Source organism: Chelon labrosus, assembly GCF_963514085.1.
Source record: "Chelon labrosus genome assembly, chromosome: 8".
In the NCBI taxonomy this organism is placed as follows: Eukaryota; Metazoa; Chordata; class Actinopteri; order Mugiliformes; family Mugilidae; genus Chelon; species Chelon labrosus.
The window spans coordinates 23,635,607-23,707,695 of record NC_140358.1 but is presented as its reverse complement, the minus strand read 5'-3'; the positions used below and the strand labels follow the sequence as shown (position 1 = coordinate 23,707,695).

Here is a 72,089-nt window from a genome sequence, read left to right as displayed (position 1 = left end):
TACATTTATGTGATTTCAGGAAACTCAGAAGATGAACATTTCAGAGGAAGGGCAGCTACGTCAAAACAGTCTGAAGAAAGGACTGCTACCTCATGAAAGGCACTTGGGGACATAAGTCATTTCCATCAAGTCAAAAGGGTAAGTTATTCCATTGACTCTAAAAAGTACTGTATCCATGGAATACTTTGACACTTGTTGACAAGAATTAATGGTGGACATTTTAATTTGCTTACTTATAGGGAAATTCAGAAATCCCTGGTCCCAACCCGAGAAACTCATCATTTAACACCATTTCAAGAACTCTCTTCAAAAAAATGAAAGTCCCTGGAAAGCTGGAGTGTCAACAATGCTTAGAAGAAAATCAGATTCTCCAGGATAAAGGAGAGACTGGAAGGCAGTGAAATACTTTGTGCACAATAAGTTAATTGTGACCAATGTATTAGCTTGCAGTATGGACCATCAACATATTGTGACTGAATACTGGGAGCATCAGTGTTAAGTGTCAAAGCACTTCTAGTTCATGTAAATGGAACATCAATGTAAAGTTCACAATTCTGAGATGGTTTTTCCACCACTAATTCAAGCACATCGCTAGTACTTCTGCTCTTGCTGTATTTTTTTGTTCTGTGTCTAATTGTTCTTACACTATATTACCAAAAGTATTCGCTCACCTGCCTTTACTCATTCTATGAACTGAAGTGCCATCCCATTCCTAACTCATAGAATTCAATATGATGTCGGTCCACCTTTTGCAGCTATTACAGCTTCAACTCTTCTGGGAAGACTGTCCACAAGGTTGAGGAGAGTGTTTATAGGAATTTTTGACCATTCTTCCAAAAGCGCATTGGTGAGGTCACACACTGATGTTGGTCGAGAAGGCCTGGCTCTCAGTCTCCGCTCTAATTCATCCCAAAGGTGTTCTATCGGGTTCAGGTCAGGACTCTGTGCAGGCCAGTCAAGTTCATCCACACCAGACTCTGTCATCCACGTCTTTATGGACCTTGCTTTGTGCACTGGTGCACAGTCATGTTGGAAGAGGAAGGGGCCCGCTCCAAACTGTTCCCACAAGGTTGGGAGCATGGAATTGTCCAAAATGTTTTGGTATCCTGAAGCATTCAATGTTCCTTTCACTGGAACTAAGGGGCCAAGCCCAGCTCCTGAAAAACAACCCCATACCATAATTCCTCCTCCACCAAATTTCACAGTTGGCACAATGCAATCTGAAATGTACCGTTCTCCTGGCAACCTCCAAACCCAGACTCGTCCATCAGATTGCCAGATGGAAAAGCGTGATTCATCACTCCAGAGAACGCGTCTCCACTGCTCTAGAGGCCAGTGGCGGCGTGCTTTACACCATTGCATCCGACGCCTTGCATTGCACTTGGTGATGTGTGGCTTGGCTGCAGCTGCTCGGCCATGGAAACCCATTCCATGAAGCTCTCTGCGTACTGTACTTGGGCTAATCTGAAGGTCACATGAAGTTTGTAGCTCTGTAGCAATTGACTGTGCAGAAAGTCAGCGACCTCTTTGCACTATGCGCTTCAGCATCCGCTGACCCCTCTCCGTCACTTTACGTGGCCTACCACTTCGTGGCTGAGTTGCTGTTTTTCCCAAACGCTTCCATTTTGTTATAATAGAGCTGACAGTTGACTGTGGAATATTTAGGAGCGAGGAAATTTCACGACTGGATTTGTTGCACAAGTGGCATCCTATGACAGTTCCACGCTGGAATTCACTGAGCTCCTGAGAGCGGCCCATTCTTTCACAAATGTCTTGTTTCACAGTCTGCATGCCTGAGTGCTTGAATTTATACACCTGGGGCCAGGCCAAGTGATTAGAACACCTGATTCTGATCATTTGAATGGGTGAGCGAATACTTTTGGTAATATAGTGTATATAGTTATACTTATTCCAGTATATTCTATTCTTATTTAACTTGTATTTATTCTATACTTGTGCTGCTGTAATCAAATTCCCCATTGGGATCAAGTTAATATAAAACATAGCATAATTGTGTTATAATGAAACTTGTACTGTTTGTATGACTTAATTTCTGTAATTATATCTCTGCATCGATATGTTTACTATACCTAATAGCACTCATCACTGAGGTTGGAAAGTCTTTATAGTACATCATGCAGAAAGCCATTTCCGTCGTTCGGGGCGCAGCAAAAAAAAAAAAAAAAAAAAAAAAAAAATTGCCCATTTTATTTTTATTGTTCATGGTCGTCTTTACTGTAACTTTTTTCTTCTAAGAAAGAAAAATTCTCTGCTGCCTCATCGGTTGCCCTTCATTTAAAACCATTTCAAACTTGAAACTGGTCAGGAAGTCTTTGTTTTGTTACAAAAAACATTAAATCATGTCTCAGGAGACTATTAAGATGGGGAAAAATAAATAATATTCATTTTGCTTTTTTTCTGTTATTCATCCATTTTGGAGCGCAAATATCGCTCCATGCTATCCAAGAGGGAACTTGTGTCATTATTTGCCAGCCAACAGTGGACTTGTGTCATTCCACACTAAGTGTGGACCTTTTTGGTAATGTGTATGAGCAAATATTGCAGCCCTGGATGTGCAAATTACTATATTATAAATTGGAATCCAGGGCTTGTAAAATCTCAGCAGTTTGAAATTAGGATTAGACAGCTTTGAAGGTCTAATAAAAGTGGTCAGAGTGATTAAAAATTCTTACGCCCACCCATTTTATTTGCAACTTCATCCTGGTTGTTTTTCCTTTTCCCTCTTTTAAAAAAAAATAAATTATTCTGCTGCCTTATGGGTAACATTTTGTTTAAAACTGCCATAAGCGTGAAACTTGTTAGGAAATGCACTTTAAGTTTTATTTTTCTCTTTTTTTTTTTTTTTTTTTTAAATGATTATTATTTATCCATGCTGGAGTGTGCCTGTAGCTCTATGCTATCCAAGAGGCAACTTGTGTTATTATTCACCAGCTAACAGTGGACTTGTGTCGTTCCATGGTATACAAGTGTGGACGTTTTTCTGTAATGTACAACAAACAAGTTGTATTCCTTTAAGTAAAGACTAAGCACACAAGTTGAAAACTGACATCCAGGCCTTGTGAAAACTGGTTTGGTGAGTATTTTGAAAATTTTGAACGGTCTAGTCAAAATCTGATATTAAGTCAGACTCTAAATAAGGTATTAGTGCTTATTTAAAACTGAAAAGAGGTTCATTTGTTTGACCATTTTATTTCCAGTTTACTTACTCTCCTGCTTTCTGGGCAGTCCTTTTTTAATAGTGTCAAGCTCGAAACTTATCTACTAAAGCTGAACCTTTATATTTTGTTTCAAATACATAATGAATTGTGTTTCAATGGAGTGGTTTCTTCACTAAGTAGTTTGATGAATAGCCCTACTACTATCTGAAAGACTGGCTGGGGCTGCAAGCCATTCAGACAATGGAGGAGTGTTAAGAAATGACGTGTGTGAATGACGTGTGAAAATCCCTGCTCCAGTCAGCAGGCGGACTGCTGAGTATGGGCTTTAACTCTCACACACCTGCAAGTCCCCATTTTGCTTAATAGTCAAAAAAAAAAAAAAAATTCACCAGAGCGTCTTAGACATGATTTTGGCTTGATATAAAGCATAACTAACAGAGGACTTGAAAAATGTCTCCTGTTCAACATGGAGGCCCCCGTTCTGCTGCTCTCCAAGTGCACACACTCCACGAGCATCAGATACACTGATGAGAACCAAGAAAACAGGTGAACTTCTCCTGCCTGCTCATCCTTGTGTCCCTGTGTACGATCAAACGATTTTATTCTGAATATTTGCATTGCCCAGGTAACAAAATCTTTGTATGGTCACACTCCAATATTCTCTTGTTACTTTCTCTTGTCTTGAAGCCTCCAAATAGACTTGGAGGACTTTAGATCAAGCTCAACATTCAGATGATATTGTACTTTATTTGAAGTGTACAGAAAATGAGGAAATCAATGGACTAATCGGATACACTGAATAAGTTATGTTGGGGCTGGACTGCTAACTCACTTGATTCTTAACATCCAATTACAACTAAAGCTGTATTTAAGGACATTCAAGTCTTCCCACGCATCACCAGTTCTTCAGTTTACCTCTGCCGTATCTAGATTTAAACCAGCCTTGAATCTTTTCCCTTTGTGAGCTCAATTTCTTTTTTTGCTTTGGATTTTTATTTTTTTTTTTAACTTCGGTTGGTGCCGTGAGTGCAGTGCTCTGGTTGAACTTTTACCAGCAGGCATATTGCACTAAAAAGGAATGCATTATCGCCACAACAAACAAAACATGAATAAACTGGGGTTACACTAACACTTTACAAGAAAACATAAAATAAGAACCATATATAAACCAAGTGGCAATATCTCTGAATGGTATTATAAAATAATTCAGGGGTTAGAACTGATAGGGCTTCATATAGAAATTGAAAGGAAGCATGACAAGCATGTGGAAACAACAAAATAACCTGAATCCCTGCAGCTGCTTGGACCCCTTCATGTTTGCTTGCAAATCTAATTTCAATTGTATCTTGTTACACTTGACAATGAAAGGTTATAGGGAAGCAAGGCTAGAGCAGCATGCAAGTGTTGCACTTGCAGAAAGGAAGCATTTACTTAAAAGTCACAAAAAGGAAACAAAGCCATCAGAGAAACTGTCTTAAACACAAGAATGAGAACAAAACAGAACTGACTAACCTCTTTGCTAGCTCCCAGTACATTTTATACCCTTTCACCTGGTTTCTGTAGCCAATCAGGGAGGTTCTCCGGAATTAGTGCCACTCGGAAGCAGGTGACACCAATCAACCCTCATTTGGAACTGAATGTGAGTAAGTTCTTTCAATTATCCAAAAATAAACTTGCCAAAGGTATAATCACAATACACGTACATAAAGTAGAAAATGAAGCTATCGAGCCTTCCCCTAGACAGAAATGACTTACTGCAATTTCTGGTATTCTTCAGGCACAAGAAGGGGAAACTCATTTTCACTAATCTGTGGCTCCTCCTACCTCATTCACCTGGGAGTCTATAAAGGCTGGTGTCCTCTCACCACATTTCTGACTGGTATCTTTCAGGCACATCAGTTCGGTCTCACTGTGTTGTGTTTAGTCTATGTTTAAGCTACATGTTGTTTAGAGTTAGCGCTTACTTGGTTTCTACTCTTATTTTAAATTCTCTAAAGTTTCTGTATGAAGTAAATTATCGCTGTGTGAAATTAATACGAGTTGCAAGAACCATCCACACTCTAAGAACTGATCTCTATCGTCTCTGATTATCCTAATTTTATCACTTCTGACAAGCGATGGCTGATCAAGGCTTTGTTGAAGCTTCGACACTTTAATTCAAAAATTGGTTCATTAGTGGAGGCCTCAACGCCACAGTGCTCAAGTAGGATATCAAGTGGTCAATAAAATGGTGCAATCAAGACATGTCATTTGTTTGTTTTGGGTTTGATTTGCCATGCATGTTACACTACATGGTTGTAAGTTGACACGATAAAACATAAAAAAAAAAATGACATCCTCCACGGCAAAACTCTTTATTTTTGGTTTTATATTTTTCTCTACCTGTTGTCTCCTCCCACGCCGTCCCAGTCTCTGTCCTTGAGTCTTTGATTGTCTGAGTGGTAGCAGGTGTGCTTTAGATGGAGAAGAGCCACGCCAGCTGCACTTCATCTCAGTAATCAAGTCTCCTACAAAACCCAGCTCTGCCACTACCATCCTTCACTATTGTAGTTCCTGCTTCACACAGTTTGCACTTCCAGACTTTTTTTTCTATATTTTTTTTTCTTATTGCAATTCTGCTTCAGTTCTTTTGCCTGTAATTCCATCTTCTCCCCAACTCCCGAATCTAGCCTCGAGCTGTCTCTTCTCAAAACTGAACGTTGGAAACAGTACAGTCTTTATTACATTTCAACTAAAAACTAATGCATTGTTTGGAAAATTGTAGCAATCCTTCTCGCAGTTTGGGAGGTTCTTTAATGCGTTATTCTTAAAGCAGAACATGAACAAACATTGACAAGATATTTCTGCAATGCTGGGCCTACACAAGGAAAAACAAATGTCTGTGCAGTTTTTATTAAACTGATTTTATTATTTGACCAGTAGGGAAGAAACTTTCGGAGAAGCAAACGTAAGATCGCGTAAACCCGGAGTTTCACTTATAGCAATTCCAAGGAATTACAATTACGTTGGTAGTTTTATGTATTCCCCTTTAGGGTTCTGTCTGAGCCATTACATATTACATTATAAGATTTTCTGCATGTGTCACGGTAATACGTTGCAACACCTTGAGATCATCTTTCCTTGGGGAACAATGTCAAGATGTCACTGACCCATTCACCCATTTAGACAGATAAAATCATTAAGTCAAACATTAATGTGTTCGTCGACAAAGCTGGGGCTGATTTAAATACTGCCAGGTTGTAATTATTTTTTTTCCCCAGGATCAATAATCATGTTTCTAAAAATATTTTTTATAAGCAATTAGAACTTGCAAAGTAACTAAAGCTGTCAAAGTATAAAATGTCCTCTGGCATCCCGTAGAATTAAGCCGAATGTAGCAGACACAAATATGCCTAGTAAATTAGAGTAAAACAGCTTGCTTGTCCCGTGCGAATGCGCTACACGAAACAGACGTAGGGAGTCGCTTCTGAATCACATGACATCCCCAGGTAAAACCAGTGCCGTGCAAATAGGGCTTATGAATCCTTCTGCTACAGGGTTTAGGTTTGCTGAAATAAAATTAAACAGTTGTACTAATTAGACAACTCCCTACACTAATATTATGTAATCTGAGCAGGGTCATAAACTTAATTATGCCAGCCTTTGCTGGAGAACAGCGCCTCCAGTACGTCGGGCATAAATCCCATTAAACATGAAATACCTTTTTAAACCTTAAGCCTCTTTCCATCTGGAAATAAAGAATACTGTTGCAATCCATAGTAGTTGTTGACCAAACTGCAAGTTGAAAATAAAACTAATAAAGCATCTGAATTTAAAGGTTTAAAGGAATGAACTGGAAAAAAAAATAATTTTACATTCCAATTAATAACTAGAATGTTAAACTCCTAACAGCACAGGCTACAGAGAGCAGACTTAATTTGTCTCTCACAGGCTCTAATATGGGAATTATTTTTTGACAAAATGAATTTGATGCTGGTTTGATAGATGTGGAGAACAGGGCAGAAGGCAGACTTAATCACTGGGACCCTAAATGGATTCATTAAGACAACCAGCATGACATGCTGCTGCTGCAATGCAGAGACTGACAGGGGGAAGGGCTTGAATCGAAGCTTAATATTATGCACAATGACGGAAATAAAATCTGCTTTTGCTTAATGAAAGGACATGACATTTGGTTGAGTGGTGTACAATGAAGGAAAGGAACATGTATTCTATACCGTTCCTTGGGTATTTCATGCTGATGGCAAATATTGACTATATACTGATTGATTTCTGCTGGTTCTTTGTACATGTAGCCCAGTACGGAAACGTCTACATTAGTCTGTATCGGCTTTAACCACAACATTCCTAGAAATTACACAACAGCTTCTCTCATGTGTCTGCCACTGCAGCACATATCGATGAGGATTTGTGCCCCCCACCCCCATGTCTTTCAGGAAATCCTGAAAAAGCAGGACATAGATGGAGGCAGAACCAGGAGATTAAATTACTTTAATAAAATCTCTCAATCCAGAAATGGGGGAAGACTCAGAACACGCAAAACATGAGGAACTGAACCCAAGATTAACATTGGTACCATCAGACAACCTGACAAAGGGAAAGACAGGGTTGTATACACACACATTGATGGAATGGTAAGACAGGGGAGACCAATGAGGGGAGGAGCACGAAGACAAAAGATACAAGTGAGCGGAATCGCAGAGGTGGGAACAGACAATGCCAAAGACACCAAAAACAAGCGGCACCACCAGACCAGGACACAGGGAACCCAAGGGAATCAGGAACAGGGACAGCTCACTGGGAGTTGGCTGGCCAGTGGCCAGCAGGCAGAGGAACCACCACCATGTGGCCGATATATCGGGGCGCTAGAGGCTGCCGGCAGTCCATAAATACACAGGGTGACTTTCCCAGTGTACAAATATTGGTAAAGATGTCTGTCAGTTACCTTCCCGCTTTCTAGTCGTTGTAGGTAGTTAATTATTTTAGTCTTGCAGGTGTTGGTTGAATCTCGCTTTAGTGTTTAGGTTAAATATGGACCAATTTAGTTGGGATGGGATATAGAAGACACATTGATTTAGATGCTGTAATTATTGAAATTGGCTCAGAAATATCTATTGGAGAGAAGGATTCCAAATATTGATCAGGCCTTACAAGACTTTCTAATGCTATTGTACTTGCGTGTTTGATAGCTGTCCAAAGGATGCCGTGATTTTTTTATTTTTTTTTTTCAAAAAACAACTTACAATTTTTGTTGTAGTAAAAAAAAGCTCAATAAGTCATTACTACTGACGGCTACAGGAATAGATGGCTCAACAGAGATATAAGGAGAAAAAAAAGAAAAAAAAAAAAAGAACCCCAGATAGAACCCCAGATTTCCTTTAAGGATGGATACTAGGCAGTTGTTAAACTATCTTTATCAAACTATGTGTTCTTCAGAAATGGCGATGGAAAAGGTGGAGGACCGGGTCCACGCAGGAATGCAGGAGGCCTGGTCAAGGGGGGATTGACCGGGAGATCTGAATAGAGACGAGGCAAATGGCGCCTGCCGATGCAATTTGTGTATCACTGTTCATCCACAGAGGTCAGGATATGAGGGCCTTGGAAAAGAATCCACTCCTGATGTAGCGGTAATTCATCAAAGCAACATTACAACTGGAAGCAAGGTCTTTAGAGGCAGTGGCGGTCTTCTAGTCTCCTGATGACGTGTCCTGGTTGAACTTAGGATTTGCCTCCCACATTGGATGAGTGCAAGTGGAATCCCCAGGGAATGTCTAACATTTTGCAAAAATGTGATGCAGCATTGCTTCCCAGGCATAGTCTTGTCATGAGTCTTGTTGAGGCGTATGTAAAGCATGTTTTCTAATGAAGTGGAGGCCTACACCAATGACAAATCCAGTGGATTTGATGGACGTGTGTTGATTTACAGTGAGAATGGAACAGTGTGTGTGTTTATAAAACAGTAATTTGTGCAATGAGCCGTGGAACGGAAACAAAGAAAATAAACACATTTTAGCTCCATATCATGGAGCATATGTTCCAATTAAGGATAACTCTGAGGTGTGTATGTGTGAAGCAAGGAATGCTGTCGCGACTGACAGGCCTCCTCATCTCATTCTGTTCTGTCTGGATAAATCGGCTATGCAAGCCATGTGACTTAATGCAACTGGATAAAACAAATAATCCATCTTGTAATATAAAGAGTGAAATATGTTGTAGAAGTGCATTTTTCACATAGAATGCTGACTTCAGTGTGGTGCAGCACTCTGGATAGCTGTGTGTGTGCTCCACCAGAGGCTCTATGTTAACAACATTACTGTTGTAAATTCTTCCTCTCTTGTGTGGGTTTTTTTTTTTCCCATGCATGAATGAGGGTGTGTGCATCTGTCAAGGTGTGTGTGTGTGTGTGTGTGTGTACTCCCCATGTTCAGAGCCGCTCCATTATAAATCTCTGTTCTCCTGGGTTTTTGTGCAACAGGGCAAAGCTTTGTCGCCTGACAGACATTTTGGAAGAGTGTTTTTAGGTCCATATGTTGCCTGTCATGTCCTCCCAGCCAACACTCTCTCCTGAGACACCCAGTAACCATCCTGCTTCCATTTCTTCATCTTTCACCCCCTATTTTATCTACTCGTCTTGATTCTTCCTCCTTGTGGTGCAAATGTGTTCTTCACAAAGAGAAGAAAAACATACATTTTACATAAGAAGAATGTGTATAGAGATGGAAATAGTCCTCCAGAGATACTCTGGCTATGTTTAGCCTACATTAGCGAAAAGGATTGGCAAGACCATGTCCAAATTGACAAACATTAAAACAGCTTCCCAGATAGCAGTGGTTGTTTGGTCCAGATGTGGCTCACATTTGCAGTTCTACTAAGGCCCATATTTGGGCTTGACTGACTGTGCCAACACTGATAAACAGCTGCAGTCTACAAATTTTAACTGTACAGTGAATGCACACAGACACGGATATACACATATGTACTCCAGGAGAGGTTCTCTGTGATGTGCACCCCCAGGAACTTGGTGGTGCGGAGCTGTAAATGATCAGTGGGACGGGCGATGGTTCTGGCAAGCTCTCATGAAGTCTTGTGTTTTTCCTACATTTAACGAGAGGTGGTTGGACCTGCACCATCTCTCTGTATGGTGACTCATTGTTGTTACTGATGAGGCCAACTACAGTTGTCATCAGCAGACTTTGTGATGTGGTTGGAGCCCCACAATCGTGGGCCAGCAGCGTGAACAGCAGTGGGCTGAGCACACAGCCCTGGGGGCCTCCAGAGCTCAAGGTGGTGGTGGTGGCTCATTTTTGGAGTCGAAATACAAAAAGTTCGTAGACTATTTATTTATTTATTTATTTATTTTATTTTGTTTTGAATTTACTTTCTCATTGACATGTATCTTACTGTATTAAGGCTATGTGTGTATTTATATATTTCTACATTTTTTTTTTTTTTTGTTTATTTCTGTGTTTTAGTATCTGCAGCTCTACATGGTTAGCAGTGCTGAGGTTATGTTGGGTATATTTGATAGGAATCATTTGATTTTTGATTGGCTGGCACAGTTGACCAGTCCTACTCTAGCTTGAGGCTAGCAGCCTTCTTTCATTATGAAATCCTCAATACAGTAATAACTTGATGCTGAAAATGAATTCAGTCTCATGGTTTTATCTTGACGGTTAGGGTCAAATTGCCTAAAAAGTGGGTTTCTTATGCATACTTCTGCTGCTACACAGCCACATAAAAAAGAGACCCTGCTACAGGGTGCACTCATACACACCACGTTCCCTGAGAATCCACTCGCGTGTTTGTGAAAGTCGCCTTTGAACATATTTTCTCTCTGCAATTTCATGCTTTTTGACCTCTTTCCCTCTGCCATTGCATGATCCTACAAGCTTTGTGATTTTTCTGAGGCAATGATAATTAGCTATGCCGAGGAATATGGTGTCTTGTGTAAGCAAGCCAAGTCATTTGTGTTTTTTTTTTTTTTTGTTTTTTTTTAAAAGGTTGAAAATCCATACCCATCGGGCGGACAGTCATGTGATAGAGGGTGCTCTACTGATTCTGTTTCCTCAATGACTTCAGGAATGCAAGCTTTTTTTTTTTTTTTTTTTTGACACTCTTTCCTGAATGTTTGCTAGTTAATTAACTAAACTTCACTTTCAAAATGAAATGAGATTAACTTGTCTTTATACTAAGACACATATTGTATAAAAACCTGTTTAAATTGAGCAGTGTTCAAAAAAATCAAGGTTAGAGCATAATTTTTGCTTAATACTCACTCGTTTTATCAGTTTTGTAACTGCAGTGTCTGACGATATGGCATTTCGGATAAAAAGAAATGAAGACGATCCAAAGAAATGACAGATAACGATATAAAAAAGAAAAAACTGTTCAGAGACAGACTCAGATCAAAGGTGTTGGCTGGTCTTTTCATGCGCACGCCATGAAGACAAATGTCGATAGATGAGTGACGACACATCCTCGCGGAGTGGGTCAGATGCATTATTCAGATGAATACTGAAGTTTTTAATAATTAAAATGTCTGTAAAAATGAAATTTTATGAAATCCCTCTCAGAAGTCTGCTCTGGTGTTTACATGTCTTTTATTTTGCAGTACTTGTTGAATTAAACACATTCATTGGCTTCTGAATGTTTGATCACAGTGGTTGCTGGTAGGCTTGTCTTATACAGTTTTAATATATTTCTGCATTTGTGGAAGCTGTGCTCGAACAAGTAGATCTTGGAGATTGGGTTACTTTGCAAAAGCTGAGAACTTTATGTTGAGGCAGAAGACCTGCACAATGGGGAAAAAAACTCTCCACCAACTCAGTCGCTTTGCTGATTGCATGGCTCTCAGCTTGGCGGCGGTATGGTATTTTAAAGAGCCATGGACCCAGGACAGTCCCCTGGTGAACACCACGAAATACACATTTAAGACCCGTTTGTACTACGGGTACACTTTCTGAGTTAAAAGGAGGTTAAGGAAAAGAAAAGCATAAAAAAATGCAGAAACATACAACCCAAAATGATGTAGAGGAAAGGATATACATTTTCAATTTGACGGTCTAACATGTAACAAAGTTACATGATTAGCTTCTCCGAGTGTCGTGTTTTGATGGTGATGAATGGTGAATGCAACACACACAAAGGGAGGCAGGGGCAGGAAACAAACTACTTTAATAAAAACAAAAACTGAGACGAGACGCTGCAGGGTATCCAAAAGCAATACAGATACTCGAGAATTGCAAGGGGTAGAACAGAAACGCGATGATACAGTAAGCAGGTAACGAAACGGAACAGGTGAAACTTATGAGGGCAGAGCACAGGAGAAGAAACCAATCAAAGGAGAGGAAATGCATTAAGTAAAGCCAGACAATAAATTCCAAGGAAGAAGTTTACAAAATAAAAATGGGAAACGCAAGAAAAACCAAATGGGTCAAAGAAAATAGTCCAAAGTCCATACATGACACTGGTTGAAGGAGGCTTTTACAACTCAAAAATGTGGGCATTTTACTAACTTGAGTCTTGATTTATCCAATCCAAAAAACAAGGTGGGAGTTTTTTGGAGGGGGGCTTTATCCTCAACATGTCAATACTGATTGTTGATTAGATCGTTCATCATCAAAGCTGTATTACAGAATAAGGGACCTGATCACTTGTTCCATTGCTCTGTCTCTTTGTATTTTCCATCTTTCTATCTGTGTAGCTTTGACCCATCGTGACCCCAGAGCCATTCTCAGAGGTTGGTTGTCAAGTTAGATGGATGAAGCCATCAACAGATAGCCTGTGGTGAAGAAGGGGTATTGGATATGATGGAGGTACATCATGTTGAGCTTCTAACCAAACTGAAAATCCTCATCTTTGTCTGATATAGAATCTTTAGATTTCTCTACCATCCGGTTGATCTTTACCGTTGTAGTAATGCTACTTCTTTATCTATTCATTTGAGTCATCTGCATCTGTGATTCCTTGTTTGGTCTTCACACCTCTCCTTTTTCAGGCTACAGTCACATGGGTCAGCTGCCATGTTAGATAGATGGAGCCATCAGACGGCATGCTGCAACTTCTTGCACGAGATGAGATGTACTGGGGCGCATCATCGACTTAATGAAATGTAAACAGAAGATGAAAACGACGAAAGACGATGTCGGACAGATACATCTGTCCCGGTGAAATGGTCGAAATTCAAGTTGACCGTGAATGTAGCAGAATAAAACTTGCTGCAATCGTATTGTTCCGCATCTGAGCAGCTCCTCGTCCATTGTGGAGCTGTTGCGTCTCTCTCTCATCTAATCCACGCTGACCTCAGACCTACTCTCACAGGTCAGCTGCCATTTTAGATGGATGAAACCATCAGTTGTTCTGACCTTTTTAGTCCAAATTACTGACTGCTGGCCGGCAGGCTCTCAGTCCGTCTCGGTTTCCTTTCATACCCCTGTAGAAAACCGTGTCTGCCGACACCAACTTTCTGCCTTTGTCTACCTTCATTGTTCTTTGACTAATGGGAGATGAAGCAGACTATGCTGATGAGACACTAGATTTCTTTACAAATTTCTATCATATCAATGGACTATCTAATGGAACTGTACAGTTGGATTTACTTTATGATACCTAAGCAGAAACATACGCTTGGCAGAGTGAATGCCAAGGCACGGTGATACGACCTGAATCCATAATATGCCATGTCAAAACTGATCTCAATGATGAATGGTACCACAACTGTTTCCTGTCATTTAGGGAAGCAGTCATTTTTTTTTATATATTATATTATATTATATTTTTTATATATATATATATATATATATATATATATATATATATATATATATATATATTTTTTTTTTTTTTTAAGTGATTAGAAGTTCCATGCAACACTACAACAAATATCAATGCATTTAAAATAATTTGTCGCATGCAATTATACATAGTTAGCCTGGCTGACGCGACTGCACATCTCAATGAGATGCTGGTCTGGAAACTACATGTTCATTTTCTCGTATTTGAGGCGTGGTTTTACAAATGCCTAGAGCCGTTTATTGGGCGCTACGAATGTCTATCAATTGCATGGTAATTCCCATGCTGCCTTGCGCGCGATTCATAGCCAATCGTATCAGTTATACCAGATGACGTATGTAGAGCGACAGAAATTCGACGAGGAAGAAGAAGCTTTACTGTCCATGAGAAGACGATGGCGTTTAATGATTATTGCCGTTTGTGCAAAGTCAATATGAGGGTAGAAGGCATATACGGTCACTCTGCAGACCTATTTGTATCAAAAAAAACACAGTCTATCTCGCTAAGCCCCATAGCCTTAGCCACCAACGGGGCTAGCTGGTAAATAAGGCTTTTGCCGAAGCCTGTTGGTAGCAGAGCAAACACATCCTTCTTGGCAATGAAGTCTTTCAACGCCAAACGTTGCTCTTTTTTTAAAATAAACTTGCGTTCTAAGCTACTTAAAACACTGTCTAAGGCTCCATCGAACGGTAACGTTAGGTCCGCTGCCATGTTGGATTAACACACTACAAGCTTCGGTGTCGCGCATAGAGGTCGTCATCGTCTTGCTGCCCCCCCCCCGTTCTGTGATTGGTTCCCTATCTCAGGCGAAAATATGGGCGATGGTTTCCAGACTACTTTTGCAGCGAGAATGAAATCGCGCGCAAAGCAGTATGGGAACACCCAGGCTAATACATAGTACAATGCACAGTGAAATGTATTTCACAGTAAATAAGCAGTAAATTAATACATAAATAAAAATGTTGGATTAATCCAAATTTATTTCCATAGTTTTCACTGCAGTAACTGGATTTGTGTGGCATCTCAGCAGCTTGCTGTGCAGAATCGTGCTCATTAATAAATGTACGTAAGATCATAATGGCATGTGAGAGGATGTGAATAATTAAGTGACTCCTGCTGTGCCACATGCGTACACTGCACCCGTAGTGAGTTGCATGTATCCACGGGCACTTAATTGGCACTTAATGACATATTCATTTAAAGCCAGTAGGATCTCTACCAATGAAAAGGCTATGCGTCTACGGTGATTCAAAGCAGATGGTTGTTTCAACAGCATGCACATCTTCACGTTCTTTGAGGGCAACACACAGAACGCTGAAATGTTATCGGGTAATTGCTGCTATTGCAGATAACATTTCCTACTGCTGCACCTTCACATTAAAAGCATTAAGCTTGATTTAGGGTTCTGCGCCGATTTGTCTGCGAAGCTTCGGCGAACATGATCGCCGTCACTTGGCATTTATGCTTGTGCGTCGGTTTCTTTGCAGTGCGTGGTAATTTACAGCCACAACGCTAGGGGGCGCTGAGTCGCGAAATCTCCTGAATTCGTGCGTGGAGTGTTTCATTTCCGGTTCCGGCTTTTTTCTATGGTTGCGGCAGAGTGAACAGCACAGTGAACAATGGCGACTGAGCGAGAGAGGACACTTTTGGAGCTGGAGCTGATCGATATTGAAGAACAAATGCTTCTCGTGGAAATGCTTAAAACTAAACGAAAGAGAAGACGTGTGAGGAGGTGGTCTGTACGCCCTTTGAACGAGTCAAGGCAAAGGACAGGAGAATTTGCCACACTTGTTCGACCACTGAAGGACCTGGACGATGAGATGCACTTCAGGTATTTCAGGATGTCTACAAGTCGATTTGATGATCTTGTTCGTCGTCTGCAACCTCTCATCCACCATCAGACGACACACAGTATGCCTGTTGATGTAGCACAAAGACTTTCAGTGACGCTTCGAGTTTTAGCTTCAGGTTCAAGCCAACAGGCTGTAGCCGCAAGCTACAAGCTAGCTTCCAGCACTGTGTCGTCCATTGTGTCGGAGGTGTGCAAAGCGTTGTGGACAGTTCTGCAGCCAGAATTTCTGCCCTGCCCTTCAACAAACCAGTGGGAAAACATAGCAGGTGATTTCTGGAGACTCTGGAACTTCCCGAACTGTGTTGGGTGTGTAGATGGAAAACATGTAAACATCAAGGCACCGCCACGGGCAGGCAGCGACTACTTCAATTACAAGGGTGCTCACTCCATTGTTTTGATGGCACTGTGCGATGCCAGGTACCGCTTCACAATGGTGGACGTGGGAGCCTATGGACGTGAAAGCGATGGTGGCGTTTTTAAGGAAAGCAGATTTGGGTCGATGCTGCTTGACCACAAGCTGAATCTGCCCCCACCAGCTGGCCTTCCTGGGACCACGGTCACGATTCCACACGTCGTTGTTGGCGACGCTGCCTTCCCTCTACACTGCAACCTGATGCGCCCCTTCCCAGGTATTGTGCAGATACAGTTGTAGTATTTAATTAAAAATTAAATAGTCGTATTTAATTTGTACTAGATATTTAGTTAAACCGTGATTGAAGAGTAACAATTTTTAATATTGTTTTCTATGTAGGAGTGAATCTGACAAGAGACAAGCAGATCTACAATTACCGCCACTCCAGGGCCAGGCGGGTCATTGAGAACTCCTTTGGCATCCTAGCAGCACGCTGGCGGATTCTTGGAAGACCAATTGAGTTTCGGCCTGACAAAGTTGTGGATGTGGTGAAGGCTTGTGTGGTGCTGCACAACTACCTTGCCTACACAGATGAGGTGGCCAGCCCACAGTGCCGCTACATACCACCCAGTTTTGCAGACACGGAAAGTGCTGGGTCTTTCAGGCCTGGTGAGTGGCGAAGAGAAGTGACCGGGGACAACCTTTTGGACCCTATCCCTCCATCTCAGATGAGCAGAGCCCGATCCACCAGAGCTGCCATGGCTGTTAGAAATGACCTCAAGTCTTTCTTTCAGTCAGCACATGGTTCTGTGCCATGGCAGAATGACATTGTTTCTCGTGGCACACTTGAACAGTGATGCGATGTAAACTTGTAATGCACAAGTGACTTATTTTGCCAATAAACTTCTCATTCATTACATATCTTGTTTCTGATTACTGCATGTACATCTTTCATGTCATGCCATGCCATTTCTTTATGAAGCTCATAATTCAAACCAAGTTAATTGAGGGATTTATGGAGTCCTGAATGGATATATCAATTAATTGCAAAGATATTGAAGATTTAAAATCATGCAGGTCACTTGTGACGCATGTTGTGCATTAAAGGGGTAAGAGAAATGAAAATTCAACTGTTTCCAGACAAACTGAGTTTTTATTATTCAAAAAATAAGGTGCAGTAACTGGTTAACAATCTTAAGCGCAGCAACAATGTTAAATAAATATTAACTGTAATATACAATTTAAACTAGAATAGACAAGTAAAAAAATGGAACTATTTACAACAAGTACAACAGCAAACCAGCAAATCGGCAAAATGTTAATGTGCAATGGAAGGGAGTCAGTTTAGTGTTCACCGCTATTCCCTGTTTTCATACAGTTTTGTATAAATGTCATACATGAGATCAGCCCTCTTGCTCTCTGGCACCCTACGTAGCATGTCTGCCACCGTCTGCGCAAACCGAGAGCACTCATCACTGTCCTGCACCAGCCTCTGTTGAAGTTCCAGCCGACGTTCATCAAGACGTGCCAAGTGCTTGTTTATCGTGTCTCCCTGGTCCATGCACCTTCTTCTTTTCAGTCTGGCAGAAGGAGAAGGTGAGGTGGGAGACAGAAAGCTGTCCGACATGGATGAAGTCTGAGGCTGGGGGGAGGCAAATTCTTCTGGAGTGGGTGTCTCTGGCGAAGGTGACTCTGATGACTCTGACAGAGACTGCAATGTTGAATCGGTCTCTGAATTGAGGAATGTGGTATTTTCCTGTGGTTAAGAAAAGGCAGACATTGTTAAGAAACTACACTGGTATAGGTTATACAGAGATTCTTATCTAATCATGTACACTGTATTTCTAACTAAAACGCCAAAAAAAACAAGTATTGGTGTCATATATAGCAATAACGAACCTATTATTTTGTTTGCACAACCTGCAAGCACTGGGTGGCACGAGTGTTTACAGTCACTGCTAACGTTAGCTAGAACAAAGGCTGCAGATAAAGCTAACCAACCGTGTAGTAGCAGCCCTTCACCAAAGCTAGTACAGCTTCCATCCAGTCATTTTACATCGTATTTTATTTTATTTTAAACAAAGGAACATGCAAACTGCAAGCACTGTGCCACGAGTGTTTACAATCGGTTAGCTTGCTAGCGAGCTAGCTAGCTCACCTGCACAAGGCTCATGAAAAAGCACGAAGAGATATTTACCTCAGATCCAAAATTAGACTCTGTCTCACGATGTTTTACGTGCGGTTCCAGCCAGGACATGAAAATGTAGAAGGCTGGGACCTTCTTGCCACCTGGGTCCCCGCTCCTGGAAGCCATCTTCTTGCGGTGGCGGACGAACTTGTCCCGCAAGTTCTTCCACCTCTTCATGCAGTCCGCAGAGTCCGAACCGAGGTTCTGCGCAATCTCCCTCCAAGAATTACTTGACATCTGGCTGTCCTTGTAGTTCGAAGAAGATAAGTTGTACAGATGCTCATACTTCCTCACTTCTTCGATCAGTCTTTCTTCAGCTTGGTCCATCTTGAACTCGAAGTGCAGCTCCAAGAATTTTAAAATGGCGCCCTTGTATACAGAACGAACCGGAAAAGCTGAGAACCGGAAATGACGTAAAGCGGACCAATCACAGCCCTTGAGGTCTGCGTCGCATGTCCCTGCTGTCGGCGTCGTTTCGACGCGTAGTCAGGATTTTTTGGAGGTGCGCGTCAAGTGACGCAGACTCTCTGCGAAGGGGGTTCGCGGCGACGCAGACTCTCTGCGTACCGACGCAGACGATTTTTCGCACGAGCATAAATCAAGCTTAAGCCTGGGAAAACATTGACTGACTTTTATTATGAAGTAATCACAGAAATACTATGCACTGACCAGACTTTTCATTTCTTATTTCTCTTTAAAAATGTATCTACGAAAAAAGACAACAACAATATTTGGCATTTCCTTTCAGTCGACCTGTTTGAAATATTGCATGGAGTAAAGGAGCCGGACGGAGCAGCCACAGTGAGCTAATGGATGATGATCTGCAGGCGACAGACTGGACACCTCCAACTTCTCAGCAAGGCTCTTTTACTGTGCCCTGCTGTTCACTAATCAGATCACAGATGCTCACAGAATGATGAAAGAAAAAAAAAAAAAAAGCTAATTATTGCCTGTCTTCTTTGGTAACACAACATTTATTTATATACCTGCCCTCTAAATTCTGTGAGCTGGAGTCCTTATCCAAATATGTTGTTACCGCCAGTAACTACAGGTTTTCCACAGTCCAAGGCGGGACTCAAACAGCTTCATTTTTGTCAGGCGTAAAGATAGGCAGCAGCAAATACAAAACACAGTTAGAAAATGAGAGTTAAAACACAGACAAAAGACACATAAAGAAACCTTTTCCATGCAAATGGTGCAGAGTGGACAAAAGTTTTTTATTTATTTTTTTTTTCTTTCCCCCAAGCAGATGGAACAAAAAGCAACCATTTATCTTGTAAACGGAGAGCGTAAGAAGCAGCTATTCTCTGTGCAATTAAGATACAAATGTAGGAAGGCAGGAGTGAAAGTACTGCCCAATGAATGATTCTTCGGGTGGCCGTGGCAGGCCATCCCACCCTAGACTATAACTCAGTGATGTATCAACACTTTACAATTAGTAATGAACCTCAGAAGCGTGGTAAATAGAGCTGTGATGTTCGCGAACGAACTGGATCTATTGACTGGCTCTTTAAAATGAACGACGGGAACCGAGACTTGCATAAGGATTTGGATGACATCAGAGCCGTGGTCTACGTATGATTCACACACAGGAAAAAATTATTTACTCTGGATTGTGATTTCAAGACACCAACACCACAGCCGCAATAGTTTTTCACTTTATAATAAGAGCTTGTACACAGCAAAATCACCTTTAGGTAAGGACGTGAGACAGTGGACGGGAGGAAGTGCTGGAGGTAGCAGAGCGGAAGATGTTGAGGTTTTCTCTGGGCGTGACCTGGATGGCTAGGATCAGGAATGAGTACATTAGAGGGACGGCTCATGTGAGATGTGAGATGTGGTCGAAGGATGCCGAGGTTAGAGCTGCCAGGCAGGAGGTGTAGAGGAAGACCAAAGAGGAGGTTTACGGATGTAGTGAAGAGGACATGAAGGTAGTTAGTGTGAGAGAAGAAGACGCAGAGGACAGAGTGGCGATCCCTTAAGAAAACAGACGAAAAGAAGTATTGAAGTAAACGTAATTTAATATCTGATATTCACCAGGCCTGGTCTGAGCTGACTTCCTCCTTTTATCTTTTATACACTTTATCTTTATCTGGAACGGAACAAACATTGTCAGGTTCAGTCTATTTTAGTTAAAGGACTGTGTTCCAAAAAAAAACCTTTTCAGACTGCACTGAATAATTAAGCAATGCCACTCTGATAATATGCCACATTTCTGACTTTTAATTTATTTGAATGCAAAAGATATATTTAGAACTACATTTTATGACAGCATACATTTGGAACCTGATTTTAGACCTCATCTAATCGGTAGCGGAGGCTTTGTTTGATCCTAGGATCATTGTCAATTTGCTCTCTGTTGCGGACACCTTCTCGTTTTCAAACACGCAGACTCTAATGTGACTTTGATGCAACTGTCGTGGCATAAGATGCATTTTTCAAGTCGTTAAACTCTGATCAGGAGACACGATGACGCGGGCAACAGACTGCATCCGTCTCGCCTCTCGATTGCTCGTTCTCACACTTTGAATTCATTTCCAGTCTTTTGTGTCTTGCCTCTCTGCTGTCCAAAAAAATGATATCCTTTAATACTGCGTCTGTTTGAGGTGCCACTCTTCCCTTCAACAAAGGCCAGCGGTAGGATGCTGCCTCTCGAAGACGAGGAGGGGTGCAGCCTTCATATTAAATCTGACAGCGAGCTGGGAATATTAGTCAAACCTCTGAGGCATGCACCTTTCAAATGGAACCAGAGGGAGAGTTGCTGAAAGGGAAGGGAAGGTAGGAGGCAAAGCAAGAGAGGGTTTATGATGCGTTAAAATGATCCAAGGAGCAGTATCCATTCATTCTCATGAAGTGACAAAACTCTGCGTGTTTCCTTTTCTTTTTTTTTTTTTTTTTTTTTTTTCTGTCAACCTCCACCTCCCACTATCCCCTCGGGAATCTATTTTCTGTCTGTTTCTCCTTTTGTTACACACATGTCTCGAAATGAGAACAGACCTCACAGGGTAATGCATGATCCACTGATGACTGCAAATATGTAAAAGGAGAAATGGATGAAACACAATACGACTGGTTGGAATGATGCCTGCTACTCGTGCTACTACACATGGGTTTATTTAACATTTTGAAATTTAGAAAATACACCAATCAGCCACAACATTAGGACCACTGACAGGAGAAGTAAATAACATTGACCATCTTGTGACAATACAATGTTCTGCTGGAGAAACTTCTGGACCTGGCATTCATGTGGATGTTACTTAGACATGTAGCACCCACCTAGACCAACTGATCAAAGATCTGTGGGATGCACTGGAACAAGCCTGACCCACAGAGGCCCCTCTCCTCAACCCATAGGACCCAAAGGCCCCAGCTAACGACATTCTGTAGCCAGACACCACAGGACACCCTCAGAAGGCCCATGTCCATTGTCTGATGAGTCAACTGTTTTGGAGGCAAAAGGGAGACCTGCACAATATCAGGAAGGTGGTCATAATGCTATGCCTGATCGGTGTAACAGGACACTACTTGAGCACGGCACCACATACTATACAGACTGGATAACTAATGAAAAATAAAGTACATTTAAAATATTTATACGCTTCATGAAAAACTGAGCTTGTGCTTATGCCTCTTATGAGACGGTTTACTTTTTTTGTTATGTCTTGGTATTTCAAAGAGGCTGAGAGGAAAACCAATTGTGCAAACTTGTTTACCATTATTGGTAAGATGGAGACAGATGAGGTTATTTGATATTAGCTTCATAAACAATAATTTATGGTTGTATTGACTGCAGTGTGGAAGAATATGAACTGTGCAAAAAATTACTCGGAATCTAGTGTTACACTGTTAGCCTCTTTGTGTATGGATTTTTATTTTTTATTTTTTGCTGTTCTAGCCAACAAGGGGAGAAGGTGAGGGTAGAACTTCCAAGTTCTCATGCTGTTGGTCATCCATCCTTGCCTGCTCAAGTTCAGTTCCTCTGATAAGTGGTATGCACCCATAGTCTATTGTATATTATCACATGAGGAAAAGAAGAGGAAGTCAAGCCAAGGATTAAATTCAGTTAACACTACGTTACTCCAAAGAATGGAAGAAGTTTGAAACAAGCAGGCGAACAAAACTTATGAACAGTTTTCACATCCTAAAGGTGATTTTACTTCTTCCTTGCTTCCTGAACCGTGTCATGTAGTAAAAGATCCACAGGAACTGCCTCAAGCATAAAAAACTAATTAAAAACCTTATCTTAGTTTCTTTGTGTTGAGAACACCAAAGTTAAGGAAAAAAGTGAAATTCAAGTTATGTAAAACAAGATGTTTAGTTCTCATTCTGTTATTTCTTGTTGGTGTCAGATGAATAATACTTTCTTGAATGCTGTTGATGTAGTACACAAATGTTTATACTGGAAATGTCATGTTAAGATTAGGAAACTTAATTAATTATTTAAGATAAATCATACAAGTTCTGTTTCATGTTACTGAGTTTTTTTTTTTTTTTATTCAGTTGGGTTTTATGCATTGTTTTACATACTTCCTGTGTTACTTTTAAAAGTCCCTTGTGCTGATGTTTTTTCTGTCTGTTTGCTTATGTGCATCGTGTCTCGTGATCCCGATCAGTTCTTCGTGTGTGCATATAGACCAATCGGGCATAACATTATGACCTACCCCCTATTTTTGAGGTCTCCACTGTGCCTCCAAAATAGTTGTGACTCATCAGAAAATGGACATGGGCCTTCTGAGGGTGTCCTGTGGTGTCTGGCAACAGGATGTTGTTAGCCGTGGCCTTTGGGTCCTATGGGTTGAGGGGAGGGGCCTCTGTGGATCATCCCACAGATACTTGATCGGTTTGGGATCTAGTGAATGTGGAGGCCAGGTCAACACCTTGTGCTGTTGTTCATGTTTTAAGGCTACATTCTGCTGGGGATGGCTGCTGCCATCAAGGAGTCACTGCTATGGGGTGGGGGTGCCTGGTCTGATCTAGGTGGGTGGTACAGGTCTAAGTAACATCCACACGAATGAATGCCAGGTCCAAAAGTTTCCCAGCAGAACACTGAATTGTCACAAGAGGGTCAATGTTACAGTATTTACTTCTCCTGTCAGTGGTCATAATGTTGTGGCTGATCAGTGTATATTTTGTCAGTTCATCTGTGATTGACAGTTGCTTCCGATATCTACTTGTGTGTTTGATCGTTTTGGTTTGTGGATTTTTGTATTACTTCTGTAGGATTTTATTTATTTTTTTTTTTTAAAGCGGCGGTGAAAGGCGGATTGTCAAGATGGTTGGTGTCTCAGTGAACAGACCGGTCTCCAGTGTCCATCAGAGGATTAATTCAGTTTCTAGCAGGAACTGATCTGCTTCACAAAGATTATACATAGCTAAATACGATTTCACTGATGTCCTCTGGTAATTCAACACTGCTCCAACACCCCATCTCGCTGCAAATGTGCCAAAAGCTTGCTCCAAATTTGCCAAGCTCTGGGATGCTGATTATCAGATCAGCTGTGAGGTGCAACTTTGTTCGGACAGTTTTTCTCTGAAGAGTAGCTGCTGCTCGTCCTGCATCTGAGACAAATCCTTCCAAAAGAAAGTTTTCATATAGGGCCTCTGCAATTGAGAATTTGCACCATAATAGCAAAAATAAAAGAATCCACGATACACTGTCCCAGTTAATAGACTCTAAAAGCCAATGTTCTGCGTTCATTTGCACTATACCGATTGTTTAAACCAATCTACCAAAACTCTTGAATGTGGACAGATCAGATTCACTTTCCGTGGAAATGCTACGTCACCTTCAGTCCCAGACGAGCTGGAGGATAGAAGCCGAAGCTCGCTTCCTGATGAGGTGGCATTCCGAGCAGCGTGCAGCTTGAATCTCGCTCGCAAAAACTGGCCTGCTGGTCCCTGAAGCGAGAAAGCGGATGATCACAGCTTGTCACTCAGACTCTCTCACAGGCGCACTGAGCACTCGGTCTCCATGCCTCAGACTATGCGGTGGTGGGGGGTTGCCACGCAGCAAGTTACTGAATGCTCCGGTGAACATCTAGACGAGCTGGAAGTAATGTTTGTCTAACTTTCTCTTGTTGTTTGCTGAACTGCTTTTTGCCTCGTGTTAACAGGGATTCTGGGTTATGCTGACCTCCTTCAGAGTTGTCCAGGTTTATAGTTGCCACAAACTCTAAGCTGTCCAGTCGGATCATTCACGGCAACATAAAGGATTCTTGGTATTCAAGTATGTGCACAGTGATGGTTTCATTATTCTAAATGGAGTAAATGAGCCACAATGGACATTGCCTCACACCTTCCCCAGCAATGGTTGAAAAATAGTTTTAAAAGAAATGGCTTTCTGATTTTGCAGGGGAACACTAACATATGTATGTATCAGAGTTTTTATTCCCCTTAGATGAGTGACCTACAAGTCAAGGTCAGTGTATTCTCACTTTTTGATTAGTGTTGGACTAATTCGTGTCTTAGTGCAGCAGTTGAAATTTCAAGTTCACCATTGAGATATTTCTAATGCCTTTTAATAAAGAATACCATTTTGTATTAGACTGCAACTTTGTAAACGTTGGATTTCTATAGCACTAATTTGTGTTTTATGAGAGAAAGCAATGTATGTTATTGTATAAAGTGAATCGGCCGGTCCAACCAGCCCAACATAGCATTATACACAGCGTGACTACCTCACTTCCTAGACTGGGGGCACGTTTACTTTATTCCTATATCACATGGTCTCCTGCCGTACTCATTTATTACATTTTGCAAAATTCGTTCCTCTTTGAATATTGTGGATTCGGCCTCGGGTTCTCTGTTTGGTTTCACTCTGAGACAAAGTCTTGACATTATTTAAACCCGAACTAAGAACCGTACGGGAGCCGTAAGAGCTGGTTCTCCTAAAGGAGCTGAGCCAAAAGATCCAGATCTCTGAAAAGTGCCGCACTTCCATCACTACTTCATACTGCTGAAATCAGGACAGAAGGTGACACATGCTCCTAGTGAGGGGGAGGAAAAAAAAAACAAAGAAAAAAAACTTGCGGTCTCAGCATCAAGTGAGCAAACCGTTTCTCCATCGTTTATACAACCTCTGTATAAAAGGTACCACGTTTTATAGAGGCTGAATGGACCTCCGTTGCTTACTGGCCTCATTCAGTTGTGGCATTTGTTTCCTTTCCTCTGCACGCTGCGCATTCTTTCACTACAAGGGTTCGTGTTCCCACTTCTATTATTATCTCCCGTCGCTTTCCCCTTGATTGTGTTCAGTTACAGCTCTATGTTTAGCTGATGACACTTTCAGAGCACCGTTTTATTTTCTTTTTCCTCTAAGTGACACTGAACCTCTTAAGAACAACTGAGTATGATTGAGTGCAGAGTGACGGTAAACTTTGAATGAGTATTGTCTGCTGCTTGTCATTTAGTGGTCGTTTAGAAGAAGGTATTGACAGACGTCACATTTGTACAGGTGTCGTGTTAGTAGAGATGCTTTGAGGCAGGAAATAAGACTTGTATTACTAAAGGTAATATTAGCTTAACAGTTTGAGATAAAAACTTTATTTTATTTTTTTTAAGAGATTTAATACATTTGAATATCTTTTTTGATCTGTTCCAGTTTGCTTTATAGATGGCAGTGCTCAAGTTTTCATGAGCTCCAAAATAATGCTTTCATAGAGCTTATTGTAAAAGCAGAAGTATTTTTGATATGTTTTGTCCATGACAGTTGGCACTGCTTGGTTTTCTCACTACTCCCCTGCAGTATGGATCCTTCTCCACAAAGATGCAAACTGGATTATTTAAACTGCATTATTTCTCCTTAGTCAGGAATTAGCCTTGTTTTTATTTCCCCCAACAAGTGATTTAGATACACTACCTATCCTCTGAGATGCTGCTAAACAGTCCTCTTTTGATCGTACTTTTGCAGACTTGTGTTATTTATTCAGCAGATTATAGAAGTTGCTTTTCTGTGAAGGTATTTGTTTTCTTTCTTATCTTTTATTGAAGACACTGGACAGGGACAGAACAATTGGTACAGAACATCTTCAAAACATAGGTTGCGCGTGTAAGTGTGCTGCATTGTGTGGGCAAATATTAAGTCTGGAAGGAAGTGTAAAGGAGAAATACAAAGATAAATAAAATAAATTTAAAAGAAAATGCAGGAAGCAGAGATGGGGAAAAGAAAACGGCAAGAAAACATAGCTAATTTTGTATTTTGGGGCAACTTAACAATATGAGGATAATAGTATAGTAATATTATAATGGTGTATATTACATACGTCATAATATGAAAACAGTCTTTTTATTATGTATTTATCTTACGATGGTGTGGTCACTGCCTTAGAGTACATGTTCACTCGGTTCTAAAGCCATGTTTTCCACTTGGTAAGCAATGAACTGCTGGAGACGTAACTGATTTGATCAATCCACTGAGTGTTGTCTTAAATCAAAGGTGTTACAGGGGCAATGCTAAAGATCAGGGTTGTTCTTGTTAGTATCAACTATGCAGTAAATGCAGGTGTGTGTGTTTTTTTTTTTTTTTTTTGTTTTTTTCTTTTTTTAATCAAGCGATCCGAACATTTGCTTGAGTGACATTGTCAGCCTTGAGTACAGTCTCTGCTATTGCTGTTTTTCTAAGGTGACCTTGAGAGCTTTGAAAGGTGCCCACATACACGATGTGCAGTATATATGTAGAGCGGATTGTGCGATATTTCTGTGGGAAAAAATCAAAGACGCCCACATCATAATACTGTAAATGTAAGGATTTCGGTGTAATTTCGTGAGTGTACCACAGGGTTAAACACCGTTGGGTTACGTCGTTCGGCGACAACAACAGATATTTATTTAAATGAAAATCTTTGAGACTGGGCATTTTAACGCAGATCTGCTACAGCTGGATTACTGTATCCATAGTGAATCGTTCATGTTTATTGTCATTGTCAGAGCTGTGCAAAAAAGTACATAAGCAGACTAAGAAATATTCAGAAATGCATGATTGTCATACAGTATGTCTTGTGTGATAGATTAAGACTTAAACTTTATTGACACAAGGGAAACTGCTTGGCCACAGTAGTTCAGTACATAAAGAAATATACACCATATTCAAAGGAAGGATTAAAAAAGAAGGCAATAATGTGGATGGAGGAGCAGTGACATGAATAAGATATGCGTTAGAGAAAAGTGGGTTGTCGTACAGCCGGATTGAAAATAGCTGATAACAACTGTGTTCATGATTTCCATTATTTATAGTGTGTTCTATTCATTGTGTGCAGGGTATCTGTGCATTTCCTGGGGTTTTGTCACCTCTGCGTGTGAACGTAATTGATGCACCTTGTGTGAGACATAGGTTCAAACTCTCACATGCATATACAGTACACGCAGGGTTCCAGAAGCTTGCCAGTGACTCAACGCTCTCCCGTATCCGTGCTTTTGCAGCAGAGCGTTTTCCGACGGTGCGTGTGTGCGTGTTTCACTCTGGACGTGGTTATGTATGTGTGTGTTATATCAGCGTGAGCCACCTGTTCTTTTTTTTTTTTTTTTTTTTTTAACAATATTTTTATTGAATTCCACAAAGCAGAGACAGACAGCAAAGACACAAAAACAGGATATGATCAATAAGATACAAAATACAAGATATGCAGACAGGAAAAGGAAAAATAATAATAGTAAAAAAAAAAAAAAAAAAAAAAAAAAAAAAAAAAGGGGGGGGAGAGAGAGAGAGGGAGAGAGAGAGAGAGAGAGAGAGAGAGAGAGAGAGAGCGCATCTGAGGGTATTCTGTCATCTGTTTACCACTAAGTTGATGATAACGGGCTAGTGTCTCGTACCCAGGCCAGGTCAGTGAGTCCAGATCTCATCCTTTGGCGGGCATTAAAGCCCAAGTAATCAAAATATGGATCCCAAGTACGGAAAAAAAGAAAGGGTCTGTCCTTTAATGCTGTAGAGAAAGCTTCATATGGAATAGTATTGGACACAATTTTTAACCACTGATTAAGGGATGGGGCTTTATCAGAGATCCAGAGGACCAGGATAGATTTCTTGGCACAGTGCAGCAGAATGTGAAGGAGGTCTCTATTATGTAGATCAGCAGGAAGTTCATCATTGAGTCCCAACAAACAAGTCCTTGGACCAAGAAGCAAATGGCGTTTAAAGATGAGGGAGAGCTGCTGTATGATCGTATTCCAGAACTGCAGGATGAGTGGACAGCCCCACAAGCAGTGAAAAAAAGAGCCTGCAGCAGTTTGACATTTAAGACACATATCAGACAAGGCTGGATACATTCTGTGCCGGGCTTCAGGGCTAATAAATAATCTATGCAAAATTTTAAATTGTCTCTCCCAGATAGAGTTAGATACTAAAACCCTAGTGGGCCGGCCAATCAGCTCATTCCATGCCTCAACATCAATAGCACCCAGATCAGCCTCCCATTTACTTCTGACTTTGTCTGAGTTGTCTACATTAAGGGAGGAGAGGATTTTATAAACCTTTTTGGTAAAGAATTTAAGGTCAGTGTTTTTTATCAATAAAGATTCTATAGGAGAGATGGCCAGCCCACCGGGGAATCTCCTCAGATTAGACAAAGAGCCACCTGTTCTTGAAGCAGTGTGGCGAGTGAGAGGTCTGGATCAGCCCGAAACCCGTAGAGTTGACACCTGTCAGCCTGTCAGCCCGTCTGCTTAACTGTCCTGTCCTGCACCGGATAGCAGCTTCCAGCACTGATAACCCACAGACCATGTCTAACGCTGACAGCTCCACCACCGTCTTGAGCTGAGACATCGGGGGGAGACACAGACCGTAGAAGAGAGAAAATAACCAGAGCCGGGCTCTAAAGATGCTTCGTGTTAGAAAGTGTCCTTTTAGTGTGAAATATACTAAGGGTGCAGGAGAAAAAAAAAAAAGTCTGAGAGGAAAGGGTTTTCATCCATTATATATAATGTACATACAGTCTTACAAAGGAAACCATTACATGGCGAAGGACGGCTCCAGACCCTATACTTTTCTACTGACAGTCTTTAACTCTTTAGAGTCTGGCCACAGTTACATAGAATGGCAGATGGAGGCCTGCTGGATCTTGAATGTGGGACTAAGTTTGGAGTGTCAGCTAAAAACTTAGTCCAACTATACCCTTCAAAACCTCAGCGATCAGTGTAGCGTTGCCAGATGTACTGTGTAATAATTACACTTCTGTACGCTGTCGTTGACCTTTGATGTTTCAGTGTGATGGAGAATTAGGCCAGCTGATATGGAAGCAGTTTGATTACTTGTTTTACACCATGTCATTAATTAGAGCAAATTGATTCTCCATCCGCTGCTGACATTTCACGCGACGGTCACCGTTGCAGCGTATATATTTTAACATCTATTGATTTAATTAGAGTTTACCTGTAACACACTGGGATGCATTGAGTGTCTTGAGGTCTGGAGCTCGGTGTGGTGGTTCTCTGTGAGCTCTAACACTGTCATTCTGAAATGATGTACATCGATTTTTAATCTTTTTGTTTGACAAACGGTTGGTGGATTTTCCACTGTATTATGCATTAGGCTTAGACGCTCTGGGGTCACAGTCCATGTATTTTTTAGTATTTCAAGTTTGGTTTTAGAGTCCCAAAAGATGCTAAACTTTTTTTGAAAAAACTAAAAAAAAACAAAAGCAAAATATGCTAAACAGGTAAATTTACCTTTCGGGCCATTAACCTATTGTAGCGTCTCGCACAAAGGAAGCAACGGAGGCTTTTCTGCAAGCTTGTTGTTGATGATTGAGCATGGGCTGCTGTCGGCCGGAGCCCATGCCAACATAACAAACACAGTCAATCAGACACTTAACAATACACGGCCCTCGCTTGGACCAACTATCCGCTCTTGCATAACTTCCGTCGACGCATGGTGCATTCACTGACATCAAGAACATCAGCACGCGTTCTCCGACCATGGCAACAATGCCAACTAACAGAACACAACACAACAGAACTGAACATAACATATGAGCTAATCAAACCAGTCCATCACAATATGAAAAGAGAATTACATGAGAAAACAGACGTTGTTTGATTCAGAGCGTTTGTCTCCTGTGTAGCGGGTTTGACTAGATTTAATGTTGGGGTGCCAGTCAGAGTCAAGTCTGACAAAGTAAAATAAAACAGAACAAAAATAGTTTAGTCAACCCACACAAAATAATAACCAGGCAGATCAAACACATCAATAAAACACAAATCAGTCAAACAAACCAGCAATGCGATTTCCACAATATATACTTACACAATTACAATCCACAGTGCAAGAAAAAGAAGGGGTGCGCCTCAGTCTGTCTGTTAATCCCAGTTCAGCCCATTTGGGAAAAGTCCGTTTCAGTATTCCACAATACCACAGTTCAGTCCAGTACATGCGCCACCACAAAACAACTCAAAACTCCGCTTCGGGTTTACCACGGACTCCAACACAAAATAGGGAAATAAACTCAAAATAACCAACGTCTCTCGTCGCGGTGCAGCAAACAACACACACAAAACAAAAATGCACAGTATGAAGAAGCACCAGGTTTATGGACTATAATGGATGAATTTGCGTTATTGTTTACTATTTTAACATGCTGCTATACCAGTTTACTGTTCTATATGAATGTCACTTTCATTCATCACTGTAATAATTACATTCATTTGTGCGCTACTACTTGTACATATGACATATACATTCTTATTCTATATTTAACTTGAACAAAATGATCGATGCCTGTGAGAGCGCTAGACCAGTGCTCCAGATGTAGGCTACTTCCGGTTACACGGAAGGAAAATGTGGTAATTTTCTTGTCAAGTGTCAAAAACAGTCTAATATTAACCTTCTCTTTTTTGTTTTAGACTATGTTTGGGGATCTAAAAAAAAAAAATCAGTTGTTCCCAATTTCTGAGTTTAAAAGCAAACTTGACATACCAGAAAATGCACATTGGGGATCTCACGATTTTATGCTTTCGTCCCATCCGTTAGTTGACATTTTATGGAATTAAGCCAGAGCCAACTTTACAGGGGAATGCTCTGTTCACTGACCAGCAGCGGTGCTATAGTCATCTTTATGGAAAGTGGGGCAATTTCAGTGTAGGCGGAGAAAGGGCAGATGTGCATGAAGCTTTGAATTTATAGTACCTCTCCATTGCACGGGGTGTGAGGGTAGCGTTTTTCTGCTACTGTGTAGAGGTTTGGCTTTTGGCTTCAGTCTCTATAGAAGTTGACAACAAATCTGAGCTAGTTCAGAGAGTTCTAACGTCATCTGCAGGGGAAAACTTTAAAGGAGAAATCGCTGTGAGCGTGTTTGGCTCAAATGCATGTCGTGACAGCGTGAGTGATGTGCCTCTAGTGGTGTCATGCATCATCCACAGACAGCGAGATTTAACTGATTTACTGTGTGTGTGTGTGTGTGTGTGTGTGTGTGCGTGTGTGTATATGTGTTCAAACACCACACCTGCTCACAGATTAGCTGCCTTGACCGCACACACTCCTCCTGACTCCTGCACCGCATCTCTCTGCTTTTTCAGTATATGCACACACGCACAGATGGGCTTCTGAACCATGGCCTTCTGTGGAAAAGTTTTGGGCACACACAGCTAGGAACAAGCAAAGATTCGTAATATAAACAGCCACGCAAGCACGCCAAGAATGACCGTCCAAGGCCTGAGACATCCCCTGATCCGCTCGCCATCTTTCAGTGTCGAAAATGGCAAATGCCCCTCTGCAAAAAATGAAACTTTTCAGAAAGAATCGGTCGACTTTTCTTCATGTGTGAAGTCCGTGGTTATTGAAAATCAGCCTTTCAAATTTGAATCAAACTATAATGGACCACACGCAGCAGATGTTTGACCATCCATTATCTCACGTGGAATGTGGTTTTAAGCATGTTTTATGCAATTTAAATATAATTAACGAGTCCGAAATCTTGTTTCTGAGCCTTCATCCCATGATGGCAGTAGTTGTTAACTCTCCAGGTTTTTTAAAGTGAAAGTACAAAAAAAAAAAAGTTTGGTACCAAACCTGAGCATAGAAAAAAAATACAGTGTTGTATTTGACTACTCTTAGTTATTAATTTTTTTTTTTATTTTTTTTATTTTTTTTAACTCTAAAAGGAAATGGTTTTCAACTATTCCCTTGTTTTGGAAATTCAGGCTCTGTTTAACAGCTTTCTCAGATCTCAGCATCTACTCTGGTGTGCATGGGTCTTTTTCATTTTCACACCACAGCCTTGTTTAATATTCAATTCAATTCAATTTTATTTATATAGCGTCAATAACAATACAAATCGTCTCAAGACGCTTTACAAAAACCCAGCCTGAAACCCCCCGAGCAAGCCTGAAGGCGACGGTGGCAAGGAAAAACTCCCTTTTAACAGGAAGAAACCTTGAGCAGAACCCAGCTCATATGGAGGGACCCATCTGCCTAAGGCCACTACGGAGTCCGACATAGTTTTTGCAAACTTACACACCGATTCCGCATTAAGTTTTGTGACCTCCGATTGACGTAACCGGGTGTCATTACTGCCGACATGAATAACAATTTTACCATATTTAACCTTAGCCTTAGCCAGCAGTTTCAGATAAGATTTGGTGTCGCCCGCTCTGGCCCCTGGAATGCATTTAACTATGGTCGCTGGAGTCGCCAATTACCAGAGTTGGTTTCTCAGCGGGCATGTCGCTGAGTGGGGAAAACCGGTTGGAGACGTGAAGGGTTTGGTGGTGATCCACGGGCCGAGTGGGACTATGCTTCCTTCGTACCGTCACCCAGCCGCCCTGGTTTCCCGGCTGCTCGGGAGCTTTCAGGGGACAGCTAACTGGAGCTATGCTAACAGGAGCTACTCTTGGTCGGTCCGCACCGGCTACAGGGCCCTGGCTAGCTGTTGGTTGGTTTTCAATGGTGCGGGACCGTGCTTCCAATTCGGAAAGCCTCGCCTCCAGTGCTACGAATAAACTACATTTGTTACACATATCATTACCACTAAAGGAGGCAGAGGAGTAACTAAACATGTGGCACGAGATGCAGGAGAGAGAAGGGGAAGCAGAGGGAGAAGCCATGGTTAAATCGCTAACGTTAGCAGACAAAGTTGATTAGAAGAGAGAGTGTGTGTGGTTCAAAAAGTAGCTATAGAGGACAGGTGGTTGAGGATACGTAAGAATTCCCCGCAATAAACACAACGTTTTTTGGAGTTTGAGTGAAGCTAACACTCTGTAAACAGCAATACCACACGGTGCAGAAGTAGGAAATGACGCAATATGCTTACTCACCAACATCACAATTTCCTCTATTTAGTGTTTTGCTTATTATTGCCAACTCCACAGAGACATGATGTTGGAAATAGAAGCAATATTTTAAGTGCTTTTGTGGCAATATCTCAGGATATTCGCATTGACTTTGACCCCGAACGCTGGCAGAGATATTACGGTAAACGCGTCTTCAAGCCCGTTCGCAAGTTCTACAATGTGAGCTTCAGTTCACTGGAGACTTTTATAAATTAATTATGTATCTATTTAATTCCTTTAGCAGCTCCATTGTTGGCAACATTTTTCTTCAAACTGCAGATGAACCAAGCAGTCAATCCGGCCCCAGTCTATCCCAGAATCCCAGCTAATAACTGGAATATACTCCTGCCCACTCTCCGTCCATTCAGTTCCAGACTGTGCAGCCTTTTATCAGCCAACTTGAAGTGACAAATATCGTACTGCCGCTTTAAAATGATTGTATTTTTACCCAAACTATTGTCTGTACTAATACAACGTGAAAAATTGCACACTAGGACGGTGCATAAAAATAAAGCTATGGAGCTGCAATAACCTAAGGAATAAACACAGAGGCTCTGCCATTTGAATGAAACAACCGCTTTATTCATTGTCAGTCAATTGCACCTCTTTGCACAACCACTTCTTCCGTCCTTAACTATCAAAATAAAAACATCAGAAGTACACACTGCATGCAGAACCGCCCCAACGGGAGAAACTGTTTTCTTACCGGTGTCTGTTCTGTACTTTTTTCCTATGGGTCCCGACTCATGTTCACTTAAGTTTGTTGCAATGCCAGTGCAGCTGCATAAAGAAATATGAGTATAGGCCCTAAAACTATTGTAAAATGCGATCATTATTGCATACCTGGCAACATTGCCCCAGCAGCTCAAAGCCACTGGACAGTGAGTTCGCTCTTGTGGGGAGGGAGGGTGCAGGGGAGACTGACATGTTCAGCGTAATTACTGCATAAATCACCAAAAATAATAAAAACAAGCAATCACCATCATGCAGGAAACGCTTTTTGGCCCTATTACCCAGACTAGTGTCTCCACTGAACTTAGCTTGATTTCTAAAATAGCTGAGTCCTATCCTTAGGCGTACTTTCCTGGTTGGTTCAACATCATAGAACATTCTCTTCCCCTAACTTTATCGAATGCAAGTTATATATTTGATTACAAATTTAAGAATAATAATTTTGTAGTATTATACACTTTTAAAATGTCTCGTTAGGGCACCACCTCCTGTTATCGTAGGAAGAACAGTTTAAATCAGTTTATCAGTCTCTGATTAGTCTCTAACTAATTTGCATATCTGAAGGAGTGAGTCCTTTTCTACAATTTGTACCATTCATTCTCTGCCGTAAAACAACATCACAAACAACTTCTTAAGTGTGAACAAATATTTATTTAATAAAGTGACAACTATGAATAAATGAGGGACTAATAGAATATATGCGTATAGGTGTGTAATCAAATAAAATGAATATGATAAGGTATGAAATAATTAATTTCTGGAGAGATGGAGATGTTTTAAGGTTTAATCTAAAGGGAATGGATTTGATATCTAATCTAATCAATCTTCTATAAAAGATGTTAGTAGGGACTTTCAAAGTAGTGACACCAACTCTTTGTCTTAAGCGGTAGGAACAATTCAGCCTACTTTTGTAGAGTCTTCTTGGCACGGTGATGGCGAAGCGTCGGTGTGACGAGGTGCAGGTCTCTCTGGGACCGGTAGACGGGACTCGTTGCTTGATCTGCAACTCCAACACCCAGCTTTGCTTGAGAACGTTGTAGGTGTTCAGTCAAAGGCAGTAGATGACACTTTGCAATGTCTGTGTTTGGAGAAAGAAGCCGGATCGTCACGTCTTCTGTGTCGTTGCTATGGCAACAGCTTCTTGGTTTCTTGATCAGTCGAAGAGATTTTGTCTTTCTCTGATATCCCAGCTGACTACGCTGGCTAACTTATAAACGATGTTGGTTAGTACTTCGGTTCGTAGAGTATAAAAATGAATAAAACTAAAAAAATATTTAAGTCACTATAAAAATTGTACATGTCGGGGAAAACATCCGATGAGAAACAGAGCTTGAGATTGCCACGGAACAATTTCAAGTTGTTCTTAAAACAAAGTTAAGTATGAACGTAACTACGTCTGTAACGAAGAAAAGAGCGAGCTCGAGCAAATGTAAAAATAAAAGCACAAGTAGAAAGTGCGGAGAAAAGGAAGCGTCTCTCTGGTTTTATGGGTTAATTATTCAGGGCGTGTTTGGATCGGGTTTCCAGATCCTTCGCGCGGAAAGAGAAGAGAACGCCTACTTCTTTGTCTCGAGATGTCTTATTGCCTGATCTTCTTAGCCTACTCGATATTATTTAATTTAACCATTCCATCACTCATCATGGCTCGTTACCAATGTTTTCCTATGCAGCGACAGTCAACATTACAACACGACAAGATGACATATCTGGATGGCAAAATCAAAATAACTCAAAAGCATCAGCAAATTAATAAACTCAAGTTCTCTTTACAGTGACATTTCGCTAATAATAAAAGGTTGGAGTTTCTAAAATAACAATCTCAACAGTTATAGCTTACACTAATAGCTACCGTTAGTATAATAACCTAAGGTTCTACATGCTTTAACTTCAACAATGATTAAAAGTATTTTCTTTCTTTTAAAGATAGCCACTTGATGGCAATGTTGATCTATCCTTACTGTGACAAATTATGTGAATTTGGGCTAGTTTTATCGTACAAGGGTCAAAATTGGCTCATTGTGATCCTTAGCCCTTCCTGAACAACAATATATAACTTACCAGGTTATTACAATTTCGATAGTCATGTTATCAAACTTGGGTGCTTTTTCAGAGGAAAATGCAGATCAGAGTCTCTTTCTGGGGAAAGAAAGTTATTTACGACCTGCTTATCTGTTTACTCCTCTGAAAACTCTCGGAGGGGAAGCAAGACATATGTTTGCGTGTGTGTGTGTGTCTCTGAAAAGAAGATGATTAGTATCACATTAAGGTTTCTTGATTTTGTCCTTATAAAGAAAAGAGGTGAGTCTTTTCATTAAGACTCCCCTTTAATTGCTAGGATCGTGTTGATGTCTTAAGTGAAAAGAGGAAGATTAGAAGAAGAGAGAGGGTGTGAAATTCCACAGAAGTGTAAATCTGTCCTTTTTGGCTCAGATGATGTCCTCAGCATCAGGGAGGTCCAATAGCGTGGGTCTGTCCAGCGTTTGGACATGGCACCTTCATGGCTAAGGTGTATAAGGTTGATCTGTTAGGAGAGTTCTTCTGCAAAACAACTTAGTAAATTTAAATTCCAGAGAGGGGGAGAATAGAGAGGATACAGGACCCCCTACAGTTTGATTTGGTTGGGTCCAGAACAGGACTTATGGAAATGGATGCAACAGCTACCCAAACTACCCAAACACTTTGCCTATAAAAGCTAACTTACTGCTTGCTGTGTAGCGTTACATGTAATGAGAGTGACTGGAATCACAGCTGATTTGCATATTTCCAAATATAATGGACTGTGGTGTAAACTTATTCACAAGGCTTCCGCCACCTACAGCCTGTGAAATATCTGTCTGTGTGCTGCTAAAGGATATAGATGTCAAAGGGGCAGTTTTATCAAGTATTACCTGAGCTGAGAACCAATGTTTCCTCTCAGTGGCTTAAAAGAATGTCCCCTGACTTAAACTACAAGGACACACATTTGCTTTGGGCTGCTTTTGGCCCTCCATCCTGTCTCAGATATGGGCCTGATCTGTGCCAGACACCTCCTCCTCGCTACTGTGGATGTGGCTTTAAGGAGAGCTAGACAGAATGGCACCCGCTGGACATGTTCCAGGAAGACGAACCTGTTCGACGCTGCTCATCAAGCCAAGGTGAAAAAGGAGTTTACTTTAAATTTTTAGGCACTTATCATTTATTCCGAGCACACTGTCGCCTCCTTGTCAAATATGCCCTTCAGCCTGGCCTGTAGGAATGTGCGCTTTCACGAACAGAGAACGATGACTGATGATTTGAATGAACACAAATGACAGAAAACAGTGTTAATGGTAAAAAGTTTGCATTTCAATTTCATTTTGATAAACTTGTCTCCTGTACTTGTTTGTATATAAAAAGTTGTGTATGATAATGTCATACATTCTCAAAGTTACAGATTAAGTTCTGAGCATGAATCTAGTGACACACATAAGGCATCATTTATACATTTGGAGATGCCTGCTTTTTTTTTTTTTCCAGTATTTTATTGTTTTGAGTGTTGAACATATTAGAAAGTAGTGATTACAAGAAAAGCCCTTGAATGAGGAGCTGTTACATTGTAGAGAAACAAAATTACAGATTATATTAATGTATTCATAATACATCTGTGAATAATAAACTAATTACAAACAAAACATTTAGCTATCTAAATATTAAGAAATGCAATGTTAAAATGCAAGCAGCCCGTCAGAAGGTCCAATCTGGCCCGTGAGATGAATTTGCTAATAAAATGGCACTGAAGATGCTTACTGCGATTATTTATGATAAAAGTAACAGCCATTCCTGATATGTCCACTAGAGGTCGCACTGTTTTAGTCAGTAGGTGCGGACGTAACGCAACACTGCGACCCACAACTAAACAGCAGATGGCAACAAAGCACCGAAAGTGAACTTTTTTCGAAATAAATTTAAGGTTGTTCATAAAATGATTGGTAAATGGATAGTGTGTTAAATGTAAGCCTTTTTAAAACGTACATCTTTAAACTAAAACAAAGGGAAGAATTTGAAGTGGTCATTGTTTATTGGTTATTGTGCTATTGCGTTACTGATCTGGCCTGCTTGAGATCAAATCGGGCAAGTTGTGTCAGGACGATATTTCTTCGTTTTCCACCTGGCAATGCTGTCGCATTAAGATGATCATATTTTAACCCAAACTATCGTATGTACTGAAACAACTTGAAAAAGACTGAAACCTGAAGAATACAGACAGAGGCTTGGCCATTTGAAGGAAACGACTGCTTTATTCACTCAGTCAAATGGCAAACTATCGAATATTTGCCCTGCTACATCATATGCTCCCCGAAACATTGTATAAATATGATAATTTTCGTATATCTGGCGACACTGAGCAGTGGCGTGGTGTCCTCAGCACTTCCTGGTTTTGGTACGGGTAGCTGTCGCTGAGTCTTTGAGGAAATTGCAGGGAACCACTTTAACGTTCAGAGTTCGGAAAGCATGTGTCTGTGCACCTAAAACAAAATGTACTCCATTGTAAAGTTAGGTGTAGCAACTCTATCACAGATGCACAAATTTATTATTGTGCAACGCACACAATGCAACGTATTTGTACAGCATACAGCCGAGAGTAAAAGGTCAGAACAATTTACACTCTGGAAGAGCCAAGTGGTGAAGAGAGAAAAAAAAGGTAGTATATTACTGCTATTCGGCAACTTCAGAGTGTCACAGCTGTTTAACAATACACCAACCTTCACCATGTTATTCTTGCACAGCGCTTGTTCTGTATCAGGGCCGTGCTGAAGTGTCAATGCTTTGACTGAAGACACATTTCATTGTTAAACAGGATTTCTGCGTATTTTGTTCAAACTCACTGTCGACTGTGTCTCCAAGTGTTGGTTGTTTATGCAACCACATCCAGCACTTCCTAAAGAACCCAATTAACAGTGTCCCCATGGCACGTCAGGCAGGTTAAAGCGAGCGCCCCTGGAGAATCAGAAAGTATTTAACTAACAATGTGACCCCGCTCTGTTGGCCATAAGGTTTTCAAAGCAGTTAGAGTCGTCACCTGTCAGGGGACGGTGCACCTGCTATGCCAGCATCTGTCCCCGCGACGCGCACACCCGCCGCAAATGACTGTTATCGGAAACAAATACAGATGCTCCGTGTCCTCCGTCTCTAACCCGCAGCACCTGTCCTTTCTTGTCTGCGGTGTTAAAGTCCGCGGCTTCTAAAGCGCCGCAGCAGATGGGAGCTGATTCCCAAACTCACCTCCTGACACTCCTCCTGTGTACTCATTTACCCTCCAGGCACCTTTGCCTACATTAGCATACATTTACCGCACATTATTATTTCAACTTTTTCAGTCGGCACGTTAAAAAGCACCCAGCTGAGACTATTCCTGGAGTACCCAGAAGCTTAGCGGGCAGGTTCAGACTTTTCTGACACAACCCTTATTAGAACTAACGGTTTTATTTTTAACTGACTACCCACTCTTCAGCAGCTTTGTACTGTCCAAAGTGGCTATAAATTGAGAAGAGGAAAAAAAACTGTTCATATTAAACATCCAATAATGCCATGTTATCTGTCTTGCCAAATGGAGTTTGCCCAGTTGCCACCGTTTTGGAGTCAAATTTGTAAGTGTAGCTGTATGATTTATTATTCATTTTGTGTTTAAGTTTTACTGTGTGTTTTATTGTGGGAAAAAATCCTTTTCCCATGGCTTGTTGTTTGCCTTGCTTCTCTTTTGAGTCTTTCCCACTTCTGTGATTGCCGTCTTCACCCGCATCCTGTCTCCTCCCTAGTGTCTGCAGTCCGTGTGTTACCCTGTTGGTAGTGCCTGAGTCTCCTGTTTTGTTTGTGTGTGCCTTGGTTTTTTCTCCCCTCTTTTGGATTGTGTTATTTTTCTTTAAGGTCCCTGAAAGTTCATATAAAACTGACTTTTATTGCAGCCTCAGTGTCTTGTATATGCTTCCTCCCGTTTTACTTTATTCTCATAAAACTGGATTCTTAAAAGATTTTGTTTTCCACAGCAAAATTCCATTCCAGTGCTATTCTATGTGTATATTACTTACGTATTGACCTACAGATATCACCAGGTCAAAATATAAGGGACAAACGAAGTCATATAAAATCACGATCCAGGGGTCATGTCTTTTTGGTAAATGAATTAAAACTCTGACATGTTGGTGGTACAAGAGGGAAAGTAAAGGCTCTTTTAGGGTGCTGCGGGACACGGAGGGCGTAACGTACGCGTGGCACGTAGCCATTTCTACTTGTGCGCTCGTCAGTCTGGCTTGTTCTGTAAAAATGCCAGTCAACAATTTTTGTTTCTACTTCCTGCTTCACTTTGTCGAAATTTCGGCGAAAGTTTCAGCCACCATTGTTCAAAGATGAGTCATACAAATGTTTGTAGCTATCGCCGAACCTCCTCCTGAGAGATGTCTCCACCTTTCCTCAATGTATTCTGTCTTTATTGATCCAAAACAATCAATTCAAAAATTGTGGAGATGGAGAAGCAGCCGGAAATACTAAAGCAGCGGAAACACGCTACTACCGGTCTGCGTATGCTCTGCGCTGTCGCCGTAGCTTCTGCATCAATCTGAGCCACCTATTAGGGGGGACTTCAAAGTCAGAAGGTTTCATCCTCTTGGCACCATGAATGAAAACGGTAACAAACACCTTATCCAACCTTGATTTAGGTATTAGGTATTAGTCTGGAACAATACAGTGCACGGACAAACGTTGATCCATATCTGGCCTCAAAGCAAGTGTGGTTCAGTAACGGTTCGGAGTTCAAGTTCAATTTGTGGTTCATTCATCTGGTGTTCTTTCAATGAACAGAAGTGAAAGATGCTATACACCAAAGATATAAGAAAACAACTCTGCCATGCAGAAAGAGTCAGTGCATTTCCATTGTGTATCGTGTTATGGAGCGTTGCCCCCTTTTTAACGTGCAGTCCCTGTGAACGATCGCTTTTTCATTAAAGTTTTGCCCTTACACACACAAGTTTTGTCCTTTCAGAGCAGAGGGGAAGGAGGTGTTATTTAGACTCAGGAGTCACTTTCAAAGTTGTCTGTGAGCATTAGGCACCTTCTGGTCCGCTTTTATTTTCTTCACACAGGCTGCACTGGGGGGCGTAGGCTAATTATCTGAAAATAATGTCATAATAACATTTAAATCACCTTATAAAAAAAGTTGCTCTGCCCTGCTGTTAATATGAAACTTCTCCTGGTATTTTAGTGTTGTCCTTCTACTTTCTCTTTGGACAACATCTTGTGGTAGCTTACCGTCTTTGTCTTATTTGACATTTTCTTTTGATATTTAAAGGACTTTGCATGCTCCTCTGAGCAGCCATTTCACAGATGGTGATATGCAGGTGTTGGCCAAATTACTCGTCAAGCCAAGCAAGTACACAGTGACATTTTGGCAAGCAAAAAAAAAAAATCAAAGTAAATCATCTTTAATATCAGTTGAAAACAGTTTCCAGAGTCTCCATTTCATAGCAGATGTGGACAAATCTGTCAAACACTTTGCAGAAATGTAAGTCACTTTTAAACTTTTGGTTTTGGATGAATTAACTTTGATTTGCCAAACTACAAAAACAAAAAAGCATTTGACTTAGCCTACATCTGGATCCGATTGGTTTTGCTGCCACTGACTGGTGCCTGTTGCTTGACAACGGCAGGTAAGAATTATGGTATTTTACCAAACAGACGGCACAAACGGGTAAATAAAACGGTGTCCCTTGTTGATGCTTGCGGCATACACACTACAAGAAGTCAACCTCCAGGGCTGGAAAATGAAGCCAGTATCTGTGTGCGGAGGGGCCAAAAAGTGCAATTCCTTAAAGGGGAACTACTGTTTTTTACAACCTGGACATTATTTTTGGCATAAAATACGGTCGTTTACTCACCCATATAACTTTTGTGTAATTTGTGGTCGTTCGGGAGATATTTAGATCTGCGTATATCCATATAGTGGGAGTGACTGGGGCACCGAAACGCAGCCTCTAAATAACACATTATCTGCCGTGAAACTAGTTCATTTCACCAATATTTTGTTATGATACGCTAGTGCTATTCCCCGTTGAGTCCGGAGTAACCTGTTATCATCCGGGGTCTGTAGATTGACCTACAGACCCCGGATGATGTCTTCTGACCTGGATGATGTCATCTCTGAGCACCGCACGCACCCGCTGTAATTTGCTACTGCTAGTTTTTTGCAACATGGCTGAAATTTTTTCCGATTCTGAGGTTGTGGACGAACCGTAAACATCCTTCAAAACCCGTAACTTTGTGGAATTCCAAATGAATAAAATAGTTAATGGTAGGACCCAAGCACTAAAGGTGAGTCTAGGAGTCTAATATTGTTATCGATGCATTATCAAAAGGTAATTTGCAATACGTACACGAAATACACTTCTGGTCAACCCTTACATGCAACTATCATTTGCAATTTCCCTTCCTATTGTTTACATTCACACTGGGAAGGAATCAGTCGAATGCCACCTGTGTTTTATCTGCTGGTGTATAAGATAAATTGTGTGTCCACTATTCCTGCAATATCCACTGTATACCACTGAAACAGGGGAGGTAATCTCATCACTGAGACACACACACAGAGTGATATATTAGGCTGCTCTCCCACTATCAGTAGGGGTATCATTAGACCAGACCAGCGACTGTGAATACACAACATCACAACGCGCCGGCCTGATTAACCTGTGTGTTTCTGTGTTGTACAGGGAGATGCTCTGAGAGAGAGAGAGAGCGCGCCGAATGATGATTGCTCTGACTGCTTGTTACTCCAAATCAAAAGCTAATAATGCCTATTTCTTCCCTAATGCTTTTGTGTCCTTCATTTTCTTCCTGCCCTCTCCTATACCTCTTTTTGTTTTTTTTTCCTTCTCATCTCTCACATTTTCATTGTTTCTTCAATTTCTGTCTCCCCGCTCCTGAACTCTCACCCAATTTGTTCGGCCTCATCTCTTTTCTTTACCTCCTATATTTGTTGTTCTTCCACTGTTCCATTTTCTCTCTGCTGCTAATCTCTTTGCCCTCTTATTCGTTGTTGCTGCAAAAAAAATGAGAGATCTCTGAAAACTGAACCAAAGCACTGCAGAGAAAATGACAATGGCGAAAATGAAGAGCGGAAAGCTTCTCGTCACCTGTAAAGTATGTCATCATGCCTTTCTCTCTCTACGAGATGGAATACCTGTTTGGGATTTGCCCTTACTGTAAATCTCTGGAAACCAGCAACGTGTAGGCTATGGTATTTTGAGGGAGCACCATCAACATGTTGCAGTATCCCTGTAAAAGCAGCTTTCTGTTTGCTGATCAAAGTATCGTACTGTCAGCATCAGTCGTATTAGGTCCCAGAGGGGGAATCCTCACGATTGTATAGAACTCAAGAGGCTGCTGAAACGTGGTTTGTTGATACAGAGGGCATGTAGGGGTGGAACGACTTTTTTTTCTTTTTTAAAGTCGACGTTGTGTTGTGAAAGTCGAGTTGTCGGCGTCCCAAAAACACAGTAGAAAGTAATGCTTGGCAACAATGAAATCTATATTCTTGAACAGAATACATATTGTAGCATCTCACACAAGGGAAGCTACAGAGGCTTTTCTGAGCCATAAACACCGTCAGTCTGACACTTCTAACATGTGGCTCCCGCTCGGTAAACTCTCAACTCTACCATAACTTCCGTCTCTCGCATGGTGCATTCACTGACATCATGGACAAAAAACATGCTCTACAGCCAGAGCAACAATGGCAATTAATCATACAGAACTTAGAACATAAACACACACACTTATCAATCCTGTATTTAACGTATATAAATCAGCACCATCAATAGCATTTAATAGTACTTCAAGGTGTGTTGTAAGACAGGATAGTGTAGCCGGGATAAACAAAACAAAACACTGTATATCTCTGAAGCCTTTTCCGTGTACTACAGCTAAAGGTCTAATAACTTGGACAATGAAATTCACTTTCTGTTACCACAGGATTTTGGTAGTTAACTGACTGCCGTTGAGAGGATTTGAACCGTTCCTCTGCTAACGTTAGTGGACGCCTTTTCAGATCTGCCATGCCATCTGATAGAAGCTGCACACAACTGTGGAAATCTCTATCTATATATCACTGAACCACGAGTACCATTCCTCTTTTCAGTCTTGGCACTGCTGGGAGATATTAATATTTATTTGTATAGCACCTTTCAAATCATCATTACAAAATGCTTCGCAAATACATTAAAAATCTTTAATTTTAAAAAGAAAAACGATAAATCACAACACAATACAGTTGAGACCATAATCAAAATCTCAATTAAAACTCCCTCAACTCAAGTAAAAACCAGGAATAGCCAGAGGAGATCTGCTAAAATCAGAGATCTGATGCTTTTTCCTGGTTCTGGTTAAACGCCTGACAGATGAATTTTGGACCGTATGAGGACGTGAGATTGACTTAGTGTTCAAAGTGGTAAAAAGGCTGTTGCAGTATTCCAGATGCGATGAAATAAAAGCACGTACAAAAGTCTCTGTATCCTAAAAAGTTAAAATGGGTCGGATTTTGGAAATGCACCTCAGGAGGTAAAAAAAAAACAGATGTGCTGCCTACCTTCACAGACGTACTGTAGGTCCTTTGCTCATTCATGAAAAACCTCCTCTCTAGCATGATGCCATAATTGTGGCTATTAGATTAGCAATGGAAGACATCTATTATTTGGAAGGACTGGCTGTGCTTTTACAGAAGCTATTCAGTTTTGGCTAACCAGCTTCTATTCTTAAAGCAGACACCATTAAGCCCTGGTCGCTAATATTTTTCTCACTAAATGCATTTCCTTGCTGATGCTCAATGCCGTGTTGCATACAAATTGCATACACTAAAGATGGTGCACTAGATACAATTAGCGAGTCGCTCTTTTACAGGTCCGGTTCTGATAAGGGTAACTGATTACAATCTCATAATGAACAGTAAGTCAAACGCCTCTGCTCTGTTAGCCATGAAATCATGTAGATGAAGCACTCAATTCGCAGATAAGACTGAGCCATGGCAAGCATCAGGCCACCTGGTGGTTAAGTGGCTGGCCGTGTGGTGGCTGGAATTAAAGTTGCAGCGTCCCCCATTCACAAATTGTTGTGATTTCCTTCGAATCAGAAGGATTGAACTATTGTTGTCCACTGAGTGTAGATACGACTCTGACTTTTACAGGTTTCAGACACTATGGTATCAATTCATTTCTGACTAATTTGTTTCAGTTGACTTCCCTTAGATTTTGAGTAACCTCTATTGAAAAAAAATATCTCCCTTTGAGAAAGTGGGGCTTAGAGGATGATCCCTGTGAGGAATCTAAACTGTTCCGGGAACATATTGTATCAGCAAATGCATTCAAGCACAACTTGCTGTCAATTGGGGGGAAAAAAAGAGGAATGAACAAACAAATAAGAAAGAATGATGGCGTTAAGGGAGTGCAGAAGCTGCATCATCTGGTGTTACAAATGTATAATGCCTTGATGGAGGGAGGCCAGCTCTGCTGGGCTGTGGGTTAAATGAGTGTGGGAGTCCCTGGTTCAACCGACCCCCAGTAAATTATTTCACCATCTGGAGGACTGGCTGAAATTATGGATGAACTTTTTATTCCTGCTGGTGATTATGCTGGTGTCAGCATAGAGTTATATAAAAATATTTCACACAAGTAAATGGCTACTAAATCTGAAATGCTTGTAAACACATTAGGTATGTTCCTCTGCCTGCCAGGCCAACATCTGTATGCACTGCTCGCCGATCAGCCACAACATTATAACCACTGACAGGAGAAGTGAATAACATTGACCATCTCGTGACAATTCAATGTTCTGCTGGGAAACTTTTGGACCTGGCATTCGTGTGGATGTTACTTAGACATGTACCACGCACTCAGATCAGACCAGGCACCCCCACCTCACAGCAATGACACTCCTTGATGGCAACAGGCGCACAGACACAAAAAGGCTTTCGGAACACAGTGGAATTTGTTGTTTTTCGTTTTTGTGTATGAAAAATCCCACTTCACTCCCTGACCTCTAGATGTCTACTAAGCCCTCATTTCTCTCTTCTGTGCCTTAACTTCTACATGCATCCACATAATTTATTTTTATTTTTTTGCCATCATTTTAGACTGCTGATAGGAAAGATGTTGATTTTTTTTAAATGTCTCGACTAATGTAGCACCAACTGCTCATCACATTCTGAAGCCCTGGGTTATTTACCGTTGGCGCTTGAGGGACCTTCTCTCTTTAACTCTCACACTTGCCGTCAGTCGCTCTGAATGAAAGCTGCTGCAAAGTGCCTACATGAAAAGTGTAATTAAATTAGAGAACACATCTGTGTGGAAGCACCTCATTTGCACAGTGTTATCTTTCTCCATCCAAGTATTCCAATGGGTCCTCAGCTGGTACACTCAGTCTCATTGAAGTTGGTGCTGCAGAAAGTACATTTCTGTGCGGGTCAAGTCAAGCTACCTGAACTGGGTCACATTGTTTGTGCGGGTACAGCAGCAGTGAAATGAAATTGCAACAGCCCACGCTGTGCAAGTTCAGCGAGTCCTAAGAACTCAATTATATAAGGTAAAGAATAAAAGTGTCAGCTATTTTAAACAGAGTGCATACAACACATCCTTATGTTTATTGTTAAGAATAATCAGTGTGATATTGTTACACTCTAAAGTGGATTTGCATGTTGCCTTCACATGGGATGCCACGTATACAAAATGCTCGGTTTTCAAGCGGTAACATCAGCCACAATTCATGAGAACTCAAGCTGCTCCATAGCTGATGCCGTCTAAAAGACTCAAAGGATATCCATTAGCAAGGTACCGACCTGGTAACTCAGATTTCAAGGCAACAAACTGATGAGTATGCTGTTAATATCTACGTTGTCCTTAGGCGAACTTTATGTGAATAAATTACAATATATCAATTCACCATCCACCTCCACCATCTCTGAAAACATCAGCAAACCAACACCGATCAGCCACAACATTATGAACATTGACCAAAGAAGTAAATAACACACTGGGAAACTTTTGGACCTGGCATTGTGTGGATGTTACTTAGACATGTACCACCCACCTAGACCGGACCAGGCACCCCCACCCCATAGCAATGACACTCCTTGATGGCAACAGGCGCACATACACAAAAACTGTTTAGGAACAACTAAAAAAAAACATGTAAAAAAAGCACAAGGTGACCTGGCCTCCAAATTCACTAGATCCCAAACTGGTCAAGTATCTGTGGGATCCTCTGAAGCACAAAGGAGACCTACACAATATTAGGAAGGTGGTCATAATGTTATGCCTGATCGGTGTACACACACTTGCTCCATATTTGGTAGGTTGTGTTATTCCAAAGGCCAATATCTCTGTTACGAAATGCCATTTGTATCTGTGCGCATTAAGATAAGCTTTTAATAGTGGCCAAAAGTGACCAGGCGAATGTCCTCCAAAGGTCTGCAAATGTTCCACATGTGTGCGTTGGGCCTGTGATTGCAGCCTTAAAATGCGTGGGCACGTGTGTGCAACTGCTGGTCACAGTCAAGACAGGACTCAGTCTGTGAACATGCTGCATGTGTTTGTGTGTCTTAGGGGAAAAAAAAAAAAAAAAAAAGAAGCAAGGTTAATGACTATGCTAAGCAGCTGTGAGGCAATTAGACACATCGTCGATTGGGCTTCAATGCAGGGAGGGTAGAAGACACCAGACCTGCTAATAAACATTGTTTGGCTGCTTGTACATTGGATTCCCTGTTGCCGCTGCTCCTCTCCTTAACTTCGTCAGGGTCACATGGAGGCTGCCAAGTGGCTGTTTGGGACACTTTGTTAGCACATCCTTAAAATACAGAACGCGCTAAGAGGATTTATTCATAATATGCAAATAGTTTTACCTGTCAGGTGCTACAGTAGTGATACAGATATCCATTCATTCATTATCTTTAACCACTTCTCCTCTGTGGCTGCGGAGGTGCTGGAGCCTGTCCCAGCTTCCACTGAGCGAGAGGCGGTGTACACCCTGGACAAGTTGCCAGTCTGTCACTGCACTAACAGAGAAAAACAACCATTCATACCATTACCAATTAACCTAACAAGCATGTGTTTGGACTGCAGGAGGAAGCCGTAGCAGCAGAAGACGACCCACGCAGGCACAGTGTGACACAGTTATGATGATTAGTTTATTTCTCTGTAGTTTTCGTTCTTTTTTTCTTTCTTGCTTCTTGTCCCTCACAGAAAAACAGATGTGGTCTGTTGAGTTTGGTCAGTCGATATGCCAATTTGTCAGTGAGCTACTTTGATCCAGAATTGAATCTTGACAGATTAAATAAAATGCAACACTGAGCCGTCTTCCTGCTTTCTTGAACAAATAGAATTGTCTCAGTTGACATCCTGTAGCCTGAGTTTGGATTGTCGGTCAAATAATAGCAATGTCTGTAGCTTACTTCATATTACTTGCTAAATACATGTCAACCATTGTAACTGTTTAGTTACCAATACCAACTTTAGCGATTTTATCCATCGTACTGTTTGAGTTTCTTTACACATACCATTCCAGATGTGGCTAATGAAAATGAATTGGGTAATAGATGCACTGTTAATTATCCAAGGTGTGTAAAAATAGAATATGGAAATCCAATATAAAAAGGTCTGTGCAGCCAACACGGCAGGCTGCAAACCACAATTGTAAAAGGTTATTGATATGCAGCAGAGTAGGCTGACATTTACTCAGTGCACTCACTATCACAGCTCCTGTTTGGCCTTTACACCGGCAGTTATGTAAAGCAAGGACTGATTTCTACCAGAAAACATGCTTGGTCATGCCCGGCCTGATAACCTCAACGTGAGCTCATGCCAGCAGATCTCAGCCTCGCTTTTATTCATTGCAGCTATCTTATGTCTCCTTTAAACTTTTATAGGATTCTAGCATGGTGAAACTTTAAGCTACTCCCCGCTCCGTTCCTTGTTCCAATGAAGGCGCACATCCCTGCAATTATTATTATTATTATTTTTTTTTTTTATCAGTAGTAGTGTGCAATGTTGCAAAAGGCTACCATGTTATTGTAAAATAAGTCATTCCATTCTGCTTCCATTCCAGCAGCAGGAAGCTCTAAAAGTTGCTGCAGGCAGTTAAGTCAATATCTAGCCAATTCTTGCTGGGCTTAGAAGTGAGCAGGTAAAATGAGATAACAGCTAATATTTGGAGGTGGATCATGCGTGGTGTATTATTATACTGGAGCTTTGCATATCATCTGCTAATCAAACTCAGGAGAAGGTTTTTGTAGAACAACATAAGAGCCTTCTATCATTCATTGATCTTCTGTAGGTCACCAGTCTATGGCAAAACTGTAGTTTAATACTCAATACTTACATCTAGGTTTTCTTCAGGTGTCATTTCCTCAGATTTTAATAATCTGTCTCGAACACATTTCATAATAAAATATTTTAGGGAAACATGCTTGCTCCTGGCCTGGCAAAGCTAGACCCAGTACATACAGTACCAGTTTGGCTGTGGCTCATTAGGTAGAGCAGGTTGTCCACCAACCAGGTGGCTAGGTGACTGTAATGTTCTTTCTCGTATTTATGTAGTACTTTTCTGCCGATTTGTAGACAATTTCCACTAGAATATCTAGTAACGGAATTCATTATGTTTCAGCCAATACAGAGAAAAAAAGAGTTCTTCATGCAATTGAATACTCCAACTATCAATCAGAGCCTTTTTCATTTGGTAAACAAATTCGCCTTCAGGCTAGCTTATTCATAGCCTGGAAGTCAGTCAACTTTCCGTACCTACAAATTTTCTGCAGAAAAAAAGTTGGTCAGGAGTAATTACGTTGGGAACCGGTTATGCTCTGGCAAGGATCTGCCAGGCTAATCAAATTGTTTGGGTGGGTTTAATACAGCAATGGACAGGAGACTGGTTTTCTTTGTTCATGCATGGTTATCTCTGAGGGAATCCTCGAAAAAAGCAATCGGTGTGGTGAAATTACATATGGGATTTTGGCTAAATTTTTAATAACGTTCCTCTTCGTGAACAGTGTTTGTAATAATAAAGTCTCACACCCAAATGCACTCAAAGGCATCTAAAACTTGGATTGTGTCCCACATCATTGCGGGGGATCTCATTGCAGCCACAGATCCAGTGGAGACTGGCCAGGTATCCATATTGGCCCTCTCAGGAAACCAACCAATTCTAGCTTCCTGTATCTGTATTAGTCAACATTGGTTTCTGGTACCAGATGGAGTTACAACTCCAAAGTGTTTCATCACAACTTCAGTCTTCAGGTGTCATTTTGCAGAGTCCTGTGAGCAGGAGTGTTGCTATTATTGTATCTCCTGAAATCTTTACTTTACTTATACCATACTCTTTATGACCACTGTGGGACCACTCACCACGGTGAGACTCCAACAGTCTCTCTTTTTCATCAGTCCTGCAGTATCTGGCGCTGCCACTCAGCGCTCTGTCAGACATAACTGATGTTGTGGGAAAGTATAGATTTGCTGATGCTGAACTGATGTGACGGGTTAGCATTATTGAATTTCACTGCCGGCAGTCCTGTGGTCTTAGAGAGAGTATTCTCAGCGATATACTAAACTCTCCTGGAACGTCTTAAATGCCTTTGCACAAACATTTAAAAGCTGCCCCACCACCACCACCACCACCTCCTACACGATCAACGGAATAGAAAATCTTTAGGATGAAATGCTGGATACTTAAACCTGAAATCTATAATGTGTTTTTAATTAACACAACAGTCATTGCATCTGTCCAGATGATGGATTGTGGCGAAACATCGATGGTGGTTGGTGATCCTCTCTGCAGTCTGCTTTTCAGAAATGTTGATTGTGTTGATTTGGTTGACAATGATCTCTATCTCCCACACTTTATTAACGATGCAACTGCTTCAGTCTTCCTTGCTAAGCAATAACAATTCCACTGCATGTGAACGTCATAAAAGCATCAGAATTCAACATAGAGTATGCCACTTAATGGAATGACTGCCTTTCAGATCTTCTAATGTGCAGCCCTCCTTCTACCAGAGTGACTTATAATAATATTTAAAGGTCAGGGACCCTGGACTGATTAGGTTGAGGAACTTGAGTCGGAAGATCAACATATTCACCCATGAGGGAATAAAGACAAAATGTTCCTTATTGTACAGAGGCCTAAGAGTAAGCTTATCTATCTATTTTAATTAGAGACATGGATGCTTATTTATCCTGTGGGAAATTCAGTATCCAGTATCATCATTACACAAAGACAGGAGGAGTTACTGTCAGCAAAAAAGATCAGAAAATATAGTCTAGTGAGGAGGAATGTATATAAAAAGTATAAAGTATATAGAAGTGTATATATAAACAATGTACTTATAAGTAAGTATATTAGTATGAAACTATATAATACACGCCGATCAGGCATAACATTATGACCTCATCTTAATATTGTGTGGGTCTCCCTTTTGCCTCCAAAACAGTTGTGACTCATCAGATAATGATGAGGGTGTCCTGTGGTGTCTGGCAACAGAATGTTGTTACTGGGAGGCCTTTGGGTCCTATGGGTTGAGGGGAGGGGCATCTGTGGATTAGGCTTGTTTCAGTGCATCCCACAGGTCCTTGATCAGCTTGGGACCTAGGGAATTTGGAGGCCAGGCCAACACCTTGTGCTGTTTTTGTGTTTTTTGAGTTGTTCCTAAACCGTTTTTGTGTGCATGCCTGCTGGGGATGGCCGCTGCCATCAAGGAGTGTCATTGCTATGGGTTGGGGGTGCCTGGTCTGGTCTAGGTGGGCGCTACATGTCTAAGTAACATCCACACGAATGCCAAGCCAATTCTATTTCCAGTTTCATGGTTTCCAACGTGGAGGCAGATGCTGCAAACTATTTCCTCCAGCTCCAGAGTCCGTTGAGTTATACACTATAAGCTGCACTTCCTGTGTAAAGGGTATAGGAATACTATATTTCAAAACTTCCCTTCAGTCTCATTCTCCTTTAAGTGAAAAGTTCAGCGTTTTTTTAATGCCACCACAGCAAAATAGAGCTAAATCTCTGACTCCAGCGCTCAACGCCTTCTGCTCCATGAAATATGGATTTTCAGACAGCTGCTGTTGAATTGATGTGGCAGATTAACAATATTGCATTTCATAGCTGAGAACATTTGACAGTAAGAGTTGTGGTCTCTCTGAACAAGTATCCACTCTGAACTCTCATTTACACTCTGCTCAAACTCTCTTAGATACCCTGTAATGGTTTCATCATTTCAATCGACCACTTGCCTTATTTTCCCTTCCGCCTAGCGATATATACATGCAGGCTGTTCGGAGTGGAATTACTGTACAAACTGAATCAATTTAATTATCGAATGGATGATAAAGGGTTAGGATTATTGGAAAATAAGTTTAAAGGTGAAAGGACATTTTGACTGTGAGATAATGTTGTTGGAGCCTCTTTTCTGAAGTCAATAGTTGAACTTTGATACTGCTGAAATTTGGTCAGATATCATGCTAAGGGCTTTGTCGTCATTGCCCTCGACTGACTTCTGTCTTCAGCAGAGCATTTACACTGCAAGAGGCCATCGACTGGCAGCGACCAGAACTCCATAAATGTCATTAGTGACATTTTGGGGAGCTGGAGATAATATGGCCTCTTAGCATCGATTGGAAGAATTTCAAAAATCTTCCTTTTCAGTTCTTCCATATCAAAGCGTGATGCAGAATCCTAGTCAATCCCAAGACATATGCTTTGCAAGGTTCCATCGAACAGTTGTGCTGTTTTGGCAACAGTGGTTTTCTTCTTGAATGTTCTTTACACTACCTGAGCATCACTGAAACCCCTCAGATAACCCCTGCGCCAAGATAGAAACCATCACCAATGCACTTCAAAACACGGGGTGTCCCGGACATTAGGTCACAGTACAATGACCAGCCACAATATTAAAAGCACTGAGAGAAGTGAATAACACTGACCATCTTGTGACAACACAATGTTCTGCTGGGAAACTTTTGGACCTGACATTCATGTGCATGCACCATCTACCTAGACCAGACCAGGCACCCCCACCCCATAGCAATGACACTCCTTAATGGCAGGATACAGCCCAACACAGACTTGAAGAACATCGCAAGGTGTTGACCTGGCCTCCAAATGAACTAGATCTCAAACTGATCAAGTATCTGTGGGCACAGAGGCCCCTCCACTCAACCCATAGGACCCAAAGGCCCTCATTCTGTTGCCAGACACCACAGGACAATTAAAATTAGTTGTTTTTTCACCAACTGTAGTTATTAGTGGTAATAGTTGGTTAGCTACTTTAAACCTGATATAATATGTAAATGTTTTTGTACCTTTAACATATTTACTTTTATGTAGATTCTCTTGTCTCCTGCCTTTGTACCACCCTATTTCCTCATGGGGATTAATAAAGTCTTATATTATATGTTCTATATGTTCTTTCTTTCAATCATTGGCTTGAATCGGGACCAGAGAAACTAATTTCGTTTCACCTCATGTACCAACATGTGTTGAAATGACAAGAATTCTTGAATCCTTGACTATGTTAATGTATGTATATATTTGCAAATGCAAATACATATATGCAAAAATTTACATCGGACAACATAAGAATTAAGTGTATACTGTTTGCAGATAGGATAGGGTGGCAAACAGTATACACGTGGTGGTTAGCACTGATGCCTCACAGCAAAAATGGTGGAACAGTGGCGTGGTGGTTAGCACTGAAGGTTCCGGGTTTGAATCCACGGGCCCCACTTCTCACCTGATGACAGCTGGTATAGGCACCAGCACCCCCCCTGCAACCCTTCACAGGACAAGCGGTTACAGAAGATGAATGACTGAATGAACGTTTGCAGATAAGTCTGTACGTCAAGAGGCCTGAGGAGGAAAAGGTCCAAAAGACAGATGAGGTGAGATCATCATCACTGTGGTCAATGTAATGTAGTGGGTCTGAATCCAGCACTTCATGGCCAACAGAATTTTTTTTTCTTTTACTATCGACAGTCGGTAGCTATGTCAGATGTGTGCTCTGAGCCAGCATTTGTTTGCTTGATGTTGACTGACCAATGAACGCCGATGTAATGAATCAAGTCTCAGAGTAAGAGTCACGTGAAAAAAGCTGTTGGTGTCAAGGACCAGAGAGCACCTGAGGACCTGAGCCCTTGGGATGTTGAAAGCTTGAGCTATTTTGGTTTATGTGTGTTACCCTTGAATTGGAAAAAAAAAAAGAAGGAAGAAATCTCATTTGTTTAGGAGATGTGATCCCACATATGAGACACTATTATGTCTTGTCATGTTTTCTGTCATGTTTTCCGTCATGGTTTAGTTTCTTGTGTTTCTGTTTATTGTAGTTAAGTTGTTAAGTTCATAGTCATCATAGTTTTTTTTAGTGTTTAGTTTTTCAGTTTTCTGTTTCCTGTTTTATTTTGTTATGTTCTTGATTTCCTGTTTGTGTTGCTCATGTCTTTTTGTTCCTTCTGATTAGGTCATTGGTTTCACCTTGTCTTGTCTCTTGATTTGATTCACCTGTGTCTCATCACTCCTCTGTTCCTCATGTGTGTATATATAGCCCTGCCTTCCCCTTTGTTCCTGGTCATGTCATACTGTTTGTCTGCCTTGTCCATGTTTCATGTCATTTGTTTCCATGCCATAGAATCTTCATGCCAGGTCATAGTTTTAATAGTGTTTTGATTTTTGCTTTTTGGATTTCCTGCCATATTGACAGCGTCCTTGGTTTTTGTAAGTTTTTTTTTTTTTTGTTAATTAAAAAAACCTTTTTGTCTACTCCTGCCTCAGCCTTTGAAGTCCTGCGTTTGGGTCCTAAACTCCCAATCCCCGATACTCTCCCGTCTTGACATATCTCTAAAGAATCAAGTGTGACTCTTAACTGTGAATTTTCCCTTACCTCTGAGAACTTGCAATACATGGAGATAGAGTGGAACATTGTGCCTCCAAATAGAGAAAATGACAAGACCATTATCTTTTTGACTGGATGCATGTTATATAATGATTTATATGATCCTTTAAAGCACAGGTGTCAAACTGATCCGTGAAAGGGCCATGTGGCTGCAGGTTTTCATTCCAACCATGCAGCAGCACACCTGACTTGGCTCAATCAATCAACTGAACTGCCTTCACACAGTCATTTCAGGTGTCCTCTTGCTTGATTGGAACAAAAACTTGCCAGCCACACCCACTGCATGGGTGCTGCATGGTTGGAATGAAAACCTGCAGCCACATGGCCCTTTCACAGATCAGTTTGACACCCCTGCTTTAAAGGGTAGGGTGCACTTCACATCTCTTGATCCCAAAAATGGTGATGCTTCATTAACCATCAAGGAGCTGAAGCTGACAGATACGGGGACTTACCAATGCAAGGTGAAAAAGTTACCCGAGATCGTCATCAAAAACATTTTCCTGACTGTAACGGAAATGCCAAGAAAGCCAGTATGTTACATGGAAGGTGAAGCTACGGCTGGTAAGCGTGTGGTGCTAAAATGTAGATCCTCACAAGGTACCCCCCCCCCCCCCCCCCCCGAAATACAGATGGTCAAAGACAAGTGGAAACCAGATGTTGCATTGTGATGCCTTTGTTGACACTATTGGTGGTACCTTGTATTTACTTGAGATCACAGAGCAGGACTGTGGAACTTACCTTTGTACGGTTGAAAGTCTTGTCGGTATGGAGGACTGTGAGGTTACACTCAATATTATGTAACCCAATCCTGGAATAGTACACGTATTAAATAGGCTAGGTCCGAATAGAGCTCACACCACTGAAGTAGCCACAATGAAAGACACGGACCCAAGTTGCAAAATGAACTTGAATTTAGTAAACACTTGTTGCAGTAGAAAATGAACAACAGTTATGAAAACAGCTAGTATGGAAAATAACAAAATAAAATGGTGCCTTCAAAGGAATTAAAGAGTTCCTTGAATACTGGTACTGTGTCCAGTTCAGAGTTCATGAATAAAGTTACTCGAGTGCAGTCGGTTGTTTGTGTGTGTTCCAAGTAGTACCAGCACAGCGTGACTGATACAATCCTACCACAGCAGATAAGTCATCTGCAGATCAGTAGTATCTTATGTAGATCTGGGTTCCACTGGGGTGATTGTACTTTTTTACTTGCCGCCACTTCAAGAGGGTCTGCATTGCTGTGTTTCTGTCCGTCTGCTCTCTGCCTCAGGTGTTCTGATCAGAGCTGCTGCCGTGTGTCACCCTGGAGTTGCTTACTCACCTGCTTCCAATCATCAAATCAAGCCTGCAATACTACAGACCTCTGCTGCCAGGTCTTTGACATTTTGTCAGCCTCAGAAGTGCAGTTCCTGGCATGCCTGCTTTTTCCTTTTTGCTACAGGTCCTCCAGTATCCGCCAGATGGCTTCTGCTGACCCCTTTTTTACTTTTGCAACTCCTTTTTTTTTAAACTCCTGTTTTCGTGCCTAAACATCTGATTCCAGGTCTTTTTCAGAGTTTTTGAGTTGTCCTCAACACTGTAATGATAAAGGTTTGTCATTGCCTGTGTGCGACTCTTGATGAGCAATTTTCCACAACCAAACAAAGTATCTCTTGTTCAGAAGCAGATAAACTCACTGGACCTACAACAAGAAGCATTTTACATTCGGCAGGGTTTTGTCAATGTGAGTAATGTTGACATTACAGATTACTGAGAGAAGCTGATTTATGAGCTTAATTAATCTACAGTTCACTGAGAATTATACAAAAAGCAGCAAACAGTGGCTGACACATTTATTTGTTGTTTAAGGTATTCTTTATTTTTCAACCAGAAATGAGCCACGAGCCGCTGCCTCATGCCACAGAACAGGTTAACCGTCCTGTTAATAAAATGATTGCATTTAACGGTCACTGTGTGAAACATTAACGTGTATTCTCTGCTAAATTAAATGATGCACCAGGAATCCTTCATCAAACAATAAATAGCCAGCTAGAACGCCCTTAATAGAAAACAGATAAACAGAATAAAGGGAATTTAAAGTGGAACTGCAATTTATTTGATTTCTGTCACATATTTTTACTCTCATTTTATCACCTTATTTCATTAAGATAATTACAACATCTTCAGTCATCGATACTTCACCTCAGTTTGCACTTCCTTTCATGATTTTTTTTTTTTTTTTTATAAGCAGCGCTTTGTCATCGTAACACAACAGACTTGCAGTAAAAGTCCTCTGCTTTGTTCTGGACTTGCAGGACCATCCTCATATGCATATATTATTTGCAATCAGCCTGAGTTTCAGACAGCCTCATTACACCGGGCCTAATTATCAGATCCTAATGCTCTCTCTATTTCTTTCCCCAACCTTCCTCCCTTTCCAGCACGTCTGCATTCCCTCCCCTCGCCTTCCCCCCTCTCCATATGCTGGCTTGCACAACAGAACAGCCAAATCAATATGGCCGAGGCGATTAATGTGCTGGCGGTGGCGATGTACTTCTAAAGAGTTTTCATGGCCCAGTGAAGGATGAAATCACCCCCCGAGCCCTGAGATCTTAAAAACCCGAGGTGTGCTGGGCAAAGACAGAGCGAGTGAGAGAGAGAGAAAGAGAGGGGGGGAGAGGGGGGTCGTTGGATCGCTTCAAACAGGCAAAAGCGTGAAAGAAAAAATTAAATGTGAGATGTTTGAGGAGGGTGTTGGACCTCCTGCAGTAACCAAGTAATAGAGGCGTGGCTCCACGTTTGACAGCGGGAATGTGTTTTGGCCAAGTGAGGAGACGCAGGGAGCCGGAAAAAGATTGACGTGGCTATTAGAGCTTTTGGTGCAACTGTAACTCTCTATTTAATGGCTTGCTGCTTCTGCGAAAGATCTGAGACTGAAAACGAGCTTTTAGCATGTTAAAAGTCACAAGTGATTTTTCTGCTTAAATGTGGCGTATTGACTTGCGAGCGAGCACAGGTACTGTAGAAAGGCAGTTTTGGTGGAGTTGAAATTCAGGAGGACTGGTTAATATTCACTGACACAATAATGGGCCGAGGGAACAGTCGATACGGGGATCCAGCAACAATTACTATGAAATTACAAGAAGGCTGCAGTGACAAAGACCCCACCTGCTTTCTCTTGGCTATGGGAGTAGAATCAGCATCAATCCACTGCACAGTTAGGCTAATGAGAGACTGGTCAGTTGCAGCTGGTCGCAAATATCAGCCGTGAAGCTGAAGACTGAAACGTTCTGGACCGTTAAGGTGCTTTTTCACAATCGCAAAGCTCTGACGTGACAGCTAAAGGCCTTATTATTTTGCTCAAACATTCCAATAGTATCTGTCATCAGATGGTTGTCTAGCATTTTGGTGATCTTTAAGCGTATTCTCTCTCTTACCATGTGTTTGCACCAAAGTTAGTCGACGCCGATTCCCACTGGAGGCATTAGCAAACTTTGAATTAGGTGTCTTTTTAGTTGTTTTCTTTGTGTTCACGGAGCTGTATTGCATTCCTCATCTTGTCCATTTATAGCGACGGTGTTGCCACGACGTTGCTGCAAAACGGTGTACATACGTTCATCTGCAACGCCTACTAGTTTACATTATTAGTACGAGTCGACCCTTTTATATTTTCCTTTTGCCACAATACAGCTAAATGCATTTTTTTTTTTTTTTTTCCCCTCAGCCCTCGCACATGACTCATTCAGGTCCATAAAATGTGTGCTACTTTATCCAAGGATACTTGGATAAAGTCAGCTGACCTTTTGCTAAACCCCTGTCATCCGTAGTTAAAGCAACCCTATACTGTACTGTAGAAGAGACTGGCAACTACCAGCTGAGATTCTCTCCACAAGCCTAAAACTAAATCTTGTGCTCAGGTCCCTGTCACTCTGGAAGGTGTACATAATAGGGCTGACTGTTCCCTCTGAAGGTCTTGGTTAGCGGCTGTAGGGCACATCTGGAACATCAGTTAACCCTCTTGAAGTGTTGGGGCTAATCATCGAAAGGCTGGGTATTTCTGTTCATATTTCTTCATGACTTGGTGGACATGTTGAACTTTAAAAGCATCTAACTGAAAACCACAATATGATGAATATTAGGAGGTATAAGCCACAATACTGCATTTACCTGAAGACAGGCATGATGCTGATGGTGATGCCACCACATGCACTTTGAGTGAGAAAATGGAACAAAGCTTGTTTATCAAAGAAGTTGCTAGAAATAAAATGAGACTGTATGTGACATCCAAAAAAATGGTCTCAACAAATTCATTTGAAATCTTATTTTTACTCATTTGTGTGCAAATGTTTCGTCATTTCAGTTGAAATCTCAAAATGACTGCCAAATAACCAAAAAAGAGACACCCTGTGTCTAAAATAAAGTTGTTCTAACTTACGTGGACACACACAACGACGTAGGTACTTGTGCAGTATCGCTCAAAACAAACACATGCACCCTTTTCCTTTTCCTTTTGTATGACTGGTGGTGTTTCAAATAGCATGGCGCCTTATTGTGGTGCAAAGCGAAACCCGTGCGCACACATGCAGGCAGGTCCACCCTCCTCCCGCAGACATCACACATATCCTGTGACTGATTGCAATTTCCCTCCTAACCCATGTGCGCTGATGAAATGCAGTGATCAGCCCGAGCCGTAACGACCGCATCCCTCACTGGCTGGATGACCAAGACGGAGAAAGAGAGAGGGAGAGATATATGGGTGAGATTAGAACGAGAAGAAAGAGAGACAGTGGTCCCATATCTCACCCCACATTGCATCTGTGTGGCACTGAAACAATGACGGACATAAATTACGACACGCGAAATGCTTCACACATATGGACGAAAAGCCTGGCAGGTGACGAATGTGTGCACGTGAATGATCATGCTTAACATTAATAACTTCACTTCTTCCCCTTCAATCAATTTCTTCTCTCCACTCTTACTTTTTTATCTTCCTAATGCCCTCCATCCCCCTCTTGGCTGAGTCACGGGGTCTGAGGCAGGATTGTGACAGAAATGCTTTCAGGTGGAGAAAAATAAATTCACCGGTTGCCATTCACTTGCAGAAAGATTGAGTTTAATTTCTCGTGGTGAACACTGCCCGCTGACCTTATGTCATCTTTTCAAAGGTAAACCCGCAGGTGGATTTGAATGTGGGGTTGACTTCACATTAACCTCACCGACCCTGCTGAACTCACCCATGAGTCCATCATTACAAATTCTGTGTTGCACGGAAGGGGCAGTTCAAAATCCGCAGACCTTTATCCTTTTAATTCTAGTTGAGATTTCGGGGTTTCTGAAGAGACCTGCCGGCACATAAGACATGAATTATGAGATGCTGAGAAAATGTAGAGTTCATTCTGAGACTTGAGGACAAGCTTGCTTGGATTAATGTACTTAATGTTACAGAGTATTCCGATAGTTGCCTGTTTTCGCAGAATACATGTTATGTCTTAACCGCAGGTCGGATTGTCAGATATGTAGAATGAATCTTTCCTCTTGCACACCTCTCCGATGTCAGACCAACCAGCAACCTCTGAGGCCGAAATCAGGAGTCTACTTCTAATGTCTTGTCAGGGACCCTTCAGGTGACGCCATGGAGGGTTTGTCCCTAGCCCATGGTCTCGTACACATACGGCTTTTGCATTCCGAAACCAGCATTCATACTGGCATGATTGTTGGTACCAACCTTGGCAGATGGGGAAAAAAAAAAAAAAGTGATCTCACAGGAATCCTAGCTGGTATGCATACACATAAAGCGTGAATTGCCCTTCAGGCATTGCGATCGCTGCTCTTTTTCAGCATCCGGCCCTTTTATATTTTCCATTTGCCACAATACGGCTAAATGCACAATTTACCTCAGTCCTGGCACATGACTTATTCAGGTTTATAAAATATGTGCTACTTTGTCCAAGGATACTCTCAAGTCAGCTGAACCTTTGCTGAACCCTGTCGCCCATAGTTAAAGCAACTTCATCCTTACTCATTTTGATTGCACGCTTACTTTTAAAAGGAAGAAGAGCACTTCTTATTATCCCCACTTCCCGTCTTAATGTTGGACTAGTACGTAGTGCTAGTTGGCTTGCTATGTTTTGTGTTGATGCACTCGTTTGACTGGTAATGATAAAAGGTCTGCTTTTAGGATGTCTTTTGTTCACCCATTCACACACCAACACACCAGTGGAGGCAGAGGTGCCGTGCAAGGGGCTTGCCCAGGGAGCAACTTCAGGTTCAGTGTCGTGGGCAGGCCAAACTGACAACCCTACGGATATTGTATAATGCGCTCAAACCAAAGGGCTTGTTGGACTGTTCGGTTGCTTCAGAGGGTCTTTCTCCCACATCTAAACGATGTCAGTTTACCGTGTATGTGTCTGTCTGACCTTTTTTTGTCACTTCAGTCTTGCTTCCATGCATTTTCCAATGTAATTCATGGGTACTCGCAGTGGTTAGCTGCTGACTGTCAACTAATGCAACTGGAATACCTGTTGGTGATATATTCCCTTAGTTATAGCTAGATGGTCACTTAGTCTGTGAATTGTTGGTGCTGGCTTATTTGTATCGACATATGACTTGCATGAAAATAGCTTCCATGAAAATGTTCTTAAATATGCATTGGATGTCCTGGCTCACCCACTCATGATATAATTGTGACTGAGTGCCATGCAATGACCTAATGAAAAAGCACTCATGCTCAGTCACCTGGGCCAAGATAACAAATAAATTTCCATTCTTAACCTCTGCTGGGCCACGTGAATGAAACTGAAATGGAAGATAATCGTTATCGCTCGGAAACAGAAAACGGTATAGAAGTAGTTCATAGTGACTTTAGATCCCAGTGTGTCCCATGTTTTCTCATAGAAAAAAATAAATGTGCACAAACTTTTGTTGTAACCCACAGCATAATTAAGAAAACATGTAACAACATTATATGTAAGTTCTGGAAATGTTTACATTGTATATCTTTGTAATGATCAGAGGTTCTAGGCTCTGGTTGGGCTTCTTTTCATGAGTCAGATCTAGAAAAAGAAAGCAGGACTGAAGTGCCATGCAACTCTGATGTATAACTTTGAAAGTAGTGACATCATGCTCTTCCCACATATTGGATGTAGCAGTCCTCATTGTCTGCTGCAACTTTTGAGTCAACACATTAATGTAGGTCTAGTGGCTTCTGAAGAAATTCTAACCAAAATGACTATTGTGGCTAACTAATTAGCCAGGCATTCAAGCAATGTTGGATTACGTTACGGCACAAAACTGTCACTTACTTTTTCTTTTCTTCTTTTTTTCGAGACGGATAATTACAAAAGAAGATCAACCATAGTCTTCACTGTGGCAGCAAAAGGAAACGCCGTACCTCCTAGTGTGTGTGTTTCCTTCTAAATTGGACAAATCTTTTGATGATTTACTGCAATTATTCATGTGTGAAGACATCCTCCATGGGTGTATTTGACTGATGTTGGCTCTGACTTTGAGCATGATTAAAGCCAAGGGCTCGCAGCGAAGTGTGTCTTGTGTTTTGGCAGGCTTTAAAAGGCTGGTGTGTGTGCATTCCCCTAGTGGGGGTCCATAGTTACATTGTGGATGACTTTGGAAGGCCATGAAACTTCCTGTATTGCCTCAGCAGCACCGACGATGTAAAAGGTGTACGGATAGGAGCACCCTGAGGATCGGGAAGTGACTTTATAAATTGCAAAGGGGTTCTTTTTGGCAGCATGTGATGAGAGCTACATATAAGGACACCTATTGACTGTCAGTGTAATGGTCTGGACAAAGAACATCAAGTCACCTGTGGGCCTTTTGAATTGGAAGGACAATGTAATTTCAAGGGAAGACATCTACCTGAACAAATGTTTATTGCATAAATGATGTGTTAGCATGTTTCCCTACTGAAATGGTTATATCCCAGGTAAAGATCTACAAGACCACTATATTTTTCCAGAGAAAGTTTAGCAATTGAGGGAAAACTAATGATTCATGATTAATGAATCATGGGGGGGGGGGGGGGAAAGGTGGATAGGTGAGATTAGCACTAAATAGAGGACATCGATGCGCAGTAGCTGCTTGTGTATCACACACACACACAGCCACTTTGGAATGCACGGACGGTTTGTTTATTTGCATAATGTCGGCAAACACCTTGCGGATGATCGTTTGTGTGTTTGCACTGACAAACAGTCAGCGTTTCCACCTTTTCCTCATTGAACCATCGATATATCAATCAATCTCCTCGACCCTCCCCTGTCCTTCGTCTTGTCACCTCTCTCTCCTCCTCTTTAGGAACCAGCGGGTTATCTTTAAAGTTTCACCTACTGGAGCATAACAGCGATATTAGCCAGCCAGACGTGGCCCAGGAGGACTTAAAGAGAGGGTAGATGTGACGTTATCAAAGGTCGGGTCAAGTGCAAGCGCTGTGTTAAGTGCATGTAGTGTATGTGTGTACACCGATCAGGCAAAACATCATGACCACCTGCTTAATATTGTGCAGGTGGTGCATGTTCAAGTGTCCATTTTTCTGCCAAGTTTCATTTTAGTTAGTTATTTGACCCTGCAGAAACAGGATGTGACATCGAGATGACTTAAAGTTGCCATGCCGACCGCTCTGTGAACGCTCCCACAGGGCCACGGGCCATTGATAACGCGGCACTGTGGGGTTCCAAAGTCACAAGATGCCGCTGCCCATAACCAACCATCGAAAATAGTGCCAGTTAGGACAGTGCAAGGAAGTGGGGATGCATTGTCCATATGTATATGCAGTCTATGATCTGGACAGCTTTCTCAAACTGCACTTGATGCAATAAAAAAAGATTTTAAAAACAAAGTTTTTTTCTCTTGAAAAACTTCAAGAACACTTACTGTAGTCGTTGTGTGAAGTCTTTCCTGGGAATGAAAGAGGCACAGTGGGGACACACATTGTGCAGCAGATCAATCGGACATTTGACACCACCTAAGTATTCAAAACCTCATACAAAGCATATGCTGAGTCACAGCAGCAGTCGGTTGTGTCATCAAAGTCATTCCAGCTAAGTTAAAGAAGCTTTCAATGCAATATGCCTTAAGAGTACATTGGGAATAAGCCCTTTTATTCTAGTGCATAAAAAGCCCTTTTGCTTGTCCTGTACTTAAAATATAGAGTAGTCACGTGAACTTAACACAGTTCATGGCATTGTTTTAAAATATCATCATAGAGAAAAAAAATAAAAAATAAATAAAATGTTTGATGTGGATGTTCATTCATTCATCTTCTGTACCCGCTTATTCCTGTTAAGGGTCGCGGGTGTCTGCTGGAGCCTATCCCAGCTGTCATCGGGCGAGAGGCGGGGGACAGTAACAAAATCAGGACTTTTAAGAAGAAAAGAAAATAGCTGACACCTTTGAAAACTCATCGGCTCATAAGGAAAAAAAATCTGTGTGCAGGTATGACTGGTTTTAAGTGCTGGTGAAGCCCCTGTAGGCCTTACAAATGTAATTTGACTGTGAAGAAATGGCAATTCAAACTGAATTATTAGCAGAATCCAGTAGTCAGGAAATACTGCAATCTATTTTTACCACTACTCTTACCCAAGTACAGGGAACCAGTTTAAATGCTGGGTACCACGTTATAGTGAACTACTTCTTTAATCCATATTGAGATTCAAGATGTTAGCGTTTCAGTCAGTACTTGCAACAAGGACCATCAAGTTTTATTTTGGCAGGCACACACTAATGTGTTTGCGTAAATTCACTGCCTTACCTATACTTCAGTTATTACCTTCTAATCAGAAGAGAAGGCCGCCGGTGATCTATCATCAGTCTCAATCTAAAGCTGGCAGACAGGCCAGAAATAAGAAAGACACACAGGCACTGAAACATTACAGCCTCCACGAGCATTATTTAACTGACAGCCGGACTCTCATCAAGACTGACCTGTCATTTCACAAATCATCCCAAATGTCTTTTACTTTACTCTTGACGTAACTTAATAAAACAAAATCCTACAAACAGACAGGGCTCAAAATGGGCGACGGAGCTTCTGCGGGTTAAAGCACTATATTTTAATAAGTCTGGGCCTGGAAATTGCTTTTTCAGACAAGTGTTCATTAACTGCTGCTTAGTTCTTTTTTTTTTTTTTTTTTTTTTTTTCACCCACAGGTCGTGCAAGACACCTAAGACTAATATTATAAATCCATCAAAAAGGATCGATAGTGTCTCACTTGGGTTGAGGATGATGGCCCACTTTATGATTTAAGTGGACAAGAAGAGTATACTTGCCGAGCACAGCTTAAAACCTGGAAAATGGGCTCATTCTGCAGAGCAGTGATTTATTGAGTCAGAAGTGTGTCCTCTAAATAGAGTTACATTTCACTCCAACAAAACACAGGTGGTTTATGCAGACAGATTCCATTTTATTTGACCTTGACTTGCTCAGGCAACTTATAATGCTCCTTCATGCCCGAGCCACACCGAAACAATCAGACGTTTATGGTCATTGGCAATCTCCGCTGTAGCACGTGGGCAATATTTAAATTGCACAGAGCATATTTTATTTGAAACTGTCAAGTAATGTGCAAGGTTTTTCATTACGGTGTCAGAAAGCAGTAGGGGGTGTTGAATCATGCGCCTTGGGGTGTATTCGTACTAGGCGATCCATACCACGATGAGACACATTCGATCCCCAAAGTCTCGTTTCCAGTAACGTGCAACCATGCTAATGTAGCAAAGATACTATGCTGTAGCTTAGAACAAGCAGAACTGTGTCTAGGCGGGCATGAAGAGGTGAGCATCGGCACGGTTCAGTTGGCCGTGGTATGCATCTACTCCGATCGATAACCGTGACCAAGCATGGATCTCGAGTGCTACAGTAATAAACCACAAGGTAAACAGAGTCAAGGCTTCCCTTATTCAGTACAGAACATGCGAGTGCAAGTTTGAAACTTGTACTTTGGCATGTTACAAGGCAACCATACCTAGAATCAGTACAGCTCTAAATCACCTAGGCTAGAGAATCTCATTTTCCCAGCATTGCTTCTACTGTGCTTACGAGTCCTCGACAAACTCCATTTAAAGTGTCTGTCAGTTTCTAACTTCAACAGCTCACGGAGCTGTTGTTTGCCGTTAATGACTTCCTCCAATGTGTCCATTTACCAGTTCACTCTGCTAGCGTGAAAAGTCCTTCGAAATTCAGGTCACTCATAAGTACCTTCTGTTTAAAAAGGTCTTCACAGAGGTTTACCAAGCCTAACAAAATGAGACAGTGGACCCATACCTGCGCCTCCTGAGAGAATGGGGCATCATACCAGCTACCATTGGTGTAATTTGGTCATTCCTGTAAGTGGAAAAAATGCAGTGGTTCACCTTTAATTTTGTCTTTCTGGGTTGCTGTCTACATTTTTACCACTTACTAATCCACAGGAGAGCCAGCTCATCAGGAAATGATTCAGCGGCCCACCTACACCTGAAGGACAAAGGAGACTTCTTTGAAGATAACAACGTCCAAATCTTAGCCAGAGAAGAGCGATGGTTTGAAAGAGGAGTAAAGGAAGCCATCCATGTCAGACTGGAAAAACAGAGAAGGTGGACTGAGATTTAATCTGCCATCTATTTACTATTCAGTTTTAACTTCTGTCCCCAAAAAGTTTCAACCTCATTCACACCTTGACACTGGAGCTTCTGACGGACAAGGGTCATTAGAGCACCATTCATAGGGTAAGAGGACAGGGACAAAAACAGTCCCCCTCTCAACGACAGGTAAGTACCCAACCGTTAATGGAAATTAGCTGCACCGGTTTTTGGTTGTTGACACAACAAGCAAGTTTCAGTAGGAGTTCCTATTTAAACCTCAAACTTCCCTGCAGTCCCCTAGAACTGAATAAACTACTCGGATGAGTGGTGAAGAGTCTTCACAAAAAACTCTACAAGTCCAGTTGCCTTTTTTGAATGTACCATGACCTGGATGACTGAGAACCTTCACAGACATAATCCTGATGGGATTAATATGCTAATAAGAGATTCATCCAGACTACAATGTTGATTCATTGCATAATAGTATTGGCAGTGGTGGGATTTGAACCCACGCCTCCTGAGAGACTGGAGCCTTAATCCAGCGCCTTAGACCGCTCGGCCACACTTCCTCCTTCGACAGTATCCCTCGTTCGTGAAGTCCTGCTGGATGAATCCACTTTAGACTCTCAGACATTTTAGCCTTAATCCAGGACATGCACTGCCCTCTTGGCCATATAGAATTCATGGCCGTGGTTTACAGGTGTATGATTCTTTATCAGTTCCCTCAAAACGTCTTCAGTGTAAACATCTACTTAGCAGAGAGTGGTTTTCATCTGTCGACCTAGCGAGGTTACGGGCCCAGCACGCTCCCACTGCGCCGCTCTGCTACCAGATTCTCTTTGTAACTGAATGTTTCAGCACAAAGGTGCAAGCAGGGACACGGCAGCACAGCTTTAGCATCCTCCAATTACAGATAACACAGATACAGATAAGAAAAAAAAATAAAAATAACGCCAAGGGGAGGAAAGGACCCCGGATTACTGAAAAGGACTGCAACTTCAATGCAAAACCTTGGACAACTCAGCCAAACTACTTCACCTCCCACCATTGTTTTTGTTCCACTTATCGGCCCCTCAAAAAGCTCAGGGAAATATATTCACTGTAACTTCAAGCGTTACTTAGGGTCTTTGCAGCGTTGGGCTGAAATTTACCCAGGCCTTATTCTGGTGGGAGACCCAAAACAGTGAATTACATTAACATTTCCTTGGTTGGGTATGGTGCCAAGCAGTTTTAAAGTTTACCAGTGTGTACTTAGTCTGACCCTGCGCAGTTGTATTCTGTGCAACACGCCTGCATGAACGTAGGATTGAAGTTATACCCTGGAATACAAGAGAGACATAGGCCATCTGAGCTGAAGTAGAACTCTTTAGTCTGTCCTCAGAGTTCTGTGAAGTGTCAGTTCAACATCTTCACACAGCAGTGCCTTTATATAAGAACAGGAGTGTCACACATACATATTTTCGTTGTTTGTCCTCTAGCAGGGCCACAGGGACTATTTTTTTTATTTACATCTGTGTATTTTTGCTCCAGCTCCCCTATCCTGATTCCTCTTTGTCTCCTCATGTCTAAATGTGTCCTTTCATGCTGCCTAAGACTCAGCTATCTATCTATCTCCCTGTGTTCCACCCTTCTTTGCTTTGCCTTCATCCTCCCTCCATCCGTCTCTGACTCGGTTTCACCTCCGCACAGACCTCCATATTTCTCTTCCTCCTACTTCCTTTCACTCGCCCCAGTATATATATTTCCCACAGTCAGACAGTTCATGGAAATGAGCTGTCAGCATCTGTCAGGCACTCCCAGCAGTGTGGAAGGAGAGCTGCTTCTCTTTTGCTCTCTCTGTCTCTGCTTTTTGTCTTTCCCTCAGCGAGGTGGAAGACCGCCTTTGTTTGTTTCTTTCTAGTTGGTGCTCGGGGGAGGGCAGGGGGGCTTGGCGCAAATAACCAAACGGACACACATCTGCGAATGCGTGTGTGGAAACATGAAGACAAACGTGTTAGCCATTGCATGTCATGATAACTTTGACGGTTTAGAGATAGCACAAAAACACCAAACGACTGTACCTGATTGTCCCCTGCTGGAGCATGTAGAGGAACAGAATTTGGCAAGCTGCAGTAGGTTAAATATTTCTGTTTTGATGTGGTTTTAGCTGTGATATGTGATTTGAGAATGATTTTTAGCAGTAGAAAACTCATTATTCAAACCTGGGTATCAGATCACAATACATGCTTGAACTGCTCTATTACTCAGCACTCGAATGCTATTGCTAAAATTTTAAAATAAGAAATCCATACATTTCTGAATAAGTCTACATTTCTCGGCTGCATCTATTTAATTTCAAAGGAGTCAAAGAGATTCACTTGCAAGGACAAATGTTTTTTGTGAGCAAGATCAGGTGAATATGCGCTGTTGGAAGGCATTGTAATGGTTCTGAGCTTTGGCACCAATGCAATAGATTTGAAGACCTGAAGCTTTTACTGTGCGCATGCATACCACCAGCTTGTGACTCCTGTGCCGTGATCTGTGTGGACTGATGTGGTGACAAAACAGAAGTGTCTTTTCCATGAGTAGAATGATTAAAAATAGATTACATGACGGAGGATCGATTTAAGGTCCCTTCTCAACACGTTATCTGTCAAGTTTAAGTGATAATGAAGATACCTATATATACCTATTACAGACAAAAAGGTGTTTTTGTGTTGTGTGTTTGACATTGTTCCATGCAACAACTTTTCCGCTTCAGTTAAGTATATTCTTTTTAAATCTACATATCTAATACGTAGTTGTTTTGTTTTTTTGTTCTTTTTATTTTGTCACTTATATTTCACTCCGTTTACTGGCCATGCAGTAGTCTGCTTGCTGGGAGAACTATTGTGACCAGCTATCACTAGCATCTTAATTATAGGCTGACACTGTTTCAACCCACCGTGCCCTATTTTCCTCGGTACCTCAAATAATGCATCTGTGCCACTTTGTTAAATTTAGCCTACAGCCTGGCTCACAGTACAAACAAGGAATATGTTAGCTGTGGCCTGCGGGGTATAATGAGGACTACGATATGTGGCAATTTAGTGCAGGTACAACAACACTAAAACAAAAACTCATAAATGTAAGAGTTACACCGATCAAGCATTACATTATGACCACCTTCCTAATATTGTGTAGGTCTCCCATGTGCCTCCAAAACAGTTGTGACTCATCGGAGAATGGACATGGGCCTTCTGAGGGTGTCCTGTGGTGTTTGGCAACACGGTGTTGTTAGTGGGTGCCTTTGGGTCCTATGGGTTGAGGGGAGGAGCCTCTGTGTATCACCCCACAGATACTTGATCAGTTTGGGATCTAGTGAATTTGGAGGCTAGGTCAACACGTTGTATAGGATATCAAAAAATAATTCCACACATGGAGTCCTTTCCTTCCATAGTGATACCGACATGTACACCACGTGACGTTGCTTGGCACAGTTAAGATCCAATAAACAAAGCTGAAACAAGGGCAACAGGACAGGCTGTGGCTCAGTAATTAGAGCAAGTTGCCCATGAACCAGAGGGATAGTGATTCACGGTGCACATGCTGAAGTCTCCTCTAGCAAGATACTCAACCCAGTAGCCACTTGCTCACAGTGCTCGGCACCGATTGTGTGAATGAATGGACAGATGCGTCACTGTGACTGTAAAGCGCTTTGAGTATCAATAGGTAGAAAATCGCTGTATAAATACAAGAACATTTACTTGCTTCATGAGCGGTGAAACGTCGTCAAGGAAACCCTTGTGGCTTCTTTAGTTCTGAATGATTGGTGGATAGTTTAGGGCTCGTGGTTATTAGGAACTTCTATTGGCGATTCTGTTTCGATCCTGTTCCATGAATAATACTCTCACCTCCATTAACTCCTTGAGAGTGGAGTCTCTGGCCATTAAAGGATTATTAAACTGTTTAAGGTCAGTGGATGGCAGATCATACCTTACACCATCTCTGGCTAAAATGTGTCCATTGTTGTCTTCAAAAGAGTCTCCCTTGTGCTCCAGGTGTAGGTGAACTGCTGTCGCGTTTCTTGAAGATGTGCTCGCTCAGCAGTCCAACAAGTGCACCTGCCCTTGGTTTAGCTTTATTTCTTGGATACAAAATGACCTGGATGGCTGAGAACCTTCACAAACATAACGTCACAGTTTAGAGATTGGCTGCCTCTAGTCCTGGTGAAATGTGGATTCTCACCTTAACTTTGTGATTCTATATTACCTCACTCCCTTCTTTAATGTTTTCATAATTACTGTGGGTTGTACTAAGCCGCTTGCACAAATTACCTATGGAGTCTTTTTTACGAGACGGCACTTTGGCTGATGATGATGCCTAAGCATTCCTCTACGCAGGAAGTTAGGCTTTTCTCATATATTCCACAGTTCACTTTTGGATGAACTCTGCTTGTTGCCAGTCATTTTGTCAGCAGGAAATCCAACTTTCTCAGTGTTCGCACACATAAAATCCTAATGGAAATTAGTTTTTAAAACTCCAGGTATTTTCAAACGGAGTTCATCAAACAGGATCTTGCTGCTCTTTTATTACCTTCGCCGCCATATGCATTAGTTAACTGCCATGTAGCAGCTTAGTGGAAACACCACAAAAACTCTTTTATTGGAGCTGATGAAACACAAACTTTAATCATTTTTACCTTTCTGTACAGTTATGGGGGAAAAGGTCTGACTCTAAATGGAGCTATTCACATGGGTGCTTTACAGTGTGATCAGGTCCGTGCCACTTAAATGGGCAGAGTTTAGAATCGGCACAGTAACTGCCCCATTATGTTTGTGCTGACCTACATCAACAGCTTGAGGGGCCACAAAAAAAATCCCCAAAACTTCATGCAATATGTAACGCCAGCTCGGTACACACAATGGAGTCTGGTAAATACTGGTGGGTTGTAATTTGTGAACACAATGTAGTTTTGTCTCTTCCAACACATTGCAAGCTGTTGAGGACAACGCCAGAGTGGCTAAAAGCATACCTACCACCCACCCGTCTCCCACACACTCACGAGGGCCGACGTCAGTTGCCTAAATAATGCATTTGTCGAAGTGCGTGTGTGATTTCTGGATGGAAACAAGTAGTGCTCCTAATTAGATAGTTTTCCTCTCCAGATCCTACTACAGCAAACAGAACTACTTTTGTAAATGATCCATTTCCTCACTTGGTATAATTTTTTGCCATCATGGCATCTCATGTTGGTTGTTAGTTGTGGAAACTTAAGTCCTCAGCTTCCTTCAGAGATA

The 72,089-nt window shown here is 41.5% G+C and overlaps 1 protein-coding gene and 1 pseudogene across 2 annotated transcripts; both read left to right on the top strand.

Moving 5' to 3' along the window:
* The first annotated feature begins 15,357 nt into the window (after window positions 1-15,357).
* LOC311492213 (putative nuclease HARBI1) lies at window positions 15,358-18,388 on the top strand. Its single transcript, XM_084550426.1, has 2 exons — window positions 15,358-16,451; window positions 16,574-18,388. Exons 1-2 carry the CDS (start codon window positions 15,590-15,592, stop codon window positions 17,029-17,031), a joined length of 1,320 nt encoding a protein of 439 aa, XP_084406552.1. The 5' UTR covers window positions 15,358-15,589; the 3' UTR covers window positions 17,032-18,388.
* Window positions 18,389-40,979: 22,591 nt separating this feature from the next.
* Window positions 40,980-56,340, top strand: LOC311491850 (coxsackievirus and adenovirus receptor homolog; annotated as a pseudogene). The gene is made up of 3 exons: window positions 40,980-40,992; window positions 55,227-55,303; window positions 55,467-56,340. The product of its transcript is annotated as a coxsackievirus and adenovirus receptor homolog (transcript).
* Window positions 56,341-72,089: the final 15,749 nt, after the last annotated feature.

Bases quoted from the DNA above. Each gene is read 5' to 3' on its own strand.
- LOC311492213 (XM_084550426.1), top strand. From the start codon at position 15,590: ATGGCGACTGAGCGAGAGAGGACACTTTTGGAGCTGGAGCTGATCGAT. The intron at 16,452-16,573 runs GTATTGTGCAGA...TTTTCTATGTAG, and splicing joins CCTGATGCGCCCCTTCCCAG to GAGTGAATCTGACAAGAGAC.